General features: G+C 31.6%; 8 protein-coding genes and 1 pseudogene across 14 annotated transcripts in view; 6 read left to right on the top strand and 3 right to left on the bottom strand.

Annotated features, from left to right (window-relative positions):
* Positions 1-4,204: 4,204 nt before the first annotated feature.
* Positions 4,205-8,122, top strand: LOC107002201 (zinc finger CCCH domain-containing protein 30-like). 3 transcript variants are annotated; one of them, XM_015200126.2, is made up of 3 exons: positions 4,212-4,499; positions 4,792-4,880; positions 5,612-8,122. In XM_015200126.2, the coding sequence occupies exon 3, from the start codon at positions 5,635-5,637 to the stop codon at positions 7,744-7,746; it is 2,112 nt and encodes a 703-aa protein (XP_015055612.1). In that variant the 5' UTR covers positions 4,212-4,499; positions 4,792-4,880; positions 5,612-5,634; the 3' UTR covers positions 7,747-8,122. The 3 variants fall into 3 exon arrangements, with proteins under 3 accessions (XP_015055611.1, XP_015055612.1, XP_015055613.1); XM_015200125.2 differs by lacking the exon at positions 4,792-4,880 and having other exon boundaries at positions 4,205-4,499; XM_015200127.2 differs by lacking the exons at positions 4,212-4,499; positions 4,792-4,880 and adding an exon at positions 4,947-5,517.
* Positions 8,123-13,239: 5,117 nt separating this feature from the next.
* Positions 13,240-18,697, top strand: LOC107031924 (1-acyl-sn-glycerol-3-phosphate acyltransferase 2-like). Of its 2 annotated transcripts, XM_015233435.2 has the most exons (11): positions 13,240-13,469; positions 13,737-13,859; positions 14,717-14,756; positions 14,854-14,927; positions 15,185-15,244; positions 15,736-15,813; positions 16,021-16,179; positions 16,399-16,524; positions 16,793-16,885; positions 16,996-17,082; positions 17,505-18,697. In XM_015233435.2, the coding sequence occupies exons 1-11, from the start codon at positions 13,389-13,391 to the stop codon at positions 17,730-17,732; spliced, it is 1,149 nt and encodes a 382-aa protein (XP_015088921.1). In that variant the 5' UTR covers positions 13,240-13,388; the 3' UTR covers positions 17,733-18,697. The 2 variants fall into 2 exon arrangements, with proteins under 2 accessions (XP_015088921.1, XP_027768319.1); XM_027912518.1 differs by lacking the exons at positions 13,240-13,469; positions 13,737-13,859 and adding an exon at positions 13,889-14,391.
* Positions 18,698-23,311: 4,614 nt separating this feature from the next.
* LOC107002724 (chaperone protein dnaJ 6-like) lies at positions 23,312-27,137 on the bottom strand. Its single transcript, XM_015200872.2, has 8 exons — positions 26,839-27,137; positions 25,608-25,706; positions 25,416-25,517; positions 24,457-24,516; positions 24,268-24,374; positions 24,098-24,180; positions 23,754-23,844; positions 23,312-23,665 (listed from the first exon to the last, which is right to left on the bottom strand). The coding sequence occupies exons 1-8, from the start codon at positions 26,971-26,973 to the stop codon at positions 23,470-23,472; spliced, it is 873 nt and encodes a 290-aa protein (XP_015056358.1). The 5' UTR covers positions 26,974-27,137; the 3' UTR covers positions 23,312-23,469.
* A 1,680-nt stretch (positions 27,138-28,817) lies between these two features.
* On the top strand, positions 28,818-31,324 carry LOC107002681 (zinc finger A20 and AN1 domain-containing stress-associated protein 8). 2 transcript variants are annotated; one of them, XM_015200812.2, is made up of 2 exons: positions 28,818-28,946; positions 30,485-31,324. In XM_015200812.2, exon 2 carries the CDS (start codon positions 30,502-30,504, stop codon positions 31,018-31,020), a length of 519 nt encoding a protein of 172 aa, XP_015056298.1. In that variant the 5' UTR covers positions 28,818-28,946; positions 30,485-30,501; the 3' UTR covers positions 31,021-31,324. The 2 variants fall into 2 exon arrangements, with proteins under 2 accessions (XP_015056298.1, XP_015056299.1); XM_015200813.2 differs by having other exon boundaries at positions 28,834-28,946; positions 30,479-31,324.
* A 375-nt stretch (positions 31,325-31,699) lies between these two features.
* Positions 31,700-37,404, bottom strand: LOC107002401 (transcription factor bHLH48-like). The gene is made up of 7 exons (XM_015200412.2): positions 36,424-37,404; positions 36,122-36,253; positions 35,962-36,027; positions 34,247-34,315; positions 33,381-33,452; positions 32,360-32,570; positions 31,700-32,210 (listed from the first exon to the last, which is right to left on the bottom strand). The coding sequence occupies exons 1-7, from the start codon at positions 36,919-36,921 to the stop codon at positions 32,173-32,175; spliced, it is 1,086 nt and encodes a 361-aa protein (XP_015055898.1). The 5' UTR covers positions 36,922-37,404; the 3' UTR covers positions 31,700-32,172.
* Positions 37,405-49,906: 12,502 nt separating this feature from the next.
* On the top strand, positions 49,907-54,150 carry LOC107001734 (squalene synthase-like). Of its 2 annotated transcripts, XM_027912296.1 has the most exons (14): positions 49,907-50,197; positions 50,303-50,345; positions 50,455-50,544; positions 50,639-50,714; positions 50,837-50,906; positions 51,263-51,406; positions 51,499-51,603; positions 51,697-51,843; positions 51,952-52,027; positions 52,140-52,228; positions 52,658-52,749; positions 52,846-52,894; positions 53,214-53,277; positions 54,109-54,150. In XM_027912296.1, exons 1-13 carry the CDS (start codon positions 49,994-49,996, stop codon positions 53,265-53,267), a joined length of 1,239 nt encoding a protein of 412 aa, XP_027768097.1. In that variant the 5' UTR covers positions 49,907-49,993; the 3' UTR covers positions 53,268-53,277; positions 54,109-54,150. The 2 variants fall into 2 exon arrangements, with proteins under 2 accessions (XP_027768097.1, XP_015055194.1); XM_015199708.2 differs by lacking the exon at positions 54,109-54,150 and having other exon boundaries at positions 53,214-53,468.
* Positions 54,151-58,101: 3,951 nt separating this feature from the next.
* LOC107032192 (transcription factor bHLH130-like) lies at positions 58,102-61,327 on the top strand. Of its 2 annotated transcripts, XM_015233778.2 has the most exons (6): positions 58,103-58,957; positions 59,845-60,191; positions 60,282-60,452; positions 60,642-60,707; positions 60,792-60,860; positions 60,945-61,327. In XM_015233778.2, the coding sequence occupies exons 1-6, from the start codon at positions 58,525-58,527 to the stop codon at positions 60,999-61,001; spliced, it is 1,143 nt and encodes a 380-aa protein (XP_015089264.1). In that variant the 5' UTR covers positions 58,103-58,524; the 3' UTR covers positions 61,002-61,327. The 2 variants fall into 2 exon arrangements, 1 of the variants encoding a protein (XP_015089264.1); XR_003574630.1 differs by lacking the exons at positions 60,792-60,860; positions 60,945-61,327 and having other exon boundaries at positions 58,102-58,957; positions 60,282-60,563.
* Positions 61,328-63,075: 1,748 nt separating this feature from the next.
* LOC107032193 lies at positions 63,076-68,181 on the bottom strand (annotated as a pseudogene).
* Positions 68,182-69,342: 1,161 nt separating this feature from the next.
* LOC107001870 (ras-related protein RABA4d-like) overlaps positions 69,343-70,531 on the top strand; it is a 2,471-nt gene continuing 1,282 nt past the window's right edge. Inside the window, exon 1 of the mRNA XM_015199828.2 lies at positions 69,343-69,960. Coding sequence (XP_015055314.1) covers positions 69,728-69,960 — 233 coding nt within the window. The 5' untranslated portion in view covers positions 69,343-69,727. The remainder of the gene's footprint in view (positions 69,961-70,531) is intronic.

The following is a 70,531-nucleotide window of genomic DNA, read 5'->3' as shown; positions in this document are numbered from 1 at the left end:
AAATCAAATTATTTTAATATATAAATTGAATCTTATCCAAAAAATAATTCAATAAAAATTATAAATATTTTTTACATCTAAAAAAAGGATTGAAATTAACAGGAAAAAAAAGAAGACTGAAGGAAGATTCTATAGGAGTTTAAAGCGCAACTGTCTTCCTTTCAATTTTTCTTTTTTTTTTTTTTTAAAAAAAAAGAGACATTCACGGCAAAAGGAAAATACTTACAATTTTTTTGTTTTTTTAAAAAAGCTTTATATATACCACATCTGATTAATGATTTGTCTATGTATTCTAAATATATAAAACTTATTTAAATATAATGTATCTAGAATAAAATTTTAATTTATAATATAATATAAAATATACATCAATAATTTGAAATAATTACAAACATGTTAGGAAAACTCATAGAAAATAAAATAACTAACATGATTATACATGTATAAATAATATAATAGCTTGACTTTATAATAATAGAAGAATCATTATTTCTAACAAATATATTGTTATCATACTATACATCTACACACAAAAAAAAAATAATCAAAAACTTACTAATATTATAATAAAAAATCACTTCATCATGAATAAAAATAAAATTACTTTCAAATAGCTAAACAAAATATGATTATTTAATAAGTGAATTTGGCTATGTATATTTAAAAGAAATGTTATGTAATATATAATTACTTTTATATTGTTATCAAATAGTAAAGATGTGATACTACAATTTGTTATTGGTGTTACTCTCAATCTTATTATTTTTATATATTAAAAAATAATTAAGTATTATTCATTTATTCAAGAATTATGAGGGTCAATATTATTAAATAAATTTGTATAAAATCTGTTAGGTGAGCCTTGAACGTTGGACATTGGGTGTGCTTATGGCATACAATCAGCCGCTTGGAGCATAAGTCTTACAAAACTAAGTGTCACACTTGAGTTTCAGGCGTTTTACTAGAGCCGTCCTTCCCATCTCGCTTGTCACTCTCTTATTCGAGATGTATCACACCAGATGCATCTCGCATATCAAGTATCCTAATACATTCTAATTACACTAGGTTTTTTTTTAGTGTTATTGAAATAACACCATTGTATGTCATTTGATTTGAAAGTCTTTTCACTTTCTTAATGTTATAAAATTTTAAGTTTGAATAGAAAAAAAAGGGGGCTAGGCCGGCCCAACCCTCCGCCCATTTAGGGTTGGATTGAGTGAACATTTTCAGGCCCTCTCAAATGAAGGATTGACCCGCTCTAGCCTTTGAACTTCCTTGATTGACGAGACTTACACTTGATAGAACTGAACAAACCTTTTTTAACAATTCTAATTGAATTGCAAACTAATAATATTACAAACTAATAATATTTATCTGAATAATTAACTCCAAACTACCTCATATGAAATTGTTAATATTTTAACACATTCATAGTGTGGAAGTTGAAGAGAAAAAAAAGTGTGGATGCAACCAAAAACACCCAAATTTATTTTGTGGAAGATGACAATAAAATATTTTCTTTTTAAAAAAGTGAACATTAAAAGTGGAACTTTAATTATTGATCACACACGTGGCAACAATTTGTAATTTTAGTAGCTTCAATCACAAATGGGCTTTTTTAAAAAATGTATTGTCGAACTAGTTAAAAGGTTTTGGATTTAGTGGACCATCCATCAATCAAAAGTCCATCAACCACGTATTCTCAATATTCAAAATTATTACGACGATAAATTTTTTTGATATTATATCACTATATAATTTTGATTTTGTTATTACGATATCTATTTATGTATTAAAATTCATTTTGATATGATCTTGCTCCAAAAAAGTTAACTGAATATGATTGTTTAATGTGTTAGATGTATTATCGTTCATATTAGATTTTTAAAAAAAAATAAAAATAAATCCAAAGACACTTGCTAGTTTTAGATTTTATTTATATTTTCAAGTATAAATGTGAAATTTAACCGTCATGTAGTGTTTTATAATTTCATTTTTTAACTCAAATTTATATCAAATGCCTTCAAAATATGCTTTTGGTATACAGATAGAATGTTTTGTTATAAGATTTTTTTTTTTAAGTATTTCATTGAATATAAGTTAAGATATATTTTTTTCCTATATATTGTTTGATGGTTTCAAATTTGCTCTACATAAGACTTCATTTGGAAAGAAACGTTTTCTACCAAGTATTTATTTATATTCAAAATTTAATTCCAAATCATCTAAAATTAAAAGATGCTTTGTGACGACTTATATTGGCTTACTTGAAAATATTGAAGACTGATAATAATATTTAAGGTTTATTAATACAAATGATCTAAGTAAGAGTTCATAATTATATGAACTACCAAAGTCATTAAGTCTATTACTTTTGAAAAATATTTTTCATAATTTAACAATTTAAGGCTATGATAAGATATTATTTTATGTTAAATGTCTTAGTTTAAACTTTGATAATAAAATATTTATTTAAATCGTGAATTCAGATTAATCTATCGATAAATTTTGACCAAAAACGTATGTAACTGAAAGGTTTTACCCAATGGAGACAATACCTTGTGTCATCATCATTGCAAGTTATTGGACGTTACGATTTTTGGACAAACTCCCAAGTTAAATAAGACAACAATTAAAATATAAACTAGTAATAAAAAATAAAAGAAAAATTATTTTATTCGAGTTAAATAAAGATTGTATATCTTAGTTTCTACGTTACAAATAGTTAATGTTAGTTGATTAACTATTTAAATTTTCATTTTGTTGATGAGATTTCGAGTTCATTTCGTAATTTTATTGCTTTTGGGACCATATGATTTCTTTTTTGTGGCAAATGACAATGTGTTTATTAGTATAATGTACAATAACAATGACATACTTAGAATAATTTTATAATGATATTTCGAAAAGATATTGTGTATATAATTTTTTTCTACTTTATTAAGGTAAATAGTCTATTTCTAATAGAGCTTTAACTCAAAGAAAATATATTTAAAAAAATTGAATAACAAAAATATTTAATGAAAAGAAATCATAGCAATAAGATTTAATCAAAATATTTTGAATATTACTGATTAGACCTTTCGTTTCATTTTAATTCTCCCGTTTTAAGTAAATGCATGATTTAAAAAAGTAAATAATAAATTTAAATTTTGTAATATGGAATTAAAGATACGTACGCTAGAAGATAACAAAATGCTTTTTTTCCCCCTCAATTTTAATTTTGTATTTTTACTCATAATGATAATGTATATTCTTGATTACTCTTTCCATTTAATTTTGATTGTCCTATTTCGATTAAATACATTTAAGAAAGTAAATAATATATTTGGAATTTTAGTAATCTAAATTTAAAGATATGTATTCTAGAAGTACCAAAATGCTTTTTTTCCCTTTTAATTTAATTTCGTATTTCAATCAAAATATTATTGTATAGTACTATTTACTCTTTCCGTTTCATTTTGATAGTTGTGTTTTGACTAGATACATAATTTAAAAATATAATATATTCAAATATTGTAATCTTAAGTTAAATTTACGTACTCTACAAGGTATTCTCTCCTTGAATTTTAATTTTGTAAAATCAAAACGTATTTTATACTATACTATTTTAATTGTTCTGTTTTAACTAGACACGTAATTTAAGAAAATAAATAATATATTCAAATTTTGCAATCTTAAATTAAAAATATATATACTCTAGAAGGTACAAAAATCCTTTTAAATATTATTGTATATTAGTAATTACTCTTTCAATTTCTTTTTTATTATTCTATTTTAACTAGATACATAATTTTATAAAATAAATAATATAATTAAATTTTGTAATCTTAAATTGTATATACATATTCTAGAAGGTACCAAAATGCTTTCATTTTTATTGTTTTGTTTTGATTAAGCACGTAATTTAAGAAAATAAAAAATATATTCAAATTTTGTAATCTTAAATTAGATATACTTATTTCAGAAGGTACCAAAATGCAATTTTTTTTTTAAATTTTAAATGGGAAAGACTAAAATGAAAGAGTTATTCGAAAAGGAAAAAGAAATGTTTTTTCGAATAAACTAAAAAAAGAAAATAAGCCAAAATCAAAAATCAGTAGTGTAATAATTTGTATTTATAATTAATTAAATTAAATGTATTTAGTAATTTTTTAATATTTTTATATAAAAGGTAAATTGAGAGTGATGAATATACTAACTAATGAGTGAAAATTTATAGAGAAATCAAGAAAGAGAAAAGAGAGGGAGAGAAAACATAGGAAATGGTGAAGAGAAAATAGGAAGAATCAAGTCTTTCTCTCTCTAGATCTGTAAAAATCCCTTCTTTTTCTCCCCAACTCTTCTTTTCTCTCTCTAGATCTATAAAAATCAAGTCTTGCCTACTTTCTCTCTCTATATCTATATATATATGTCCTGTTAAGACATGAAATAGTACTGAAGAGCTGCTGCTGGTCTTAAAAATTTCATCTTTTTTGATCTAATCAGCTCAATTTTTGGTGAGAATTGATTTTGTTAAACTTGCCATTTGTTTGTTATGTTCTTGCTCTGCTTCTTTTCAATTCTTGATTGTCCTTGTTTTGTATGTTTTTTGTGTTAATGTTTGTTAATTCTTAATTTGAGTTGAGGGTTTATCGAAAACAGTCTCACTGTAGATCCCCACTTGTAGGATTATGCTGCACATGATATGTTGTTGAGGGGTTTCTTGTTTTTTGATTAATTGACTTTTGGCTTAGTGATTTTGGTTGATTAGCTGCAAATTTTTAACCCCTTTTTTTGTTTGTGTTGTAGTTGGAAATATAAATTGTTGATTTGGGGATTTTTTTTAGAAATTGAACTGTGGACTGAAAGCTTAAGCATCTTGTTATAAGGTTTGAAAGGTCAGTTTATATTCCTTAGAAATAAAACCAAAATTTAAAAGACTTTTTTATTCTGGGATAGTAGAATCTGTGCTTTTTGTTTTCAAGAAAAATGAGAATTTTAATCTACAAAAGTTGTCCTGTTTGGCCATAGATTTTGAAGTTGAAGTGCTTGTACATGTATTTTAGGTGGAAAATTTTGAACTTTTGTAAGTAGAAGTCCCAAAATTCCAGAAATTGGTATGAGATAGTGTCTGGGAACTTGAAAATGTTAAAGATTAGATTTTGAGATGAAATTTCACGGCCAAATGTATGGCCTAACGCTAGCGTAGTATGTGAATTTATTCGTAATTTGATTGAGACAGAGTCTTTCTGCTTTTCTTTTCTGTTTTGCCATTCTGTAGAGAATATTAGTATTTGTTCCCATCAGTCTCTCTGATATATGCCTTACCTTTTTCTTTGAGAATCAGAAGATAAGTGTCCTTTTTCGTGTCGTCTCAGCATGGTGAGTTTTTTTTTTTTAAATTGTGATAGAGATAATTCTTGGTTGTGCAAATATTCTAATTTGTACAGTAAGTTAAGTTCTGTCAATAAAACAACTTCTCCGTGAACCTGCAAATGTGCCATTGAAGTTAAGTTTTTATTAGTTGTCACTGAGGTTGGCTTTTTCTGTGCTGCTCTAGATTTACCATAATAGATTTTGCTTGATATGTTGTGTTGTTATACTAATTCTTTATTTTCGTCTCTTTCAGTTGGTATATATTGAACTACAGACATGAACATGAATCATTTGACTGTTGAAACTGAAGATACTCTTGCTAGCTTGCTTGAAATTGCATCCAACAACGATATAGATGCTTTTAAAAGATGGATTGAGCATGATCTATCCAGTATTCATGAGGTTGGGATGTGGTATGGGCGCCAAAAGGGTACAAGGCAAATGGTTCTCGAGCATAGAACCCCTTTAATGGTTGCTGCTATGTATGGTAGTATTGATGTTTTAAAGCTGATTCTTTCACTAGCTGGAGTTGATGTGAATCGTTCTTGTGGCCGTGATAATAGCACTGCCCTTCATTGTGCTGCCTCAGGTGGATCTTTGAATGCTGTTGAGGCTGTCAAGTTGCTTTTAGAAGCTGGTGCTGACCCAAACTTCAAAGATGCCTATGGTCATCGCCCTCTTGATGTTTTAGTTACTTCACTGAAGGATCACACCATCAAATCGTGTCTAGAAAATCTGCTCAAAACTGATGGTATGGGAGATTGCAACCTGAGGGTGTCTATGGCCAGTTCAAACTCAAATTCTCCACCACTTTCGCCTTCTCTTGGAAATATATCACCATCTTCTGCTTCAGATACCACTTCTTCTCCGAGGAGTGCAAAATCTAGTGACCTCCCTGTGCCCTCTCCTCCGGAGAAGAAAGAGTACCCAATTGATCCTTCCTTGCCTGATATAAAGAACAGCATCTACTCCACAGATGAATTCAGGATGTTCTCATTTAAGATCAAGCCATGCTCTCGTGCATACTCCCATGATTGGACTGAATGTCCATTTGTCCATCCAGGTGAAAATGCTCGAAGAAGAGATCCAAGAAAGTACCACTACAGCTGTGTACCTTGCCCTGAGTTCCGCAAGGGAGCTTGCAGACGAGGGGACATGTGCGAATATGCTCATGGGGTTTTTGAGTGCTGGTTGCATCCTGCACAATATCGAACCCGGCTTTGCAAAGATGGTACGAACTGTGATAGAAGAGTTTGTTTCTTTGCCCACATGCAAGAGGAACTCAGGCCACTGTATATGTCTACTGGTTCTGCTGTTCTTTCACCTCGATCAAATGCTTCCGCTGCCAATGCTATGGATTTTGCTGCTGCAATGGGCCTTATACCAGGTTCTCCATCCTCAGTTTCTGTCATGTCCCCGTCACCGTTCACTCCTCCAATGTCACCCTCGGCTAATGGTGTTTCAAACATGGGTTGGCCACCACAAAACGTCCCAGCTTTACATCTTCCTGGCAGCAATCTTCAGTCCAGTCGCTTGCGTTCATCACTAAATGCAAGAGATATCCCTGCTAAAGACCTGACTATGTTGTCTGATTTTGATGTGCAGCAACAGCAGCTACTAAATGGACTGTCTTGCCTATCGCAGTCCAGCACTCATGCTAATTCTTTTAATCGTTCAGTTCGTCCTAAGACCTTAGCCCCTTCGAATCTCGAGGATTTATTTTCTGCTGAGGGGTCATCTCCTAGATTTTCTGACCAAGCTTTATCTCAAGCTGTTTTTTCCCCAACCCACAAGTCTGCGGTTTTCAACCAATACCTGCAGCAGCAGAAGGCCATGTTGTCTCCGATTAATACAAATTTTTCACCAAGAAATGTCGACAATCCTATGTTGCAGGGCTCTTTTGGAGTTCCATCATCGCGGAGTATGTCTCCCCGAGGAATGGAACCAATCTCACCCATGAGTTCCCGTGTCTCAATGCTTGCTCAAGGTGACAAGCAACATCAATTTAGGAGTCTCAGCTCTCGTGATCTTGGCTCCAGCGCTGCTTCTGCCATTGCTGGCTCTCCCTCAGATACTTGGTCGAACTGGGGTATAGCTCCAGGAAAGCCAGATTGGGCTGTCAATAGCGAGGAGTTTGGTAGGCTAAGGAGATCGTCATCATTTGAGCTTGCCAACAATGGAGAAGAGCCTGATCTATCTTGGGTCCAATCTCTTGTCAAAGAATCACCACAGGAAGCTAAGAACAAATCTGCATCTCGAGTATCAGGCCTTACAGATTCTGGTGCAGATATCACCGAAGGCTCAACATCTGGTTCCCAGATTGAACAATATGATCAACTTGGTGCATGGATGGAGCAAATGAAGCTCGATCAGCTTATAGCTCGGTAAATTATCCTTATTTTCATTTTACCGATCCTTGACCTTACCAAAGCATAAGGCTTTGGAAATGGTCATTGGTCTCGATTCTTGGTGTTCACTTCATGTTGGCTTGGAAGCAGGCCAGCAGCAGTAGAAGGTCCATGATTCTGAAGAAAAATCATTTTTCTAATTTGATTTAAAGCAGGTACAAGAGAAAAACCTGTTTACGCGAGTTTTCTCTAACCTTACAGTATGTAGACTCATTACTCATAAGAAAATTTTACCTTTGCTTATTTGGATCAGAGTACTGAAAGCAGTTGTCATTTTTATGACAATTATGTATTAACATGAAATTATTTCACCTGAATATTGTTAAATGTGTTGATTTTTTTGGTCCAGATGTGTATTTTCTGTATCCTGATGTTTGTTGCTTGGAATATTGTTAGTGCTAGAAGGTGCTGTGTAAAAGGTAGATAAAAAAGCTTTCTGATTGTAGTTGTTGATGTAAATTTGGAATCAGAATTACACATGCCTTTTAGCTGATACATTAACAACTACATTCTCCTAGCCCGCTTGCATGCACCTCGAGTATCTTTAATGATATTTGCTACCTCATACCAATATCTGTGCCTAGTAACGCTTAGACGGATAGAAAGAAATCAATAGGCGTCTTTTTGACTTTGTTGATATTTGAACCCTAGTCATACCCACAATGTTAGAGTCAGAATTTTCATGCTTGCGATCTAAATCAATTTTTGAATCTCTTTTCATTTACTAGATTTTTTTCTTCAAAACTACTTAGTTTTAATTCTACTTGCATAGTATAATTTTTAGTGAACGAGATTCAGTTGAACCTCTTTTTTTTTGAGCTACTTTCATCGCTTACTTCATTAATCACTGAATCACGCTCTTGAATGTGATACTTATTCTTGGAGATTGAATTGATATGATTCTTACTTGCAATACATGGAAATCCTTAGTTGTGGACTTGTGGTGGATTCCAATTCCCAAAAAGTAGGATTTGATGTTTTGGTAATTTTTTTTTATTAGATTAGGAATAATGAATCCTTGTATTTTAAGAAATAATAATGATAGTGGAGCTTCATGGTAATATATAATAATAATTCATTAGATGCTGTTAACTTTTATGTGCATGTGGAATTCCCAACTGGTATTAAGAAATTCAAAAACATCTAATATGCTTTTAAGTTCCTTTGGGATAAATAATAAGATTCCAAAAGCTGATGCATAAAGAATATTGGTTCTGTAAACGGTACGTAGAAGATTAACATGATTCTGCACGAGAATAATACGTGTAAAATAAAAACAAAAAATTAACTTATAGATAAATATTATAGTAATATATATATTATTTAACCATGATTAATTGATGACCATTTATAATAAAGGGGGAAAAAAGAAAGAAAAATGTCCTTTTAAATTGGTGGATTTATCTTTTTTCTTTATGTACTTTTATTTTGGAAGTTATATCTTTGGTCTTGAATTAACCAAATGGCATCATATCTTAGAATTTTTGTAAATGATAAGGACTGAAAATTCAGTAGTTGAAAATAACCTTTTTTAAAAAATGAATAAAACCATAAACTAAAAACTAAAATTTTCTAAATTATGAGTCTCTTGAGTACTAGGAAAAGGCAAATAGAGAGATAGATAGGGAAAAAAATACATTTTTAAAAAAAATATTGACCCTTTATAATTAATTGATACTAATTTAATTGTGATATCAAATTGTATAATTATGTTATTTTCTATTGGAGCTTAAAGAAATAAGATTATTATGTGGTCATACTAATTTTCTTTTGATCGTAAAAAACAATGTTTCATGTTATGATACGTTATATTATATGTTTTCTATAATACGTTTTGTTATAATATTTTATTCAGATAAACAACGTCATTTTATACAGATTTGATTGTATTAATTATGTGAAATAAAAGCAACTATAGTATGATATGATTTAATTAAAGTAATGTTAGAGAAAGCAAATATATATATCATATTCAATTCAACTATGTTTCTGAAGTTGATTTGAAGTTGTCATGAAGTTGGAAACAAAACATTATTATAATTAAAAAAAATGTTGGAACTAGGTTTCTTTTATTTAGTGAAAATAATTAATGTTTTCGAGAGGGGTTTCGTTAGGTGTGATACAAATCGCGATTGTTGTAAATCCGCGTTAGCTAAGGTTAGTATTCACAAACAAAGATATTATTAGTAAATTCGCGTTTGCTAAGGCTAGTATTCACCAACATAAATATTATTAACATTTACTTATCTGAATTAGTCGAGTCGTAGGTGAATATTAGGTTGGAAACTAAAAGGCAATCATAGACCTTGCACTACTAGTCTACCTTTTAGCCTTTATGTCTATATGACTCTAGAAGTCTTGTTTTATTAACTTGTACATCTTTTGGCAAAACAAAAATTCATGATTTTAGGATAATGTTATAGCATATTAATGCTATGTAAAAAAGGAAATCAAGAGCAAAAGGGTAAATTTTAGCAAGAGGTTTATTACCTTGTTTTATGAAAGAGTATTCATGTGATAACTTTTAAATGCTTTTATTATGACTATACTTAAACTTTATAAAAGGAACTTGACATTCAACTCATATTCAGTCGTAGTGGAGTGGATGAGATTTTTTTACCTTTACTTAGAAGTCTAGTCGTCTTCGAAAAATCTTGACATACAACATTTTTCTTCTTTAACGAATTTTACTGACTCACAAATCTGAATTAATCGGACCATCTAATTTAGTTCTTGGCACATCCTTTCTTAGTCACTTCAACAAAGGGAAAATTATTCAAATTGTTTCTCTTTAGAGGTGAAACAAATTTATTCAAGAATAAGTTAGGTATTTCCTAATAAAGAAATGGTGGAAATCAATCAGCTCCCCAACCATTACATGTGTTTCATAACATTATATTTATTATTAGGAAATGTAATCATCTTTCCTTATCAAAAATCTAATTTTGAATATATGTGACAATGTCTTTTGCCAAACATCTTAATTAGTTCCACTACCAAACATATGGAATGTTATTTGCACAATTCACGATATCCGAAAAAGCTTACACGCATCTTGATGATAATTGACTACCTCTCACCAGTATCGTTACCAGACAACTTGCTGAAAAAAATAAGAAGAAATCACCCAATATATTAGCCTCTCCTTCTCTCCTGGAATTTAAACATCAGACCTCGTGATTTTGCTATCACTTTATTTATCCTTGGGGTGCATATTTAAGGAAATAGTAATTTTTGCTACTTCTTCATGGATGATATAGAGGTGGAATTTGAGCAAATTACATCATATAATGAACAAAAGTTGGAATGAGATCTCTTTCCTTAAAAGAAATTGAGGTGTATCACACACATATATTTGTGTATATTCTATTTATATGGTCTAGTCATCCTTCATTTTAACCATTCTATTCTACTTACATTTACTATGGGCTTAGCCTATGCCAACCCTACTCCAAAATTTGTAAATGGAAACATGTGAGTGAATTTTTATCTTATTAATACACTCTAATAGCTCAAAATAGTCTAGTTAAATGTCTGGTTGATCACTCTAACTTATAGTGATTGGCCATTAAGTGTCAAGTCATTAAATGAGGTGCATATATTATAAAACTATTGTTACAAGTAAACAACTTATTATAAGTTGAGTAATCATCCAAATATTCAATTTTATTAAAATTGTACAGTTTAACAGTGGAAAAGGTAGAATATAATTTCCGTTTCGATTTTCAGTATTCAAAACTTAAAAAAAGAGAGACAATTAACTAAAACAACAAATGAGATAATATCAAAGTCATGCAAAGAATCCTTTTATAATATGTTTTATGTGTGTTAACTATTACCCTACCCTTGATTTATCTTTTACTTATATTACCTTAGATTATTGAAATATTTCTCAATTAGAAAAAAAAAATGCCACTAAAATAGAAGTACACTTTCTCCAAAAGGAAATTAAATTTAATTGAAGCTTTTTCTTGAAAATATCAATAATTAGTTAAATCCATTAATTATGGACCTGCCAATTTTTTCTCCTCAACTACATCCATAAATAGGCACAATAAATTTTCATGATATCTATAAATATGTGTCTGGTTGTAAAAATGATAATAGTCCCTTCATATTTATTTGTCTATTATATTTAGTAATATATGCTTATTTTTACTTGTTTAAACTGAAAATTCAAGAAATAATGAGTAAAATGACTTATAATAATTAAAATAATATGATAAAATTATAATTCATTTATTGTTTCTTTAAGAATACGTCAAATACAATACTCACGTGGTTATAAATATCGCATTAAGAATAAGTAGGTAAGTCATTAATATTCGTATGACTTTTAATTGCATTTAAAGATAAATAGATAAGTCGTTGAGTATTATTTTCGTCTATTTTTAATTGTTATATTTTTTTTTTTGGTATTATTTGGCAATAGTTTATATTTTTAGAGTCAAATTAGAAAAATTTTTACTAACATTTTAAGATGTATTTTTTCATCATATAATATGCAAAAAGTTGCAGTTTATAGTACTTTTCATATAGTTTTAGAATATCTAATTTTTTTGTTTAAAATATAGAATTTACGTGATCTAATTTAACTTTAAAAATTAGTCAAATTGACTTTTGAAAAGCGCAACATGACAAATAATACCGGAACGTGATCTAATTTAACTTTGAAATTAAGTCAAATTGACTTTTGAAAAGCGCAACATGACAAACAATACCGGAACGTGATCTAATTTAACTTTGAAAATTAGTCAAATTGACTTTTGAAAAGCGCAACATGACAAACAATATCGGACGTAGGAAATATTTTTTTTAAGTCAAATAATAACAATTTTAACTAACGTTTTATTATGTATTTTCATCATATTGGTATACAAAAAATTGAAATTTATAAATTTTTTTATAATTTTTGAATATTTAATTTTTTATTTAAATATCAAATTTAATTTAACTTTAAAATTAATTTACTTTACGTTCGAGAAAGATTAAAAAATGGACAAAAATGAGCACTAAATATTAAAAGTGTATTTTTTTAGGGACTAGCAAAAAAAGAGTGAGATATTTCAATGGAGACAATATTCATTGTGATTTCTTTGAAGTTTGTGCAGCTTGTTTGGATGATTATTTGATGATATATTTTATTTTTATCACGTTTTAGTTTAAATATAATAATTTTTAATTTATTTTAAATTTTCTTGTATAGTTAATTTCATTATTAGATATGGATAATAAGTCATATTTTGCATAATGATTCATTTATTGTGTAGTGTTGTCATTTTTACATTTTATTTTATCTTTTATCATAATTATAACTTGTATCTTATTTTTTGTATTTATCCTTTTAAATTATTAATATGCTATATTATATAACTATAAAGGAATGATGAATCTCGACTAAATCTAAATTATTGCTGAAGAGTTTCATATCAAGATAAATTATATCAAGAAGACCCAAATACGAGGAGTCTTATTAAAAATGAAAAAGTATTTACTGTTCAACGCGATACTATATAATACCATATATATATATATTAGCCAAGAATATGTAACATGCAAAAGATTTATCATCTTCATTTCACCATTTTCAGTCATTGAGTATCCCTTCATTCAGATCTCAATATGGCTATTGCAGCAGCAGCTGTAATCGTCCCTATGGGCATCATATTCTTCATCTCTGGCCTCTTCATCAATCTCATACAGGTATACCTTCAAAACCCTCACTTGGGTTTTTTTCCCCTTTTCTTGTTTTGCTTCTTTTTTGTGTGTGAATTTTTGGAAGTTTTGCATGATTTTTCTTATGGGGTTTCTCAATTTCAAGTAAAAATGAAGTCTTTTGCTTATTTATCTATGATTAGTTAAGTTTTATGGTAAATGTAGTACAGAATTAGCTCTGTTTGTAAGTTTATTTTGCTATTTTGTTGAATGAAACATTGGTGAAATGGATTTTGATATGGTGTTGAATTCCAGGCTGCTTGCTTCGTCTTAATAAGGCCATTTTCGAAGAACATATACAGGAGGATTAATAGAATTTTTGCAGAACTTTTATGGCTGGAGCTTGTTTGGTTAGTTGATTGGCGGGCTGGTGTCGAGGTAATTCGTTTTGGATATTATATATGTTTATGTTATTTCGATATGTTTATCAGTGAGTTCATTTGTTAATATGCACAATAACAACATACATTATGTAATTCCACAATGGGGCTTGGGGAGGATAGAATGTACACAGACGTTATCCATATCTTTGTGGTGTAGAGGAGCTGTTTCCGAATGTAAATGTAAAAAGTTACAGTCTTGGCATGTAAACCAATTGCCCAAATAACTAGAAGCTTCGTTCTTTAACATTATTGGCCTGTCCTACTGGATTTTTACTCATTGTGTAGCATTTGATATGAAAGTTATAGTGAAATTTGATATTACAAATCAAGAACCTTTACTAGATGGGAATGAGGACTTGAATTATGGATAAGGATTTGCTAAGATAGTTTCTTTTTCTGTTCCATGCTGCTATGATGATTATTTTCTCAATAATTCGCGATCCCAAAAAAGTATAGGAGAACAACAAGAGATATTAAAATTGAAGCTAAGCAAGCATGACAGTGTTGTGAAGGTTACCAATATGCAGGTAACTAACTATGTACGATAGATCCATAATTTAATCTCATTGATATATTTGTGTGCACTGCCATTAGATTCATTATGTTCCTTGCATTGTGGCTGTTTCCATGTTCTTAATATTTTTTGAGGTTCTCGTTGCTTTCGTGTCACACTTAACCCTCTGTATTTATTTATCAAAACTCTGGGTTGATCTCCTGGGAAAATGGCAAAGGTTCAACTGATTTGAGATAAGATGGGGAATATCACATACTTTTGATTTGCTTTCTATCAGTTTCTTCTTATGTTTGCCACATGATACTTCTTTTCTCGTTGACGAGTTAATCTGGTTGCAGATTAAACTGTACATGGACCCAGAGACTTTTAGATTAATGGGTAAGTTGGATTCCATTTTCCATTTTCTACTCTACTGGTATTTTGCCAAGTTTCTTCAAGTAGTGCTTATTCTTGCTGTACTGGTTGATCTTTCCAGGTAAAGAACATGCCTTGCTGATAGCAAATCACAGAAGTGACATTGATTGGCTTGTTGGGTGGGTCTTAGCTCAGGTTTGGACAACTATAATCACTGTTCGGTAATCTATTATGTCAGAACCCTTGAGCAAACTATGCAAATGTATCCCTGTGATACTTTTATATCCAACTCCATTATACGTTTTTGTTATGGATTTTTAACTTGAAATTAGCTAGTAATTTTAGAGGAACTTTACTTTTATTGCTTGATGGAGATGTGGCCTTTCAGGAGATTACTAATAAATATTATCAATTGGCTTCTGTTTGTTGATTCTTGAATCCTTCAATTGCAGCGATCCAGTTGCCTTGGTAGCGCATTAGCTGTTATGAAGAAATCTTCAAAATTCCTTCCTGTAAGTTCTTTGAGTGTATCTTTTTCTTTCTTTTGATCAGTTAAGTGTTTGGAGTGAATGTTATATATATTTCCACTCTCCTTTTGACCGAAAGCTACTTGCTATCCATTTCTCTCTAAATCTTAGTGTAGAACAGTGCTCAGTTCCCATATCATCCTGCAATTGTTTTGTGATTCTGGAAGAGTAATGGCTTTGTTGTGTTTTTGGAGTTCTTTAAGTTCATGTGCATAAAATGGAGTAAGAAAATCGCTTACAACAACAACAAAATACCCTGTGTAATCTCACAAAGTGGGGTCTCAGGATGGTACGGTGTATATAGAACTTACCCTGCCTTGAGGGTATCCGCATTTATTTGAATATGGTGGTATATTGTAAACAGGAAGTTAGCACTTTTCTCTTGTTTTGGTTTGTGACCGCTCCTAAACACTTTTTAACTATTTTTCTTTTACTCAGTCTCTTTACTAAGGTCACCAATCTTATTCATTATGCAGGTACTTGGTTGGTCAATGTGGTTTTCCGAGTACCTATTCCTTGAAAGAAGCTGGGCCAAGGATGAAAACACGATAAAGGTATAGTTAAGCCCGATCGATTTAGTCATTCGTTGCACAGTTAAACATACTTGAGCATCTTTGTATCCAAATACTTTCAATACTACAAAATGCATAACTAGATTTACATTTCTCTATAGTTTGGCTTGTTGATGAGTGTCCAGGATCTGTTGTCTTTGTTGATTTATAACTAATTGTAATTTGACACTTACGGGGTCAAATTTGCAGTCAGGTCTTCAACGACTACGAGATTACCCTCAACCTTTCTGGCTGGCACTTTTCGTTGAAGGCACTCGCTTTACACAGGCCAAGCTTTTGGCTGCTCAAGAATATGCAACCTCAGCAGGGCTACCTGTTCCGAAAAATGTGTTAATTCCTCGTACCAAGGTGAGCACCAAACGTTACCTTCTTTTCCCAACTAAATCATATTTGAAGTAGAGTTTGTATATTGTATCATTACTAGGCTGATGCTTACACAAATCATCAAGAGATTCTCTTTAAGTTTGTAATGGATCCTAAAGTTGGTAGTGTTGTCACATATTGCCTTGCTAGCTATTATGAGATTGTGTTAAAGAAAACAAATGTTTATTTATTTGGTAATTTCAGGGATTTGTCGCAGCAGTCAGTCATATGCGCTCATTTGTTCCAGCTATTTATGATGTTACATTTGCCATGCCTAAAAGCTCACCAGCGCCAACAATGTTGCGTATCTTCAAGGGTCAATCTTCTGTGGTAATCAAAACTATCAATAACTTGGAATTCTGGTATCATATCAAACAATCCGCAAGTCATTTATTGCTTCAGTATAACAAGTTATAACTGTGTTGGCACTATGTTAATCTGAATGAGTCTGTTCATTCATTGTTAATTAATCGACGACTTGATTGTTAGTTTCATGCTTATGAGTTGGGGAACGATTAGGACGTAAGTATAGGCTCATTAAGATAGCAAGAGGAAAGGTGTTATGTTTAGTTTCAATGTTTTATTTGTTATGGTGCAGGTTCATGTGCACATCAAACGCCATGAGATGAAAGATCTACCAGAAAATGATGAAGCCACTGCTCAATGGTGTAGAGATATCTTTCTAGCAAAGGTTACCTCTCTTTCATGTTGAATCTACATAGGAAACGTCTACTGTATCTCGAGAACCTAGTGTTTAGATGGACATTATATAAACCGTTTCTCGTTTAATCTTGTCACCAGGACAAACTGCTGGACAAACATATTGCTGAAGACACCTTCGGAGAACAACAGCTGCAGAATGTTGGCCGCCCAGTGAAATCCTTCCTGGTAAGAAACATGCTAGCTAAGCTAGATAAATCCTTCCTACATCTCTTTCTTTCTTGTGACAATCAAGAAATCTCGAGGGTTGGTGCACGATTTGAAACTTGGTGGATATTAGGTTTCCCTATCTATCTTCTCTACTTAAACGTGTACCTAACTCACACATCACACCAGAGGCAGATGTTTGAATACCGACACCAGGTTGATCTGCACCCAGTACATTCATTCAACGCAGATCACAAAACAGTAGATATGGACCATAACTTCAAATATCAAAACTCATACAACTTAAATCCTGGATCCGCCTCTGCTTCATGACAGGCACCTAACCTAATCCACACATCATATTTTGACGCTCTTATCGCTAGACCACATTTAACTTCTTTTATTTCTCCAGCAAACTAATTTGATCTTTTCCAAAATAACAGGTTATTGCATCTTGGGCATGTATTGTCTTATTTGGTGCTATAAAATTCATACACTCAACAGCATTACTGTCTTCATGGAAGGGTGTTGCAATTTCAGCTGCACTGTTGGCTGTTGTTACACTACTTATGCAAATCTTGATTAGATTTTCTCAGTCAGAACGCTCAACACAAGCCAAGCCAAGTACTGTTAATCAGCATTCAACAAATGGACAACAAAAACAACACTAACACACATTTCTTCACATCTGAAACAGAGATTACACCTGCAAATTTATAGCATTTTAGTCCTTCATCAGAAACAGATTATGCAGAGCAAGTTACACGTTCCATTTCAAATAGTTAAAAGGGTAAATCTATCGTAATATTAGCCTTATGCATGTAGTTTCTTACTTTTGATATTTATAGTCTATTCTGTTTCAGTTACAGCGTTAATTTTTTTGTTACTATACTCTATACTGTTTTCCTTAATAATAATAATAATAGACATGTTCTCTACTCTGTTGTGTTTCTTACTTCGATAACTATTTTGATTTGCTATACTCGTAAAATTTTTAACAGATAATTGATAAATAAGTTTATTTCAATTACAAAGAATGAAAATTTTATAGAATTAAATCAAGGAATAGTAATTAAATTCAAGCATGAAAGCATCTCAGAAATTCACAATCGTCTTCAAATTCAATGCTTCAACAAAGCGACGAGAGAGATGAGCAAAGACATTCCAATAACAGCACCAGAAACTGGCAAAGAGAATCCAGCTCCGGCATTCGGCGACGGAGCCGGTGACATTTCAGGCACTTGTGCAGAGACAGCGATGGCGGCGAAAATCACAGCGAGGACGAAAGTCATGAAGATGCTAACTTGCGCCATTTTCGATTAATCTAACAAAATACAGAATTAAGCTGAATCAGAGGAATTTTTTAATTGCTGTTGGAGATTTATGGAAGGAGTGAAGAGTATTTATAGGTAGTGAATCGAGGAAAATGAGGGCGGAGAAGCGGACACGTTGTTGAAAGAGTCCAACTCAGATCAGTGTTGGACGGCGGCGGACGGTGGTGCTAATGATTGGAGGAGATCGTGGGCGGTGGCTGATTAGGTTCTGTTTGGCACATGGTTGTTGACCTATTCATGTTCTATGCTGAATAATGTCATTGAGCCATTTGGTTCACTTAATAATTAATTATTTACACATAGTTAGGTGGGCGTGGTAATATGGTATATATTAAAATATGGTCAAATTCATTGGTGATTTTTTAAATTTGACATAAATTTTTACTTAGACGCCTCAATTAGGCGATGTTCATTTCAGACACCTCATGTAGGGTTCTGTTGTGTCATTTTGACATTTTTTGCTGACATGTCAAAGTGAATGTGATACACTCGATAATAGCGCGTGAAAGACTTAATTCAGTTGTTTTTTATTTTATTTTCTCTTCTTCTTTTCCATTTTTCAAGCCACCACCCCTTATCTTTTTTTCAAGCTTAAATTCCTTCAATGGAGGTCAAAAATTTTATTCAAATTCGTTTTTAAGTCATTTTCTTCTTCTTCATTGTATTACTTATCTGAATCTACCATCACCTCCCTCCATTTTTTGTCGGAAAAATGGATACCAACGCCCATATTTCATATTTATTCTCTCCTTTCTTCCTCTCCCTCTTTTCTTTCCAAAAAACAATACTAAAACAAAAGAAGATGAATAAATATGAAAAATAGTAAAGGAAAAAAATATTTTTTTTTGAAAAAGCACAAAAGAATTTTTGAGTGTAATGAAATAAGAGATTTTGTCAGAATAATATTTTAAATTATTTACGAAATTGATTTTGTAATTATTTTTAACTGAAAATAACACATGTAATTATTTAATTGATTGTTTGTCACGTCATCAACAAGTGTATTACACTCTCTTTTAGTAATTTGTTTATTGTCAGAAAAGTGTCAAAATGACACAACAGAACCCTAAATGAGGTGTCTAAAATGAATATCGCTAAATTGAGGTGTCTACGTGAAAATTGGTGCCAAGTTTAAGGGGTCAACGATGGGTTTGGTCATTGAAATATCATAAGATATTGATTTTTCTAGCTGATTTTGATATTACGATATTTGATGTGGTATATGATATAAATGTTCGGAAGTTAAAATTTTGACAATTCTATTTTGATTGAAATGTATTTGTATTATAATTGATTAACAAAAACAATTGTTTGTACTTCATTGTATGTGTGTGTGTGTGTGTATATATATATATATATATAATATAATGTGTTACTATGATACAATTGAGACCTTTTTTTAAGGAAAACTTTCATATATAGTCATTTAAAAATAATCTAATTACTCTTCATAGCTATAGTTTGATAATTACAATTCGTAGCTAAATGTTATATGGAGGAGAGAGACGAGTGAGACTGGAAGAGAGAGGGGGAAAAGAGCGAGAGAAAGGTGAAATGTATATGTATATTATACATATGTATTTGTATATATGACAAAAGAAATTCGGAGAGGGAGGAGAGAGGCAAGCGAGAGAGGGCAGAGAGTGGGAGAGGTGAATTGTATATGTATAATTGCATATTATACATATGCATTTGTATATATGGCAAGCGAGATTAGGAGAGGGAGGAGAGAGGTGAATTATATGTATATAATTGTATATTATACATATGCATTTGTATATATGGCAAGCGAGATTGGGAGAGAGAGGGAAATGCGAGCGAGATTGAGAGAGGGAGGAGAGAGGCGAGCGAGATCCAGAGAGGGAGGAGAGAGGCGAGCAGAGAGGGCAGAGAGTGGGAGAGAAATAAATTGTATATGTATATAGGTTAAGTAATTGTATATTATACATATGCTTTTGTATATCATGATGAATTATACATATACAAACGTGACTAATTATACAAACCCGAAATCAGTCCCCGTAATTAATGTATAATGTTAGTCGCAAGTGATAATTATACCGAACTATAACTATGATGAGTAATCAAATAATATAAATTTGCTTACCGCGTAATTCTCTCTTTTTTTTTTTAAATTATCAAAATAATACACTATTATACGAGTATATATTAGTTGAAGTTAAGCATATTATGGTTACCAATTTACCATACCATAAAATACCGAAATCGAACTTCAATATACTAAACCATGCCGAATTAAAATACCGATACATGTTTTAAAAATTGAATATCAAAATTACGATATCCCAATTACGATATCCCGTATTTTATCATATCATACCCACCCCTAGGCATAATACATAGAAAAATATTCAAATTTGGCTTTTTACGGACAAGTAAACACAATCGACACACCGCTAAAATTGACATCAGATAACTGAAGTAGACTTTATTCATTTGAAACACTTTAATGCCCGCTATGTCATTTTGACATTGATGAGAACTATGAGATTATATAATCTGATATTTAACAACATACTGATTCAATATATAATCTGATTTCCATGTTTCCATCTACGCTAGTCATAGAATGTTGAAGTAGTGTACCAATTGGCAAAGACCTTAAAATTTGATTATTTACCTTCCATCTCTCTCGACGTGTCTATTAGCATCACACCTGTAAATTCTTCAGGATCATCGTCTTCACGATGTTAAATAGGGATGTAATCGAAGAGCTCATAAGGGGAATTACACATTTGGTTTCACAAACAAGTGACTGAAATAGGAGCACATAGCTGCACAAGAAGTGAAGAATCTAACAGCCGGGATGTCAAGGGAAGAAGCCACCCCAGCAGCCCATAATTGCTTGACACCATGTATTAACAAGTCTGGTTTTTGAGTTTCCAAGATGTTGAGCAGATTTGGTTTAGCCATTTAGAGAGCTTTTCGAAAGGCTGAATGGAGATGGAGTGGGAGGCCATTAATTGTATGATAGTGAAGGGGGAAGCTCTTGCAAGACTGGTAAATTGGAGTTCCACAAGATATAAAGAAGAACAACAGCTTTCTGGGATTCTTGTTCTGATGAAACTTAGGTTAATAGGTGAAGAACATAGGTCAACCAAGAAACCTCTATCCACGAGCTTTTTGGCTAGCTCGAGAAACGGAGAGATATGACCATACACCAGCCATGGAAACAAGAAAACCTTCTACTTAATAGATTCTGGACACATGATCGTGTATTCGTGCAGGAGCACATAGTGTGAGTTCTCAATGCTTACAAGGCTCAGATGAATATGGCAATAAATAGGATATAAGGCTGAGCTCTCAATGCTTACAAGTCATTATCTCTATAAGCATTACATTGTTTAATATGTCAGATAGTTTGTGAACTTGTCTCTAATGTTGCTATATTATATACATTGTTTAAAGTTTCTAATCTTCTTATTCCTCAAGAACACAAGTTGATCTAAAATAATGTTTCCTTTAAACTGCAAGAAACATTATAAGTTCTAGCTACAGGACTCCAATGAAACTTCCTTCGAGTTTCCCTAATTGGCGTTTAGTACCTACATTGAAGCTCGACTAATCTAGATAACTTCTTTACATACTCCTCTGTTCTATGTGTACCAATTACATGAAAATTAGCTTTGTTTTATCCTTCATGTTTCACCATGTAGCTGAGTTTTGCTCTAATTACCCAAAAGAACAGCTCAAAGCCTTGTTTTTCTTTAGTTTTCGCCTTTACAGGTTGTTAATTTCCAGATTATATAAACTATAAATGTACTTTTTTCAGGTATAATCACCTTCTTAAATAACAGAATAATCACTTGCAATAGAGCATGAAAAAAAACAAATGGAAATAAAGAACCAATTTTTATACTCGAAAACAAAATTTTATAATCAGAAAATATATACTGCCAATAGATCAATCTCAATACATACGGAAAACACCTAAATCCATAACAAAATCAATAAACACTGGTCTCACAACTGAAAAAAAAACACACAATCACCACTAAATCAAAATTCTAATGCCTGAAGATAGCAGCAACACATAGAATGAGAGAAGTTCCAACTAACACACTGGAAGTCGGCAAGGAGAAAGCCGCACCGGCGTCAGGTGCCGGGGCTGGAGCTAATCCTAATTCCTGAGCCGAAGTTTCAGTCATAGCTGAGAAAAGAGCAACGATGAATACAACGAAGAAAACGTTGATAATGCTAGATCGAGCCATTTGATAAACAGATTTAGTAGGAGAAAGTGACCGGAGATTGATCGGCGAATGAGTGTAGAAATGAAGAAAATTAGGGTTCAGATGTGTGGAAATGGATCTGAAGAGTTAGTGAATTTATAGAGGGGGGAAAGGAAACAGCTGGCGACAGAATATTGACAAGTGTAGTTTACCAAACGAAAGATATTAAACAGCTGGGGAATGTGAAAGCTGTAAAGTTCAGCATAACCTATTATTTGTTCACATTAACTGCTGCTAATCATTTTAGGCTCTCCATTATTTTGGAATCAAGACTCTTAATCATATTTTGGAACCTAAATAATTTAAATTTTCACTAGGTAAGACTTTATTAAAAGGTAAAGTATCTTTATAAGGATTTTTAATTAATTTAGATTCGTATTATGAGAAGCTCAGACTAGAATTTAAAATTAAATGTGAAAAAATCTTATTTCAATAATCGTCATAATATCTTTCCATTTTTGCCAGCCATTACACCTAAAAAGGTGAATTAGGCGGCCTAATAAACAATTTTCCCAAAAAGAACTTTAAATCATGATATACTTTTCCTAGAATTTGCGTTCCTTACTCATGTAATTAACTTGTCTATTTTTATTTGTGTTTAGTCAATGAATTAGTTCATCTGTCAACTGAATTAAGAGCTTAGTCTAAAAGTTAAAGTGTATGATGTTTTAAGCAAAGTAGATATACGATTAGCAATTATCTTTAGAGACTTGTATTCATTGCAGCAAAGAAGCAAAACCTAATACATAATGGCTAAGTACAAGAAAACACAGCATAAACAACATTTTGCAGCATGGTGTAGAGGTTTTGCATTATATAAAAATTTACTTTCGCTTAGATTGCCTTTTACCCTCCAGTCTTCTTCGAGCAGCTTCGAATTCTTCCTCACTTGGCTCTGTCGCTGATGGATCCCCACCGTATTTGCTAGCCAAAGATGAAAACATAGAATTCATTTTGCCCCTCCGTTCATTTTGTCGCTGAGAAATGATAGCAAACAAATCGTCTGGTTCTTTCTTTGATCTGCAACATTTCAATTTCTCCGATTACAATAATATAGCACTTTCAGAGTTTCAGTTAGTGATGCATTGTATGATATAAGATGACTCACTTTTGTCTACGTTTCAATGGGCTTGTAGGCGGTTTTGTTTCAGACACTTCCTTTGCCCATTTCTCATATGCTTTGGTTGACTTTATATCCCCTGTCAACGCAAAAATACAAGTGTCGATCACTTCCTAGTGAAGAAAGAAACAAAGTTTTACGAGGGAAGGCTTTGTGCAACCTCAATAACAACTATTGCTAAAGGAGAAAAGGGAACAGGAACTTAATGCAGAAAACAGTTGGCTAAACACGTTCAGATCAAACCGACACATCTATTCCATAACTGTAAGGGCATCATAGAGGACGAATTGTGATGTTTACGGATACTTAATATGATGGAAGTTAAACTCTACCTGCTGCTATAGCTTCATCCAGCATATCTTTGAAGCGATGTGAATCTAATTTGACATCAGAGCAAATCATGGAGCAAAAGAGCCTGCAGAAGATTCCATATTATGTGGCTACCTAGAAATCAAAGTATTAGAGAGGAAAGAGCATATTGCATCTCACTTTCAGCTCATACCTCTTCATTTTACCCTTATACTTCTTGTATAGATCAATCAAGTCTGTCCTCTCCGACTCAGATCCTCTATAATTAGCTTCAAACTTGTCAATATCCGCCTCGGTTATCTGAAAAAGACATGTAGGTTCCTCCAATGTTAAGAGTGTCTACTACTCAATTAATGAAGTGGAGTAATTAGTTAACTGTTACCTTTGGATGCATAGCTCGGAAAAACTCCTTCAAGTTATCAACGACATCTCCTGCCAAGTCCTGTTAAAAGGCAGATGACAATAAGAACCTTTTTTTCTAGATAGGTACCAGTTAGGTGAACCCAATTAGTATTTCAGCCAAAAAGACCATTCTATTATCTATTCTCGAATACATATTGAAAAGCTTGTTTACTATCGCTGCAATTTAAGAATCTCGATATATAAGAGTGATATTACAAAGAGTTAGACATCAGTTATACTTGTATACAAGCTAGATCAACATAAAATGACACCATACATGCATGTCTACTGTAACATTAACCTTGTTGTGCACAGTGTGAAAGACTAAACCTATGTGAAAAAGATATGCATAACACACACAGCCAAACATTATGTTTAATTCAAGGAAAGGGAGAGGAAGTTGATTTATTTCCCCAAGGGAAGATGGTCATCCTTACCCTTTGTTTGGTATACACCACAAAGGAAGTTAATCATGTCTCCTTACTCCTTCCGTTCCCTAACATGGAGGGGCCAAATAGCACTCCCCCTTTCTTTTACAATCCAGAAGAAATGAAGTCAAACAGCACAGGACTAATTCCTTTTGTTCACCCTCACTTGCCCCCTCCTTTTCACCTTGACAATAGTAGGTTGAGATAAAGAATTGGCTCGAATATTAGTTTCTAGAGAAAACTGTATGGTCAGATTTCAGCTCTACTTCTAGCAGAGTTGATACCCCCCAAACCCAGCTCAACAGTAATCTTCAGAAACCATTTCATGATAGAAACAACATTTTGGCTCACTGTCAAAACAATGAAACAACCTTTTTACTACTATGCACCATCATATGCAAAAGGCACAAGTAAGAAGTTCCAACATACTGAAGACACAAGAATTTCCAAAATGTCATCAAAGTTTGCAAAGATCACAGGAAGAAAAAAAGGAATCACAGCAATGACTCACAGCATCATCTACACTGCCAGTCTGATCATAAAGAGCTCGTTTCTCCTCATCTCCAAGAATTGATATCACCTTTTGCAACTGCTGAAATTTCTCTTTTGCTTCCTATAATGTAAATTTAAGATAGTTCATCTTCAAATTAGCTTATGTATACAACAACTAGGGCAAAACATACTCAATCATATAGCCATTTACCTCATCATCAGGATTCTTATCAGGATGAAGACGCAGAGCCAGCTTGTAATATGCCTTCTTTATTTCCTGCTGGGATGCTGTTGTTTCAACCCCAAGAATCTGCAAAGTAGATGCCTTGTTAGTATTGCATCTCTTCCTTGAACAAATTAAACCGCAAACTGCAGTAACTTAACACCAAAAAGAAAAGAGTGCACTTAGTCTGTGGAAACATCTCTGAAACCATTATTCCATGGGCTCTACTTGTGAAAGTTTATTTATATGAGTTCATTAGTAAGCATATCACATGTCTCAGTCAATTTAGAACTATTCTACAGTTATGCATGCCAGTATTTACATAGTATATATAGAGGGAATTTATCTTAGAATTCTCCAATCAAATCTGTTTCATATATATTTCTTTTTGCATACTGTAAAGCAATAGCAATTAATACCCCCCATATCCAACAAGACATCCAAAATTTGGCAGTTTGCACAAAAATCCACGTAAGGAGTCACTAGCCGGTGCAGCGGTGCTCAATCATTACAACAATGAACTCAATGATCTTTAAGGGAAAATGCAGCACTAAGACTTCACTAGTTGGCACTTCACATGCTTCAGATAGTTCAACATTCTTTGTACAGCTACAAAGAAATCAACTTGGCAGTATATATGCAAAATAAATACATGAATATACATATCTACAAAGGGAGTTTATCCTAAAGTTTTCCAGTCTAATTCGCATGATAGATTTTTCTTCTTGTATAGTTCTTTTATAAACTATATAAACCAAAGGATTTGCTTTTATGCTATTTGTACACTAATGTTATTCAATTAAACCCCCTTTCCACACACACTTAAGCTCCACCACTGAGTAAAGTTCATAAGAAATTTGAAGCGTTTTCACATCAAAAACATATTGATCAACTTGTTAGCCAATCTCATTCAATACAAGTACAAACACAACATTCTTCAGGGTCAAATAAAGAGGGCAAATTGGTACAGATCTTCAACATCGGGTTATATCAACTCAAAACACTACACTTACTTGGAAAACCCCAATCATGATAAATCTAGAATAAAATTGAAATACAGACATAAACCAAAATCATACACTAAGACAAACTTCATATCTGCTACATGCACATACAAACATATATATATATAATTTCAACTAAAATTACTAGATCCAACTCCATAAGGTTTAAAAAATCGCTTGAAATCATCAACTTCAGAAAGGAAAATTACAAGTACCTCATAAAGACTCTTTTCGCTAGAAGAAGATCCGTTCATATTCTCTTCATTTTCATTCATTTCAACGTCATCGGAATCGGCGTCTTCTTCAAAATTCTCCACCGGAACCCTAGCCTTCTTCTTTCCCTTTCCCATACGACAAATCTGAAGATACTTACACTACTTGAGCACGCAAAAGCAATCGACAATTCGCAATTTGAATGCAATTTTGCTAATTTACTTGCAAATCAGGCCTTTATAAAGGGGAAGGATTCCCGCCATTTGATCCTCAAGGCCTTCGAGTTCCCGCCAGGGTACACTAGAGATTTATGACGGTTAAGATCTTGGCCACGCGAGGTATAATACTTTAGAATCGTTCGATTAGTTTGAGTGTGAAATATTTTTCGGAGATATATTTGATGTTTAACAATATATATAACAATAACATATTTAGTATACGTGCGAGAACGAAATACTCCCTCCATTTCAGAATAAATAATCTATTTTTCCTCCGTTTTAGAATGAATGACCTATTTTGACTTGGCATGAAGTTTAAGAGTATAAAGAAGATTTTTGTATGTTGTTGGTGTTGTCCTAAATTAAATTTTAGGTTAAATGTATAAAATTGTTCTTTGATCTTGTCGTCTTTAAACATCTCATTTGATCTTATAGTCTTAAACATCTCATGTAAAAAGCTGATTTTAAAATATTACCAAAAAAGATTATTCTTTTTTAAACAGACTAAAATAGCAAGAATGTCATTATTTTTGAAATAAAAAGAATATTAATTCAAGAAGAATGATATATACATAATTACATTACTCCTATAAGTAAAAGATAAAAAGGTTATTTTGTAAATCTCATAAATTTGAAAATGAAAATATTGAAACAATAGTAATAACGAATAGAACAATAGACCAAAGCAAGAAATTAAATAACATATGCTAATAAGAACGACACTAAGCAAAGCAACACGTAACATAGAAATTGTGAAACCATTATTATAAAAGAATGTTATGCAAATACAAAAATGATAAACTAAACAAACTTATCTGCATACTATTTTTCTAATCATATTTTTTGTCCGTATGTGATGATATTCTCCATTAGTTGAAGGAATAACACGTATTGTATTGTCTAATCACCGCTCTTCAATATTATTTCTTCCGCTTATCACTTCTTCTGCGTAACTCCATTCTCATCAATCTCTCATATTTTTGACTAAAATATTTGCATATTTTTTTTATATATTTAATTCTGCTTTTTTCGTCTTATCTTTAAAATAACGATTATTTTTTTCAAATTTCAATCTCAAACACGGAAGACGTCATAGCTCAACCTATTTTAGTTTAATAATATTGTTTACTTAAATAAATTTATTTGATACAACTCGTTAATGACACGGCTAGTGACATTTACTCGACATATATTTATTCCACCATATTTTATTTAATTCATAACATAATTGAAAACCAGTCAAAGAAATTATTAGCCTTAAAATAAGGAAAAGAAAAAAGAGTACACAAAACATATTAAATTATGACAATAAATTTACTATCGAGATTAATTTAATACATGAGGATTTCGTAAGGAAAAAGAAATGGCAAAACGGTAAATTACAAGTTCGGTAAGGGTAGGTGAAGAAAAGAAGGCGTGCAAACTCCCAAAAGCGTTTGTTTGATTTGAAAGTAATTACCATTCCTAAATTATAATTAAATAAAAGAATTTCTTAAAAAAGAAAGTTAATAATTAAATTTAACCAATAATAGATAAACGTATAATTCTCGACTTGATTTCAGCTAACAATTATAATTTTTAACTTTTGATACATATAAATAAACATTTAAATTTATATAAAATTCAATAAATTGATAAATTTATTCTATTTGATATGTTACATGATAATTTTATATTTTACATGTATTCAGTTTAAGTGCTTAGTTATATACGGAGATACGTATTCATGTATTATGTATAAATTTAAATATAAATAAACGAAACGAAAATAATTTTCTTCATTTTTTACAATTCAATCCTTCTCCTTTCTCTTTCTTCCTCTCTTTTCAGGTCTCTCTCTAATTTTTCTCAATTTCGCCCTCTTTTCTTCGCCTCTCGATTCTTCGATTCAGGTATACCAGAAATTTTTGGTTCTTTTTTGTTTACATCGTAATATTTGATGTTAATTTTATGTTTTTTGCGATTTTTTTTTGAATTTTTTGGTTAATCTGGGGATTCTAGGACCTTTTTTTTATGGGTTTCGAATTCGTGACTGAAGATCGGGGGAAAATTTTTGATTTGATTGGTTGGGTTGAGTTATTTGATGATTTTTTTTGTAGGGTTTGTTTGAATTTTCCGAAAGAAGGGAAAATTGAGCATGTATATATGTGTTAAAAAAAAAAGTTCTTTTGGGGTGCTTTGTTAGATTTAGATTGTTTTGGTTCTTAATTTTGTATGGTATAGATGTTATTTGTATAAAGTTTTGATTTTTAGGAATATTGCTTTATAACCCAAGTGGGGGATTTGCTGATTTTGTGTTTCTAGATGAGAATTTGTTGTATCTTTGTTGATGGTGAAGTCTTGTTGGTATCTGAATCATCTGAGCGAACTGTATATGTTCTGTGCTAAGTTGTGGTTGATATGTTCTTATTTTGGCTCTTTTGGTACATGAATCAATCAACAATGCCTCAATCCCAATTCCAAATCTAGTTGGTGTCAGCTATGTGAATCGTTAGTAGTCGTTACAGGATTTGTTGCAGTTTAACTATAGTAACGCTATGTCCAACCTGATCATCAACGCACTGCAATCCTCTCCCTTTATGCTAAACTTATATAGACAAAGTTGTTGTTTTTCTGTCCGTCGTCTTAATTAAACGATGTAGAAGGAATATGGAGACAGAAACATGTGCATCTAGCTTTTGGGATGTTGCTTTGGTGGTTGTTAGAAGTGACAGTCTTTTCTGCCATATACTATACCCTCCTCAAACCTCACCTTTTTGATTTCTATGTTGTTGTGCTATCGTTTACTGAATTATGAAGTTTCAGTTTCTTAACAGGAGCTCTAGTTTAAGAAACTTTGATTTTTTGAGTCTGTTTGTGAGGGTGATGGTTGGTGATGTTACATAAATACCATTCGCTTCGAGATGATCGTATGTTGATCCAGGTTATAGAGCATATGCTGAGAAGTATTAAACAATTTAGCAACATAAAGGAGTGCCCTGATTTTGGATAATCATTCAAACAAAAGCTGTCATGGCATCTCTAAAATCTATCTGTTCATTCAGTTCTGAAAAGAAATTGATTGAGCAAGTTCATGCTGTATGCGATAAGTAGCACGCAAAAGAAAAATATTCTTTACTGTTGTATTTGTGTAGATAATCAAGTTTATTGGTCATGCTCCTTTCAATGGCTACCTTGATTGTTGAATTCCATGTTAAATGATTTATAATAAGTGATATGGCGTAATGACAATGACTGAAGTGCAAGTCTTTGATTACCACAAGCTTAGAGTGATGTCTTCTTGTCGGTCTTTACCACTTCCTTGTGTTTTCGTGACAGCAAACAATGTTTGATCATTTCGATGTTCATTAGTTGAGGAGGAACCTCTGTGTTCTTTTTGTTATGATGATGGAAAAATTGTGTAATGAAATTATGGTGTGGCAAGTGACAGGTTAACTGCTGCACAAAATGGAGTCTTCCAAAGAAACAGGCTGCCAAGCTCCCGAAGGTCCGATCCTTTGCATCAACAACTGCGGGTTCTTTGGTAGTGCAGCCACTATGAATATGTGTTCCAAGTGTCACAAGGACATGATACTGAAGCAGGAACAAGCTAAATTTGCAGCAACATCAATTGAAAACATTGTAAATGGAAACTCAAGCAGCAATGGCAAAGAGGCTATTGCGACTGGTGCAATCAATGTTCAACCGGGATCAGCAGACTTAAAGGTTATCTCTACAGAAGCATCTTCTGATTTATCCTCAGGTCCAAGTTCAGAGGTGAAGCCAAAAGAGGGCCCAACTAGGTGCACTACTTGCCGCAAGCGTGTTGGCTTGACAGGATTCAATTGCAAGTGTGGGAATCTTTTCTGTGCGGCTCACCGTTATTCTGACAAGCACGAGTGCCCATTTGACTATAAGAATGCTGGACGGGATGCTATTGCTAAAGCAAATCCTGTTGTTGTAGCAGAAAAGCTAAACAAGATCTAGGAAGCATCTATTCAATGTCTTATATGAACTGAAGTATGATGTTCTTGCTTTAAAATCTGTTGGGTCTTCCTTTAAGTTGGCCTTTTCGTCGTATAAGGTGTCCCTTAGATTTCGATGGTATAAGTGATGAAACTGGGGCACATTCATTCTATCTCCAGTTTGTAAGTTGTTATTTATGCTGGCTTGGTGGATATCATCTTTGGACTTGTCGTCCTTGTTCTTTCTCAATCTTTCTTTTGACTATCCATTGATAACGTTAAAAAAAAGGAAGAACAAAATGTCATGTTTACTGGTTTCATGTTCATTCATCGTTTGTCAACTTGCTTGTGTTATCTGATACCATATGTTATATTATCAATTCATTCACTCAGAGGCTATTTTGTTATAGATGTTATGAGTTGGAGGCATTAGTTACAGCTAGGGGTACTGCTTGGATTTTTCGAAAATGATAGACAGGTTTGTCGTAAGATAAGCATTTTTAGAGGATCAGACACGGGTGGGTGTTTTGGTTTTGTTGCAAGAGAGTAGCAAGTGATATTTATATGCACGATTTTGTCTCATAGATTTGCAGCACCACTGTAGTGCCACAACTCATCACAAGTTCAAATATTGCACTAAACAAAAACTTGATATTTAAGTGGAGAAGGATAAAAGGGCGGATTATCAATTCGAATCTCTCTCCCTGAAAGTAAAGCCTTCTCAATTTTCCAATGTTCTTCTTTTTATTTGCTTCTCAAGTTCTCTCACAATTACAGCACAAGGAATTTCAGCAGAAGAGGCAAATAGCACGAAACCTTGCCTGCATAACAATGTGATAGTCACCACTAGTTTGTTCTTGTTTTACAACTACAAATCAATCAATCATCTCGCGTACCAAGTATCAGATTGAGTGACCCCATGTTCGTATACACAAATCTTTCTGCATACATATATATATATATGTTATATTATATAAATAGAATTAAGGGATACGCGTAATTTTCTCCCTCTCCAGCGGAGATCAAACTGGAGTTTCCCCTTGCTGTTTGATTAGAAGAAGGTGAAACCCAAAATCTGAATTCTTGATAACTCTCTTCTCTGGCACCGGCTGCTATCAACTAATATGTCCGATATATATACAGCTAATCACTAGTAAAAGACTTGCTTCTTCTTTCATAGCTCCATTTTCAGCTGATTTGGATGTAAAGATGCTGCAAAGAATTTGAAATATAACGATTAGCTTTGAAGCTCATTTTGACTCGTGCTGCATCCCATATCAGTTTTCTTTACTAAACTCTTTCTGTTCCAGTTTTAAGTTTAGAGAAATTATCAAAACGGAGGCCATTAAGTTGGGATTTACCTGAATTTGCTGAGGAATCATATGTCAACAGCGAGTTCTCTGGAGTAACAAAGCTAGAATTGTCTTCTAACCTTCCCCAGGCAGGCTGATGGAACCCTTCAAAATGCCATAGATGTTGATATTGGTTTCTGTTTCCGCTGCTTTGTCCCTCAGCCCAGATAGGCGGCACAACCATGTCTTGTAAGTTACTCTCCACATGGGAACCACTCCGCTAATTTTCAAAAAGAAAGTTGAAATTCTTAAGGAAATGATCAGAAGTTTTGAACATCATGAAGATTATCTCATACATGTTTAGACATTATAAGCAATTAATTACTCACTCTAAAGCTAGTCATGTAATAACTAGAAACAAAGCCTCAAAAGCGTCGCCTTGAGATCTTTGAACTATCACAATCCAACACACAAAGCTGGCATTATTTGTAATTTAATTGGAGTGAAACATGATAATGTACAAAAGTTGTCGTTTCCAGTGTTCTAGATGTCATGACGTGAGAAGTTGAAACTTGCAGAAATGTTGAGAGTAAAAGTATAAATATGGCCAATTCTCCTGAGGTTGTATTAAATAAAGGACCCACTCAGAGAGGTAACTTTAGAGGGTAACAACATTGTGGTATGGTCACAACTCACAAGGCAACTTTCAGGTGACCACATATCAGAAAGGACAGTTGAAAGTGTAAATCTGCATAGTAATGCAGACAATTATGGTGGTCCACCATTGACCCTACTCTGGCATTTTTGTTAGTCAAGAGGCGCATATTTCAAAATATTATGCGGGGATCAAGAAAAATTACAGCGAGTAATTATACAACACTGTTATTGTGAAATCTCATCTTTTAGGTGGTCTTATAAGCTGACATTGAAGATAAACAGATGGGCTGTCATCCCAGAGGATACAAAGCTAACGAAATAATCATAAAACACAGCATTCATTTGAGGAAATAGGATGAAGAGAAGTCATAAAACACAGCATCATTTGAGTAAGCTCACAATAATAATGAAGTTGACAAGCAATGGAACTTACTTCTGCTGCAAAAAGACTGTCGAGGTTGAAATCAACTCTCGGGTTAGCCGCAGCAAGTCTCATTGATAAGAACTACAACCAAAACAGCTCTCAATCAGGAAAACGATCAAGCAAACCAAATAAAGCATCTATATTACCAAGTGAGAGAGGAAAAGTTACTTTCTAGAAGGTCATGAAGGTTCATATGTGGGATTCCCACTGGTCTGTATCTTTTGCCTACATTCTCAAAATAATGTCAAAAGATGCAGGAGGTGCAAATGTATTCGTCTGTGTAAGGACTGAACATGCTAAGCCACTACATGCAGGCTCCCACACCCCAATATCATTTTTGAATATTAAGCAAGATCGCTGAAATTTTTATTGACTTCCTATATATGTTTAAGTGCACCCTGACATATTCAGACTATGATTGTGTTTCCTCAATCAGGCCGAGTCGCTCCTCAGATATGAGTTCACTATGATTGTGTTTCCTCAATCAGGCAGAGTCGCTACTCAGATATGAGTTCATCGATTCTCCTTTTCCTTATGACTGTATGCTAACAAGAGAGTTGATGAAAAATTAAAGAACTGCTGTATATTAACCATGCCCCTACCTCAGGTAGTCGATATTAAAAGTTTTCTTCTCTCTTGTTTATAGCTTAAGCAAACTACTGCAAGAATTGAGGAGTGTCGGGTCAAGGCACTTAACCTGCATAGGGGGCTCTCAGTTTTGGAAGAAGTGACTATTTAGAGATGAGAGAGATTGTTGTAGTGGAGTGAGATCTGGATACATCATATTTTCATTTACACCTAAAATATCATAATCAAAATAGTCTTCTGTAGATTTAGCACTAATACATCAGATGCAAGGATTTCCGAGATCTGACCTCCACTTGGCGCTGTAGGGACTGTACATGGTTGATGATCTCATCCAACACCATTGCAGTACCTGAAATCTGCAAATACAGTCCAAACTTTAGAACGTGCTTAAAATTTTTGGTTAAGTTCAATGTTGAGAATTCACTAATTGTAAGATCTTCAGAGTTACCCACTAATTAATCACCATATATTTCTGCTTAGCCTCATAATAGCCAGTGTATGTTAAACCACAGCACAACAAATTAAAACAGAATCGAAATACACATCCTTCTAAATCTTCTGTGGACTGTGTATAGATAAATTAGAAGTAATCCTGATAAGCAATCATGTCATAGATGTATGGATTATGAACCACCTGGTAAGTGCCCTCGTCAGCCAAGAAAGGAAGTTCACAGCAAAATAACTCCAGGGGAATAAGTGAGCAAAATAGTCTCTCTTTTTTTTTTTCCTTTCTATTAATCTTTCTCCTTAAACCAAAATCCTTTTTCATAAATCACCACCTAAAATGCTCCAAACCACTGGTTCCTTATTCAAATAATGGCTCCCCAACATAACAAACACAATTAAAAAATTTAAGATGGAACTAACCATTTCAAAAGAACCTATTGTTCAAGGGATCAAACTCTTACATATATCATTTAAGAGTTATCAAATTGGTCAAGTCACAAGTGGCTGGGTTAGTAGCCTCTTTATATATACTCCAATAATCCTAAGTCGAGCAACCGTTTGGGCTTGAGCCTTTGAGGTAAGCAAAAATTTCTTTTTCTCAACATACATATGCATTTTCTTTTCGCCATGGTTCCTTTTTGTTGATAATTTTTCTTTTTGCTATGATCAAGTGTGTGTGGACTCTGGCCTTTCGCATTCTACTTCTAAATTGAACTAGCATTAGCTTTTGGGTTTAGTTTAGGTCAGATATCTGTTTTCTCAACATAAATCCAAAAAAATTATCTGACGGTTGAAACAGACATACTAACCCCTAGAAAAAAATTAATTATCGTGGCGTGTATCGCCTCAACTAATTTCACGAGATATGTGCTTACTTCCACCAACACAAGTATCGATAATATATATGAAGAAATTACCTAGTGTATTAGCCTTTCCCCGAGGTTTGAACTTGAAATCACATGGTTCTTGACTCATTTTATAGACCACTATGTCACACCCTAGGACGCAATTCTGTTCTAATAACACATCCGCTCCCCAAAATTATTCTAAGAAAAGTAGAACTTAGAAAGTAACAGTTTTTCTTTATAAAAAGGAGTTGCAACACCTTTGTGGAAATGACACAAAGTACTCCATCCATTTCCATTTGTTTATCTTAATTTACTTTTAATTCATTTTAAAAAAGGAAGTCTTTTTTTCACGAATCTTGATTTCTAATCATTCACGTGACATGTTTAAACACCACAAAATGCAAAAGTAATCTTTACTTTCTTAAAACTTGGTATCACCTCAAAAGTTATTACCCATCAAATGCAAGGCAATAAAGCTGAAACAACAGTAAAATTGTTCGCCACTTTTCTTGGTGCCAAACCCACCACCTTTTTTCATTAAGAAAAAGGTGAAAATGACTGATTTTGCACCAATAAAGCTAATCAATAATGCAATGAAAGCAATCACAATAAAGATATTTTTCCCCATTAAGTACTAATTAACAATCAGTACAACATATTAAACAATTATTAATGATTAATTAATACTGATAAAAGTTACAGCTTACCTTGTTACATCCTGGGACCAGTTCTTGTAGTAGCTTCATCCTAGCATTAATCTTCTCTCTCCTTGCCTACATATATATATAATCAAGATAATTAAAAGCTTAATTATATGTAATTACTAATTACCATGTTTAGCAAAACATTATAAGCTCTTAATCTTACTCTTTCTGCTAAACTATGGCTATCAGTGGCTTGGCCTCGACGCGCTCGGACGTGAACATATGGTAGCTTCTCGCCGCCGTCTTCTGAGGTATCGTTAGCTGATTTTTTCCCCTTTTTAGAAGTTTCTTTTACCTGAATTTCACATAAATTGTTCATACAACTGAAATTAGTATCATTCATCGGAAAATTATACTATTTATACATAGTTAACACTATTCTTTAGGCCTTCGGCTAGTTCATGTGTTTACTTTACTACCAGAGAAAATGAAAATTCTGGCTTCGTCATGGGGTGTTGAAATTACCTTTTTCTCGCGTTCCTTTCTCTTTGTTGATTTCTGATTGACTAGTGGATTGGAAGTTGCCGGAGATGAGTTGTGGTTACATTCGGAATCTAGGGGTTCTTGCTTGACGAACAGTGATTTCGACCCGGAATTCGAAAGGGTTGAATTGGACTCCGGGGAGTTGCCGGCGGCGGCGAAGACGGAGAACTTAGAAGCTCTATCGATCAAAGCGATATCTGAAGGAAAAATCGGAGGAGGAGGAGGATAACGATAGTGAGGTTCACTGATAGCAAGTTTATCTGATGCTATTTTGTCAGTTTCCGGTGACTGAACCAAAAGCTCCACCGCTTGATTCGGCGGAAGCCCAAGTAAAGCAGTGAAAGAACTTCCACCTTCCGACGTAACAGACAAAATTTCCTCACCAAATTGATGAAACCCATCTCCAATTTCTCCCATTCTAGCTCCGCAATTCTCGGATCTAGCTCCTCCTGCTTCAATCGACTCTATCAGATTATCCATTTCACAGAAAAACCAAACCAAGCCCAACTTTGATACAACACAGCTAACCCAATTCCAGAATGAGACTCAACAAGACAACCCCAAGCTCAATTTCTACAGTTTCTCGAATTTCGTTAATGCTGCAAACTCCAACTGAAACTTTTAAACAAACCCCACAATTTAATCAGAGATTACTCCACAGTAACCCCACCAATGAGGTTCAAAACACTAAACAAAAAAGAGAAAAAATGGAAGTATTTGAAGTGAAAAATGAAGCTTTCTATATACTTCCTTCTCTTTTCTTCTTCTTTTTAGGAATTTTGCAGAGTTAATTGTTTCTAATATGGAGTTTTTATTAAGAGCTTCAATGGCGGTCTTCTCTGCAACTCTGTGTACTACTGTAGTCTTCCTTATCTTTGACTCTATAAAAAGGATTTGCCCTTTTTTCTGAGTAGCCGCTGCCTTAAAGCAATATTTGCTTTGGTTTTTGTGCACTTACCAAATTTTAAGGTACCAAATATAGCACAAAGTAAATACATAAAATATTTATAAACCTAACTCTAGGTGATATTTGGAGTACATATCTCAGCGTAATTTTATTAGTGAGGTTTGAAAAGAGTAAAATACGTGTAAATTTTACTCTTATTATATAGTAATTATAACATTATTATGTTTAGTAAAATTCTACTTATGAGTATTGTAAAGGATATAATATATATGAATTTTTTCATTTATCTCGTGAAGATAAAAAATTAATATTAAAAGACCCATAACATCTCGTTGAGATTGAAAAATTGTTCTTTTAGAATTCTCAATACAACAAATTCAGATAGAAGAAAACTGCGACGAAAATATAACAAACAAGAAAGTTTACTAAAAACAATAATAAATTAATAAGGTAATTGGTACAGAGTAGACAACATAATAGATAAAAGTTTAAATTTCCATATGTCATTGGATCATATATGAAGTATAAATATCTAGTATATTTTGAACTTTAATATGTCATATTGTAGTTTCACTTATCGAATCTTCATTATTGAAGTTATTTTGTGTTTTTTTTACCTTAGAAAGTGCTGGCAATTACTTTAAAATCACAAAAACAATCCAAAAATTTGATCATTTGAACTAATATTTTACAAGTCATTACGTAAACAATAAGATTTCGAGTAAAATCATTCAAATTCTACCACCATAAGACGTTGTGCAAAACAATGGATAAGGTTGATTTCATCTTAATCAGAGGTCTCAATACGGATTATTTTTTGTTATTATAATAGGGGCATAAATTATATTAGTAAATTTCAATGTAAATATCGAATATGAAATGAAATTGAAAAGAAAGAAGTAGTGAATCGGGTGGGCTTTATTGTGGGCTCATCGGATTCTTACCCAACCTGACAATGTTTTAATAACAGTCCATGACCCGTCTTTTTCTTTACATTTATGTGATTTTTCCCCCTTTCTTACTCCTATTTATTGTGTTCTGTTTATTGAATTTTTGTTATTTATGTTCTATGTTTTTAGTTGTATAATTAGATGAACTTGTTAAATTTTGAAACATATGTTTCATTATTCCATAAATTGAATGGAAATAATATTTTTACGAGTTTGGAGCCTAATGGTATAAAATGTTATCAAAAATTTTAAAATGGTATATAAATTTTAAATTTTGTTCGCCGGAAAAAGCAAAATCGCTGCAACACCAGCGATTTGCTAAATTTAATGATTTTTTTTAAAAAAATGTTTTTAAAATGAAATCGCTATCATGACAACGATTTACAGTATAATATTTTTTTTTAATAATTTTTTAATAAATCGCTGCCTAGCCGCGTTTTATCTTAATTTTTTTTTAATTATTTATTAGAAATTTAAAAAAAAAAACAAAAAGCAAATCGCTGGCTAGGCAGCGTTTGTTTACCAAATTTTCTTAAATTATTTTTTAAACTTAAATCGCTGCAAAGGCAGCGACTTAAGTCGAATTTCTTTTTCTTTAAATTAATCGCTGCTGCTGCAGCGATTTAGCTTCTTTTTTTAAAAAAATTCAATTAAATCGCTATCAGTGCAGCGATATTCGTAATTTTTTATTTTTTTTAATTTTTATTTAAAAATTGTTAAAAAAAATAATCCTCCGTATTTTTGTGTAGTAAAATCGCTGCTCTACTAGGAATTTTGCCGTTTTGATTAAATTTAAAATATATACATTGTTTTAAAATTTTTATTAATATTTTATACCTATTAGGCTCCGCACTCATATTCTTACTAGGAATATCTTTGAGATTATTAAGTGTTTTTGCGTTGTTCGTTATTTGAAAGAAGATACCTAATCTCATATAAGGAACATAAAGATCAATTTTTGTAATTTATTATATATACACTTTTTTTTAATACTTATGAGGTAAAATAAATACATATTAAATGAAAAGTAGCTAGGAAGAAGTGGAACAACGGAAAGTTGTTTGAAATTAACATATATATATATATATATATATATATATAATAATCTTAATCGTGTATAAATAGTAATATTTTCCGTTGAAGACGGTTGAGATGAACCCCCTAACTCTATGCTGGCTCCGCCCGCACACACCAGAGTACGATAATCAACCGACTTGCACGAGATTGTGCTGAGGAGGACAGGAGAGAGATGCGGGGAGGCGGACCCAAGCACCCCACCGGTGCGGCTCTCTAGCGTTTAAATATGTTCACGAGTCATTCTGCTTTGTAGGTTTTGACAATGATCCTTCTGCAAGTTCATCTACGAATCTTGTTTCGACTTCTTCTTCCTCTAAAGGTCACTTGTTCATGAATTGCCATAAATAGACTTAACTCTTGCTGCAAAATAGTTATGTAAGTTATTATGGCACCTTTTAATAGCATATGAATTAACTAGCAATTGGACCAAAAATGAAATAAAGGAATAAAGTTTTTGGGCATTTGGGGATCTTCTACACGCAATCGCAAATTGAAGGGTGAGATTTTGTCAGAACAAAAGTTAAAGGGTTGTCCAGGCAATTTTGGAAATAAAACTTTCAATTCTTAAAAACTGATTAATTAGCGCTAATAATGGGCTAACTTATAATTAATTTGGATTAGATACAAGATAACAGGCTATTTGAAGTTTGAGATAATTATATATTGACGATAAGGTAGCTCACTGAGTTATGAAATATGTTAATTATATCTTAATTAGAATTATGAATAACAAAGTTAGTCGAAAAAAATATAACACGTCTAATAAGTTCGAAATTGTACAAGTAGGGATTGTACATATTTCATAGCTGGTCAATACGCGCACAACTCAAGTCATCCAAACTAAAGGTTGAAATGGTTTTATTATTATTTTATATAAATTGAACTATCTTACGACGTTTTAAATCAAGCTCGATTTCTTGTTCAGAGTGATCAAGCTTTCTTCTGCCTTTGCACTCGAAAGCCAACTTCTATCTGGCCAGAGTAAACCTTTGCATCCCTCTGTTGGCCTACGCCCCATAGAAACTATCTAAGACTGTCCCTCAATCTCTTGGCCCGTAGGTCCTGACACAAGGTTCGAATTCTAGCCCTACCAAAGTGGTATCTCACTGATGACTTAGGCTCCTCCGGAAGGAGGCTTTTGTCGAGTTCCACCTAAGCTGCGGAGGAAATCCACAAAGCCAAAAAAACTTCCTTAGTTTGGTTAAAATAAGTCATTTTAACTCGTTTAAATTCTGACCAACATGCAAACGAACGACAAACTCTTTGTATTTATAAAATTAGTGAAATGTCATCCAAAGGTGCATTCCCCTATTTATACGACTTATTACCAATTAGGCAGGGTACAAAGTGTTCCATTCTACTTATTGCGTTAGAGTTATATATATTCATAAAAACTGTGTAGAATAGAGACATTTAATAGCAATTCATGCACTTCTTGAAATTTTCATGAATTATTATCCTAGTGGTCCAAGAATCAATTCTAGATTTTCTATTTCCACACAAATTGTGTGTTATTACTCCTTGCGTCCCATATTAATTATCTGTTAGTTTTTTTTCATTTCTCAAGATTCAATTACGAAAATTTTGATCAAATTTCAACATACATCAAATTCAAAAAGCGCGCAAAAAAGTCTCAAATTAACAGTATAGCGCTCTTTAACAAAGACGATTTCATCCCGAGATCTTTGTTTAAAGATATATACTTAATACTCTATCATAACCATGAAATTTAGCTTTCAAAACACGATCGTTCTTATAGATCTTAGTTAATCAAATTGACACTTAAAAAGGAAAAACGATATTTTTTGACATGAACAGAATAATACTCTCTTGCAAAATTAGAACTCCAAAAGAATACTTTAGATAGATTTACAATGTGAAGTGATATCTCATGCAATACATAGGTAAAAATTTGATCCCTATGACATGCATTGAAAATTCAATGTTTTTGTTTGCATTAAAAAGTTAATTAGGAGCTAATATTGTCATATGACATCCATTATTACATTTAAGACTATTTTATGAAAATGGAAAATAGAATAAAAATCTAAGAACATCTACATGAAAATGACCATCAAATTCCTCAAAAATAGAAAACAACAAAATGTCTAAATCTTGTGCAAGTTGAATAGTGAGTAAAAATGTATAGGGAGATGGGACAACTATATCCTAAACTCTTAAGATTTCTCGACATGTCATATCAATTATTTGCTACCAAAAAAATATTATTGTCATGTTAATACAGTCGTTACTTCAAACACAAATTCAATATTTAAATTTTATACATTATTATCCTAAAATTTAATATTTATATTTTTTTAATATATATGCGATCTTCCCAATAATCATAGGTTGAAGAAGATATTGTTCACTTTAGAGGATGAATTTAATCGCCACAAATATGTTGTTTCAATGAAGGTATATGAAGTGACCCTCTCTAGTCATTAGTAACGACTTCTGGTATTCACGTAAACTCGTAACATTATACGTAGTTTTAATATTATATAAAAAGTACAAACGTTTACTATGGTTAATGATTGAAAATATTTATAAGATATTAAGTTCTGCCGATGGAAGACTATATATTTAAGACTGCAAATAAAAGCTATTCATAATGTTATGGTCCCAACCAATGAAAGAATTAATACTAGAAAGGGAAAAATTAATTTATTATTTTATTATTGATAAAAATAAATTTTCTCTTTTTGTTTTTGCAAATAGTAGCTAGAGATTGTAATTGGTAAACATTTATCCTAAACCAATGTGCAAATTTAAAGTTAGAATATATATATATGTCTGTTAATATATTTGTGTTAATTATCGTTAAAAGATTTATATCTTGTATTTATCAATTGTGCGTAACTTTTAATTAATTAGAGTTCATATATCTGATTTTAACTTTTGAATATTTAAATGTTTTTCATCTTTTTCTCATTGTTTTATGTTAAATGTCAATTTTGTTTGCTTACTATCCACTTATATAGTAAAGCAATTGTTTGTCATCTTTTCCAACAAAAAAAAAATAGGATTTTGAAGTTCTGTTTTTGTGGTTGGTATCATTGTGCAATCCTTTAAATAAATAAGTTTTTAAAGTGAGAAACAAATCAATTTGAAAATTTAAAAGTTTGGTTTTTTAGAAGCAAAACATGCTTGAGAGGTGCATAATAAAAAGATTTCGAATTTGATAATTTCGCGAGTAAATGATTTGACTGACGTTTAATAGGTAATGAGTAACCCCATTTATATATAAAAATTTCAATTCAAGCGAAAACTCAAACAAATGAGGCCAGAACATAAGCGTAGATGTATTACACATGCATTATTAGGCATGATAGTAACATAATGTTTATTCATCAAGATTAAATGGGTGTAGTTATAATTTTCGAATAGTAAATAATTCCAAACTTAAAACAAACACCTTTTTTTATAATTAAAAAACAAACACATAGAGTTAAACTTTTCTATAACTATATTATTTGTTTGGATAATTTTTTGGTTGCTACAATGAGATATTTATATATTAAAAATATATAATATGAAAATCAATTTAAGACAAAACATGTAATCAATAAAATATTATTACAGAGATGTTTGATTATTTTGTTTAAACACTTGTTAATTAGCAACGGAGGCTAACGCATATTAGGGTGTTCAATTGAATATTTTTCGTCGAATTTATTTTTGTATATACAAGTAAAATGATATACGAAAATAAATAACATATTTTAAACAACCTTAACATAATAAGTTATTGTAACCTCATGCTTTTAAATGCTTCGAATATATTTTAGACACCTTGAATGAATCAACGTTCGAATCTCACCTACAATAATTTTTTTTCACTCCGCCACCAATAATTAGAGAAATAATGTCCATCCATATGATTTTCTTTTTTTTAAAAAAAAAGTATTTTCTATTTCTAATTTTCAAAGTCTGGACCACAGAATTAAATCTTTTTAGGAAAATATAATTTTCAAAAAAATCATAATCAAACAGCATAACGACCACAGCACTGGCCCATTAAACTCGTGCTCTTCACGTGATAATGGGCCCATTTACACTCATAGCCCATTAAGGTCCTATATTTATTTGAAGTTTTAACACTTTCACATTGTTATTTAACTTTTAACCTCATTTAAAAAGAGTACTCATATTTTTTACCTTAGAAGTTTTAGTTCAAACCTTGAAAACCGTACCTATTCCTTATGAAAATTAAATCTAAATCGATGTCATTTTCTTCATGTAAACGTTGTCTTTAAAGCAAATCGATTAAGAGTGATAGAGTAAATAGGATTTGTGAATATATTATAGTCAATACAGCGCAATCAATAAAATAGGATTTGTTGCTACACATTGTGAGTTTTAAAATTTTACTTCTAATCTCTGCATAACTTTTTTTTTCGAAATAGTGTGTAATAACAAACATTGCGTTGAAAATATTCAAATCTAATTTTGTAGACGGATTGTAACTGACCTTCTATTTCGATAAATAATGTTCTACTTATTAGATAGGGACCAAAATCATAAAAAAAAAAAGAAAAAAAAAGATTGATCTTTTAGACAAAGACAGTTTGCAAACTTTAAAATGTAGGTCCCTTTAGGTGGTATTGTCTTGTCGTACAAAAATTGACAACTATTATTATATTGTTCGCATTAATTTATATGATATATTTTAATTAAATATAAAATTAAAAATATAAGGGAGTTATTATATAACTAAATGTATAAATTTTTATGTGATATGGATAAATTTATTAGAAAAAATTTAATATTAATTTATTTCTAAAGAAAAGAGATATGGTTACATTTTCAAACAAATTAAAAAAGATATACATCTTATAAATTGAGACTAAAAAATATAAAACAATGAAGTGTATAAAAAATTGTTTGGTATTTTTGTGAGTGGGAGATAAATTGTATTCTTTTAGAAGATCAATAATTCAAAAATAATTGTTTTTTCCGCATCAATTACTCTAGAAAAATTAAAGTCCAAAATGTATTACAACATTTTAGAATTTATAATAATAATAATTATAATAATAATTTAGTGGGGCTTTATTTTTTTGTTGTCTTTTGAAAAGATAGCTTGTACATCAATTTTTCAGAGTTTCGTCTAATTATTATTGATGTTATCGATTGATCAAATCACTTTAAAGAATTGACATGTTTAATTCAAGCATTTTTTTGCCTGTTTTTGAAAAGGAGTTTATTTAATATAGACAATTGAATATAGCGAATAACTAATCAAATCCTACTTTGAAAAAAGAAAAACTAATAACACATATTTAATATTTAACTCAGTAGGAATCAGATTCTTAAGGGGTCGTTTTGGTACAAAAATGAATAATGCAGGGATTAGTAATGCAGGGATTATTTTTATCAAGTGTTTGGTTTATTGTTTCTTATATAATTTTGTGTGTGGTTTAAATGTTTTTTTAAAAAAAACTTTCCAATCATACCCTAGAGTTATTATGAGATTTTGTATTTCATGTAATTGAGTCAAAGTAGATAATTAACGGAGAATATTATTTTTTTATAACATTTTTAACTAGTTAGGAGAGTAAAATTTTTATTGTCATGTTCACTATTTTCTTACTTAAATTATTTGAGAGTTAATAATTGTCATCTTAATAAATTAGAGTTAATAACTCAAAAGGTCACACAACTATAATGATTATAGAGAAAATTTATTAAACTTTGTTTTGTATCAATAAATTAAAAAAAAATCTTTGTCGTAAAATAAAATAAAAATATAAAATAAATATAGAAAAATAAATTAAAGTATTTTTATACTCGAGATAAGTGTGTATATATATATACACACATACTCTTGTTTTAGACTACTTGTGTAATGTTTAATGAACTTTCATTAAGAGACAATATTTTACTTATGAATTGTTCTTAAATTCATACATCAACATTAACATATTAGTCGGATTATGATATTTTATATTAATAATAAATAGATTAAATAATTCATATTTTAGAAACAAAAAATTATATCTAAATAATAAAAGTTGTAAGCTAATTTATTTAAATAACTTTATTAGTATAAATATAAAATATAAAATCAAAAAAATAAATTAAATATTAAAAAGATTTGAGGGGTATTTTTGTCTTTACGTAGAATAGTCCATGGTATTAGAGCTAATACCTCCAAATGAAAGGTATTAGCAATACATCACATAATACCATGTAGGATGTATTAACTAATCCATGGATTAGTTATACATAGGCTCACATTCCTACCAAACACAGTATTAAATTATACCACATCTAATACATGAATTATTTCTTTTAATACATCCTACCTAACGCCCCCTAAGAGTTAAAGACTATTATTATTATTATTATTATTATTATTATTGTTATTATTTCTTCCCTCAAAATAGAAAAATCACATAGTAAGTGGGCCTATTGGGCCTGTCCCATTTGGGTTAGAGTGATCATTGGGTCGTGGATGTTTGGCCCTGTTTACACCCACTTAGTATTGTTTTGACAAAGTACTCCTTGTTTTAATGCATCATATTTGTCATATATGTTTTCATTTTCTTACCATAGTACTATTAATATTATTCTCGTAATTTCTTGTCCTCAATTTTATGTTTTTATCTGTATTGTGTGTTTTTGTGCTTCGATTATCGCATTATTTTTTACTGTTGTTACTTTGTCCCCCTTTTGGAATAATATGTACTGCTTTTCTTTTGATTGTCGTATCTTCTTTTAAATGCTTTTCTTGAAGTCGAAAGTCTATTAAAAACATCATCTCTATCTCCACGAGGTAAATGTAAGATTTATATGCATAAGATCTTCTCCATATTCAATCTATGGAATTGTATCAAATATGTTATTATTATTTCTGTTCAGATTCAACTTTCATAACTAAAACCCTTCTTTTCTTTTGCCTACACGATGTCTAAAGCCCGTATCGAAGTTTCGACTAAATCTAAATATTGTGTTCTTTATTGACGAAATGACGATCATCCTTATCTTTTCATAAGATCTATTTTTAGAAATCTGATTAAATTTGAATGTTACAATCTCCGCTTACAGTCATTCTAATAAGGAGTGCTAAGGTGCACTACAAGTTTCATTTGGGGATGACACTCCGTTTAGAATAAAACTATTCTACCACACTGTATGACGATCCATTTTTGGTATAACTGAAACTTGTTGACAATATCCTGAATTCACTTGTAGAAATTAAAATTCTATTTTTTTATATTTAAAATTATTGAGTTGAAAAAATTTAAAAGTGGGCCATTTGGGCTCCACCTAGGAAACAGGAAAACAAACTTCAGTTTAGGCCAGACTTTGAAAATGACTTAACCAAATACAGCTGTTCTTCACGGACCAAATGAATTAATGGAGACAATGAATTATGAATTATGTACTCTTAAAAAGTTGTATGTACATTTGGGTCCATTAAAAGGGAACATAGTGCTAGTCACTTTTCAGTCTTATAATTGAAAAATAATCGTTAAATTTTTCATGACGGTGGCTTGGAGTTCATATTTCAAATTTAATGACAATTTGCGCGAGTTGAAATATATTATAACGGTAAGATATTGGTGTAATCTGACACGTTGATCTTTGTGAGGTAAAGAGACTATTTTCTATAGACTCTCGATTCAAGAAATGTAACCAACATAGGAAGGTGAGAAAGAAAAAAAAGGACAAACTAGCAATGTAAAAAACAAGTGTAGCAACATATATAATAGTACGCATTAATGTATCTTCACACCTCCTCTACTCATGTCTGAACTATATCGCCTCGCTTCTTCATCTTATCTGTCGCGAAAACCACTCCCTATCTTATTCTATATAACTTCGTTCTTATGAGCACGTTCATCTAAATATCATCATGATCTTCGCTACCTTCATCTCCTGAACGTGAACATTCTTAACTGATCAACACTTTGCTCAATGCTATAGTATAAAGTGCTAACCAGTTAAGAATGTTCAAATTCAAACAGGTGAAATGCTTGATAATCTTTACTTATAAAATTTAACTCTATGATAGGTGATAACTAGTTTTTTTTTTTTTTTTCAAATAGGTTAAGAAGTACCCATTTTATGAAGTCATTGTGTATAACAACAAGAGGCATACTGTCTTGATCATGGGCCCAATGGGCCATTCTCTAATAGTGCTAAGTTTTAAATAGTACATACAGAAAAAAGTAGCCAATGATGTTGCTGTACATCAAATATCTGATTTGTCTCTCTATTGAAGATCACTTATAGACACTTGCCAGAAAAAGAGGCCCACTTATGTAGTCTCCTTAATGGACTCATGGGCTCCATTTGACTAATTTCTTATTTGGGCCTTGTGAAAATAGATAGCCCAAAGGTCCAAATGAAGGTTATACATAAACTTTTGGGCAACTTTCACATATAGCAAACAAAAAATTCATATTTGTTTGCTATAGCAAACTTTGCATAATTGCGCTCCATAGCAAACATAAAACTGTATAATTCGCTATACATATACAAGTGTATAATTCGCTGGCCTAAATTGTATAATTCGCTGGCTTATTTCGCTGCAATTGTATAATTCGCTATCCTATTTCACTGCAATTGTATAATGCACAATTGTATAATTCACTGCCTATTTCGCTGCAATATTAAGTGTATAGCAAGAAGATATATGTTTTTCTCTCGCTTTATACAAAAACAGAAACAGAATATATACAGTTCTGTTGTATAAAGCTAGAGAAAATTGTATTTCACTGTAATTGTATAATTCGCAATTGTATAATTCGTTGACCTATTTCTCTGCAATATTTGAAGTAAAATGTTTGTAAATTGTATAATTAAGTGTATAACACGACGATATATATTTTTGCATGTGTATATACAATTTTCTCTCGCTTTATACAAAACAGAAACAGAATTATACACTTCTGTGTATAAAGCGAGAGAGGCGAGCGAGAATGGAGAGTGGCGAGCGAGATTTCTGGGAGAGAGACGCTGGCAAATTTTAGCTAACGTTTGCTATGGAGCACAATTAATCAAACCCTAGCTATTCCATTTATTTTAGGTTATTAGTTTGCTATTATATACAATTTTCCCTAAACTTTTCTATTTGGTACATATGAAAATGGATAGCCCAAAGGCCGAGTGAAAACATTGTTCTTTATGGCCGAGTGCGAGAGTCTTTCGGAAATAGCCTCTCTAATCCCACAAAGTTATAGTAACGTCTGTGTACATTCTGCTCCACTGTATTGTGCATGTTGCTGTTGTTTGGGCCAAGTGAGAACAAGTTCTTCTGCCTCTTACTCCGAAACGAGTTGTTCCAGGTGTTTTGAGTGTTCTAAATTGTTATAGGTGAAGGGATATTTGATTGGTTTCGACAAATTTTTAATGCTGATGTTAGGTACAATGATGAGATTAGGTGTTCCATCTTTTATATGTGATAAGTGATAATTAATCTCATCACTTAGTGTAAAAAATATTCTGAATTATCAATTCATCGCTAAATTATTATTTTTATCCCATGTACCAAACAATTATTTTATAAATGACAAATCAAGTGCATGGAAGAAAATACTTATACAGTATCAGGACAAATCAAAAGATTAATTGGTTTTGTTTCTACGTTCTACTTTATTTTGTCTTGGTTCTTTATTTTGTATTAGTTTTTTATTTTTACCTTTGAGAATAAATAATTTTCGCGAAACATAATTTTTTATTTTTACATTATAATATACCACTACTCGATCAGTTTTGTGACCATAAAAAACTTACATGTCACCACAAACATAGGCTAAAGTAAGTATTCCAAGAGAAAAATAAAGGTCAACTAATTTGAATAACTCTGCAATTAAATGACTTAATTAAAGTTTAGATTTTATTTATTTATTTAATCTTGACTACTATCATTTTAGTCCACTTGAAGCTGATCAATCGCTGTTCTGGATTAATTGTCACAACTCCATTAAATGTATCTTTCAAAATGTATGGCTTAAACCTATTATGTATATAATTTTAGTTAATTTTATAAATACATATATATATTTTTAAAATATATGATTCAGACCAACTCAATATTACAATGCCACATTTTCTTAGATCAAGTACGTTTAGAAAGAAAAAGAAGTATTATTCTTTCCGTAGTTGGGATTTCAAGAGACAATCAAGTTATTTTTATCGAAATTTCTCTATATGCTTTTTAAATATTATTATTGTAATTTATAGTATTTTTTATGTGATTCTCAAATATATAAATTTTTATTTTTTAAAAAGTTAAAACTTCTGTATCAAAATCTACCATCAAAATTTAAAAATTTAAATCTCAAAATTTCAACGATAATATATTATATAATATAAATTCAACAACCAAAGCACGAAAATAATGAGTTGAAACAACCCAACCTAACACCACAAAATTTCGTATTATTTCCTGTGGTTCCCTTTGTGTGATGCATTTTGATTCTAAAACACTAAATTTAAGTAATAAAAGATAAAATTAACAATCTAAAATACTCAATTAAATTATTTTACTTCTTCATGATAATATATATAATATATATCCTCGCATGAAGTTTATATTTTTCTCATCCTTTTTAGTGTATATATACTAAAAATTGACACTCCTTAATTAAACAAATTTATAAAAATGGGGTTTATGCAGGAGATTTTGATGCATCCAGATGAATTATATCCATTGATAAAACTCATGTTATCGGCTAAACGCGTAGAGAATAAGACATCAGTGTGGCTATTGCAGCCACACTGGGCCTTTTGCTACGCTACTCTCCGAAAGGTGTCTCGTAGCTTTGCTCTTGTTATTCAACAACTTCCTAGTGACCTTCGTAACGTGGTAAGTATATGTTGATAGCGTAAAAAATATTTACTATATAAATAAATATTAAACTATTTTCTTCTATTTTCGTTTTGTTGTTAAAATTCATGTCCAATTCTGTAGGTTTGTGTTTACTATTTGGTTCTTAGAGCACTTGACACTGTTGGTATGTATGTTCAAATTAAATCCCATAAGTTTAATTTCATTAATTACTAGAACATTGCTCACTAATTATTTTGATTTTCCCTTCTAATTACTTAATTAATTATGAACAGAGGATGATACCAGCTTAGCTATTGAAGTTAGAGTACCTATTTTGAGAAATTTTTATTGCAACTTCTATGATCCTCAATGGCATTTTTCATGTAAGTTTTGTTCTTCACTTCGCGATTGGTAACAGGTAAAAATAATCTGATAGTGTATATAACTTAAAACCGTTCGCCTTTTTTTAATTATTAGGTGGTACAAAGGCCTTCAAAGTTCTCATGGACCAATTCCATCATGTTTCCACTGCTTTTCTAGAGCTTGATACAAAGTGAGTTCTTAGAAAAAAATGTTGATCTTTTTGTATTAACATATTGTTTACATATCGAAAATTGATTGCGAAAAAACAGAATCATACTTAATTTTTCACACATTTTTGAGTATTTTTTGCAGTTATCAAGAGGTGATTAAGGATATAACAAAGAGGATGGGTGAAGGAATGGCGAAATTTCTATGCAAGGAGGTAATTCGCGGAATATTGACAAAATTGTGTGTTGAGATCAAACCCTTACCATCATATGCCAAAAGCTAATAGCTAGGTTATAACATGTTCGATCATGACTCTGACCTGGGCCACTCCAACACTCTCGTGGGCTTTGCCATAGGCAGGATGTTGACGTTACCCAACATTATGGAAACCATATGTCTAAGAATAGACGAATTCATTTGAACTCATTGCTATGTTCTTGAACTATGTTTGACATAATAAGATCAAACTCATTCTGATCTTGCTGACTCTGAATAATCGTGAATTCATTTTCACTAGCAAATTAGTACTCGTAAATTTCACTTATAAATGACTCATTTGGTATCGTGCAGGTAGAAACAATCGATGATTATAATGAATATAGTTTCTATGCATCTGGACTATGTGGATTAGGATTGTCAAAGTTTTTTTATGTTTCTGGAAGAGAAGATTTAGCACCAGAATCCATCTCGATTTCCATGGGTTTATTTCTTCAGGTATTGACCTCTAACATGTTTATCGCGGAGCCTAAAAGAAAAGCTCTGTATGCTAGCTACTGATTACAAGCATATTTGTCTATACATTTCAGAAAATAAGCATCATCAGAGATTATCTAGAGGACATAAATGAAGTACCTAAATGTCGTATGTTTTGGCCTCGTCAAATTTGGAGTAAATATGTTAACAAACTCGAGGTTTGTTTTCATCATAACATGTTGCTATTTCTTCTTTGAAGTTCATATGTTGATTCGTTGTTCTGTAATTTTCATCTTCTTTATGTGCCTCAGGACTTTAAATATGAGGAAAACTCGGTCATGGCAGTACAATGTCTGAATGAAATGGTTACTAATGCTTTATTGTATGTAGAAGATTGTCTGACTAGCATGTCTAGTTTACGCGATCCTGCTATCTTTCATTTCTGTGCAATTCCACAGGTATAAATTTCCTTTCAACAGTTCAAAACGTTGTTTTTCTACCGCGTATTGGTTTCAATAAGAGAACTAGTGGAGCATCGTTTCCTTGTGATTTTCTTGTACTACCAGATTATAAATATGGGGAATTTGTCGATGTACTACGACAACGTTGAGATTTTCAAAGGCGTTGTTGAAATGAGACGAGGTAAAGACACACGACTTGTCAATATGAATGTCTGTTATTTCGTGTTTGATGATTTTTTTGTGGATGAAAACAATTTCTTGCTAAGTCTTGTTCTTTGGTTTCTTCTTTTTAGGCCTCTGTGCTAAGATTATTGATCAGACGAGGACAATGGCTGATGTCTACGGAGCTTTTTATGACTTCTGTTGTATAATGGAATCTAAGGTATAACATGTACTATTCTCTTAACAACTTTTAACTCTGCAGTACATAGTGGAGACATCTCGTTTGTTTACTTCTTTATATTTTGACTAACCTACCACTGTTTGAAGTTGTGACTTTAACTCATTCTAAAGGTTATTGGCTAAAGTTTAGAATTGCTCGATTTCCTCTTTTTCGTTCACATCTGCCTTGTTAGAGTTCTTCATCTAGTAGTCCCTCGTGAGTTGAGGTTAAATGAAGTAGTGAGGATTCATATAGTCAACCCCAATTTGTTTAAGACTGTAGCCTAGTTGTTTGCATTTGATATATGAAGCCCTTTGATGTTCAAATATTAGGTGAAATTCAACTATGGTTAACTCTTCTTTATGTTCAAATTTTGATTCTTTGATTTCATCGTGCTCGATTAAACAACTTAACAATCGATTCTTTGAGGTTGATCGCGATGATCCAAATGCAACGATTACTTTGAAGAGGCTTGAAGCAATCTTAAGAACTTGCAGAGACTCCGGAACCTTAAATCAAAGGTTTGTTAGCACTTGTGGAATTACACTTGATATGTTGTTGTTGTTCGTTTATTGAAGTTCTTGACATTATCAGTTGATGACTTTATTTACCACTAGGAAATCTTACACATTCAGCCATCAGCCTAATTACAATATTCCAGTTTTGGTGAGTTTTTTTGCTCTTAGTTCATGATTTACATATACTTTACGTATGCGGAACGTCTATCAAAAACAATCTCTATATCTTCATAAAGTAGAGGTAAGACTCTGCACAAACCACCCTCGAGATACACTGAGTATATTGTTGTTTACCTATACTTACATCTGCAAAGTGTTTGTCGGAAACTGTCTCTCTATCTTCACAAGGTAGGGGTAAGACTCCGTATGCACTACCCTCGAGATATACTATATATGTTGTTGTTGTTTACATATACTTTATTTTTTCTGGATTCAATTTTTTCTTATACACTAAATTTCTTTTGCAGATTATCTTCTTTTTCATCATGATGGCTATTCTTTTATCAACAAAAATACATTAAGAGTCTATAGGTGTGCATTCTATGTGTTCTTACTTGAATAAAATGCAAAGAATCTTAAAATTGTAAATTTTAAAACTAAGCTCTGTCTTAAACAAGTTGAGATCGGCTATATGAATCTCACTTCTTCCTATATGCTCATGATTTTATATCAATATCTGTACTAAGAGGATTCATCATAAATTGACAAGTTTATGTTGGCTACTAGCCTATTGCAACCTCCTTTTTTATTTGGGACTGAAACTGACAATGTGAGCAAGTTTATACAGGCAGAGTTAAATTTTGAAAAAGAAATTAAAAAACAAGGAAAAATTACATAAATTAATACATTTTAAAAAATAATTACTGATTTTAGCGATATTTTTTATTTATTACCATTTATAGCAATGCTTTGTTAAATCTGTAATATGTATTAAAAGTGAATTATGTATGCAATATATATGAATTATAATTGTTTTTTGAAATATATCATGTTTGTTTGGTAAAAAATTGTCACATTGTATTATAAGTGTATTAAAATGTGTGGTAAATGTATTATTCATCATTAAACTTTGTATTATGTGAATGATAAATTGTTCTTTGTAATATGTATTAAACTTGTATTATAAATGAATTAAAAGTGATCAAGTGAGATAAAAATATTATTGCTATAAATAGTAAATATTTTTTAATCATAGTATATTTATGTAAGTTTCCCTTAAAACAATATATTGTGTAAACAAAGTGCTATTTTTCATGTTTAAGAACAATAATTCTTAGTTTGACTGATTTAATGGTAATTTTAGCTTTAACACAAGTAATAATCATGGGATTAATATGGCTAATTAATTAATTTTCCTAGCAGGTTTGGTGTAGAAGAAAAAGAGAAGTGTAGTCAAACCAATGTTGTAACATTTTAAAAATGATTTATGTATCCATAATATCCTATGAATATAATAAAAATATTATATACATGGATCCCATTTTCACTTGCCTTCCCCACAATGAAAGAAAAGGAAGGATTATGCATGTTGAGATCGATTATATAAAATTATAACGTTTATATCGCTTTATTTAAGCCCATTTTAGTCCGTCCAAGACGAGTTGATGCATGACATTATTAAAAGTTGGTTTCATCTCGTGCCATAACTTTGTATTTTATATTAAAAAATATTAAATTCAGGTGAATACGATATCATACCACAATGAAGATCGATGCACTTTTGAATCTTGTCGAAAATAATTGTCTTCAAGTTTCAATATTCATAACTGAAACTTCTCCACAGTATCCTGTAATTCACTAGTAGAAATTAAAACTCTAAAACAATTAGTATTTTTAAAAGGGCAACTTTCACATATAGCAAACAAAAAATTCATATTTGTATGCTATAGCAAACTTTGCATAATTGCGCTCCATAGCAAACATAAAACTGTATAATTCGCTATACATATACAAGTGTATAATTCGCTGGCCTATTTCGCTGCAATTGTATAATTCGCTATCCTATTTCACTGCAATTGTATAATGCACAATTGTATAATTCACTGCCTATTTCGCTGCAATATTAAGTGTATAGCAAGAAGATATATGTTTTTCTCTCGCTTTATACAAAAACAGAAACACAATATATACACTTCTGTTGTATAAAGCTAGAGAAAATTGTATTTCACTGCAACTGTATAATCCATTGACCTTTTTCTCTGCAATATTTGAAGTAAAATGTTTGTAAATTGTATAATTAAGTGTATAACACGAAGATATATATTTTTGCATGTGTATATACAATTTTCTCTCGCTTTATACAAAACAGAAACAGAGTTATACACTTCTGTGTATAAAGCGAGAGAGGCGAGCGAGAATGGAGAGTGGCGAGCGAGATTTCTGGGAGAGAGACGCTGGCAAATTTTAGCTAACGTTTGCTATGGAGCACAATTAAATCAAACTCTAGCTATTCCATTTATTTTAGGTTATTAGTTTGCTATTACATACAATTTTCCCTTTTTAAAATTACGGGACTGAAAAGTGGCTATTTGGTGAATATTAAGAAGAAGAAAGTTTAACAAACTTTTTGAAGTGGCCCATTGGGCCTTTTAGAAGGTTATGTAGATACATGATTGTTCATTCTATATTTGGGCCAAGTGAAAATGGGCTATTCAAATTATTGATTTGAAGGTTAATATAGGCGATTGATCGAACACTACTTGAAAAGTCGTTCTTAAATTATGTGTCAAGTCAAACTATATCATTCTTTTTAAAATGGAGAGAGTACCTTGTTTAGTGATTTAACGTTCTCGCTGAGATTTGTCCCATCATTGAACTAAAAGAGTGTTAGGCTTTAATTTCATATTTATCACGACTCAAATTCATAACACGCACTGTTCGCTTCGAGCTAACTGACCTTACAAATTTGACCTTTAAACTATATCATTATCGACTTCGAAAACAAGTGTATCATGTAAACTCTTGTGCTATGCCTGTTAAAACCTCTTCATTTTCCTATTTCATTCGATATAAGATTCACCCAAGAAAATATATACAACTCTTCTTTACAAGTTCAGCAACTTAAAAAATCTATCGGTATAACCTGTGCAGGCTGTGCTCCATAGTAAACATCACATCTACGTATAGTTAAAAAATAGATTCTCAAAATAACTTTTAGCTAGTTTATTTAATTATCTATATTTGAACGAGGATTAATTTGACTTTTCCTCCTATTAATGATCATATTTATTACTTTATTCATTTTAGATTCATATATAAAGATGTTTATTTTTATTTTTGCTTACTATTTAATCATCAATTAACGTGGAGATTTATAGACCATACATGAAAGGAAATACTAAAAGTAATTGACAAAATTTGATGTACTACAATAAGTGTTTTTTAATGGAACTCATGAGAATCTTTGAACTAATTATCTTGATTTATGATTAATTAATGATTGATTTGATCTAATATATTAGTATTAATCTTTACTAATCACATGTCATTGTCTGTACAGCACTAAAAACAAAGTGACTTCTGCATACTAAATAGGGATAAAAAAACAATATAAATTGTTTTTTCTGCCAAAATTCAGCACACATGACTTCCTATAGTGGTAAGTGGTGGCCTAATACCTAATATCGATGTCTAAAATATTTTGTATTCACGTAAAATTAAAAAAAAAGATATTTTAATATGGTGTAATATAGGTGATCTATTATGATAGAGACGTTTGTTTGTAGGTGATTTTACAAATGTTAATAGGTGATTTTACATTCAAATTCGTAATGTCAATGCATAGAATATTTTGTATTCATATAAAATTAAAAAAAAAACATCTTAAAATAATGTGATAAAAATGATCTATCGTAATACCGGCATTAATAATTGATTTTACATTTAAATTCGTAAATTATTTAAATGTGAAATTTATGATTCTTATCTTTGTAAAAGTTATGTAAATCTTTTCAAGGACGGTTTAACATGATTGGAGGCCTAAAGCGAAATTTTAAATCGGGGCCTAAAATGTAAACAAACTTTATATACTTATTTATTCAATATTTATTTTTCTTACACTATTTAGATAAAGATTATTAGTGTTTTTTCAATTATTAATTTTAGGTAAGATTTTATCAACTCATTAATGAAAAACATCCTTTGAGTGAGACAATTATTATGTGAATTGTTAACATAATTTTATAAGTAATTAGTTGACAAATATTAAATAAATATAAGAGTTAAAACCATAAAATTTGACGCAAGAAGTTGATAACTTGATATATCCCATTTTAATATGATTTTTAGTAATGCTTGAAACTAAAATTTAAAAAGAAATAAAACAAAATTTGTAACTCACTAGTTTAACACTTTTCACTATTAATTCTTATTTTTAACAAAGTAAAAAAATGTTAAAGTGAATAAAATCATATATATTTAAAAAAATTATACTTTTTATTATAAATAATCAATTTTTATATAAAACTTTTAACTCATGATTTATTCTTACTAAATATTTAGGGCCCTCCGAAATTCGAGACCTAAGGCAAAGGCGTTATTTTGCAATGCATAGAATCGGCACTGAATCTTTTTGGCATATATATTCCAAAATAATTTACTATTTTCAGAGTTTTAATCCAAAAAAAAAAGTTAAATAAAGCTGCAGCAAATTTTTTGTCACAATATAAAGTTTTATAAAATCGAAATAATTTTTGCTTTTATGTTGATGTCATGAAACGTCAAGTAATACATATACATGCAACCAAAACCTTCAAATGGTTTTTAATTCACTAAATTAATTTAAAAAACTATAAAATTGAGTAATGGGAATCAGTTGGTTCAAATTTTGAGGTCATTCTGTCCCTTTTATTCCTTTTTATTTTATTTTCCCTCCTATTTTTAACTCGATGTTCAGTAATCACATTAAACATTTTTTAATAAAAGTAATTTCATATTAAAAAAAGAAAAATCCGCTAGCTCAAATTTTGAGGAGGTTACGTGTAAAAGATAACTGAAGTGGTGCATCATGTGATATCTCATAAGGATAGTCAAATTTTTAATTCTCAAACAATGTTTTTCAATCGAATTTATCACACTAATGACTGAACTTATTTAATATAATTTATATTTCATGCGAGATTTGTGAGTTATTTCACATAAACAAGTTTATATGATAAACAGTGTTTTTCTATTGAATTTATTTCACTAATGACTGAACTTGTTTAATACAATTTATATCTCACGTAAAATTTGTGAATTACTGAACTTGTTTAATATAATTTATATCTCACGTGAGATTTATGAATTAATCCACATATCAAAATAAAAAAAAATTCTAATTTAAACTCAAAATCTTTGATTAAAAATACTTGCCACTACTCATCTTGGTCATTCTAATCTCAACATCCCCACTTATTTGCCTCCCAAGGAAAAAAAAGTCCCAAAATTCTCCAATCACCTTTTTTTCTATAATTTGCTACTCTTGTTTGATGAAAAAAACAGTCCAAAAGAAGCTAAAAAGATCTAAAACTAAAAGTTTCTTCAATGCAAAGATCAAAAAATTCTTAAAGAACTATTCTTTATTGCTTGTTCTTGAAGATTTGTAGTACCTCCATACTGCTTAACAAACAAGCTGTTTATATACACAAAAAGATTGTAACTTTTTTACAAGAAAAGTTTATTGAAAGAATGTATGGAGATCCCCAACTCTTAATTTTCTTCTGATTCTTGTTTTTATACAACAAAAAGAAAAACCCCAAATTAAATAAAGGGGTCTTTTTTTTTTTTTGTTGGGTTTTAATGGATTCATCAGAGTTTGAGAAAAACCAGAACAATTCTGGGTTATTAAGGTTTCGTTCAGCCCCAAGTTCATTTCTTGAAAATTTCATTGATGGAGTTGGGAATAATGGAAATATGGGTAGTGAGAATAAAGGGTTGTCATCAAAATTCAATCTTGATGGTTTAAATAACCAATTGGTTTCTCAGAATTCTCTTGATAGTAAAGTTTTTGCAAATTTGAGTAGTAATTCACAGTTGCCACCTCAATATCCAAGGCAAAATTCTACTGTTCATATGGTGGGGTCAATGGAAGGGGGTGGTGGGTACAGGGTGATGGGGTCAGTATTGGGAAATAGTAATAATCATCATCAGGGGCAAAACAAATTGGCATCAAATCTTATGAGGCAAAACAGTTCTCCAGCTGGTTTATTCTCTCAACTCAATTCTCTAAATGGTACTGTTTGATATTCTTGTTGTTCTTATTTAGGAAAGTACTATAGTTTTGTGTTGTTTTTTATTTTTTCAATAGTAGGTAGGATTGCATTGTCTTGATGGCTTGTAGTTTGATGGTAGTATTATTAGGTTGTAGTACTGTTCTGCTACTACCTGTTGTTTTGTTTACTACATTATTGTCTCTCGTACGTCTGTTTTAGTTTGTGTCTGTCTTGAGCTGAGTGTCTATTGGAAACAACCTCTAGAGGTAAGATTTTTGCGTACAATCTATCTTGCTAGACCCTACTCTGTGGGAATACACCGGTTATGTTGTTGTTGTTGTAAAAGTAGGTAAAGGGGTGTATTTATTATTAGTTCAAGTACTTTTATATGTATTTTGGTTCATTTTTTACACAGAAATGGTGTTGAATTAGAGTTTCTAGTAGTTAAATGATTGAGCTGATGCATATATGTCAGAAGACTATATTCATGTTGATGTTTCTAGTTTTTCCCTGATTTAGATTCTGTTTCATATATCTGTTTCAAATTGGAGTGGATAATGGTTGTCTTGTTTGTTTTTATTTTGGTGGAATGGTTTGGAGACGCTTATGCTTGTTTCGGATTGTCATCCCGGTTCTTGAACTCAATGTTTGTTAAACACATTAGTTTAAACTGGTACGAAATGAGGTTCTTTTATTAGTTTCATTAGAAACTCAAACTTTTCAAGATTAGATAAGCGTTCAACTTTAGCAAGTTTCGAGGTATTTGTAATTGTGATCCGTTTGCCAGAACCATGGAGTATTAAGATAGAAATGTTAACAAACAATAGTCATTTTCTTATTGTTTTTTCCGCTTCTCACCACCTTCGTTTTCTATTCCTGATTGTGTTGATTGAATGGCAATTTCCAGGCTATGCTACGTTGAAAGGCGGTGCTGGAGGTTATAGAATGGCAACTGGTGCCAATGGAGATTCAAATCCATCTTCAAGCAGGTTGAAAGATCATTTTGGCTTCTCATCAGTGACACCTTCTTCATTAGGAATGTTGTCTCGAATCTCAGAAGTCGATGATGAGAGCAGCATAGCAACTGATCTCGATGATGATGAGAAGCATGGAAATGGCAACTCAGAACCTCAACTCTACAATATGGGATTTCCTTTTAATTCTTGGAGTGATCATTCACAGTTTCAGCAGACACTCACAGGCCACAAAAGGGAGTTGGATAGTGAGGGGAATAAGCTATTTGCTAATGCTCAGGTACGATGAGAATGAATGTACGGTATACTTTGGCGTCAATTTTTGATAGATTATCTTGATTTTGAATCGAAAATCTTTGTGTATAACCAGATTGAAGAACTTGGAAACCGGCCCCCAATTTTGTCACACCACCTAAGTTTACCAAAGACACCAGCTGATATAGCAGCTATGGAGAAGTTATTGCATTTTCAAGACACTATTCCCTGCAAGATCCGCGCCAAACGTGGCTGTGCTACTCATCCTAGGAGCATTGCAGAAAGGGTATGACATACACAACATATTTATACATATGTACCTATATGTGTAGTCAGTCTTCTAATTCTTGTGTTCATTGTTGTCGTGACAATCTCTGAAATTTCCCGAAAAGGCAGCGTAAGTTTAAAATTCAATGATGAATCAAGAAGTAATTTAGTAAAATTCGCGAGATAAACTTATATGGTGGTATTTCAGGTGAGAAGAACACGTATCAGTGAACGAATGAGAAAGCTACAAGAGCTTGTACCCAACATGGACAAGGTAGATTTTTTTCAATTTCCGCACTCTTTTTCCCCCCTTTTTCTTTTAGTGAAGTCTTACTAAGTGTATAATTCATGTTGACAGCAAACAAACACCGCGGACATGCTAGACTTGGCTGTCGAGTACATTAAAGGCCTCCAAAAACAATACAAGGTATAATTTTGAAGCATAAATCGATAATCCCTGCTTTACTCATTTGTCTTTGAAACTTCTCACATATTTATGTTATGGTTATAGGTACTCACTGATTGTCGCGCTAACTGCAAATGCTCAGCAATGCAGAAACCAGATTGAAACCAAAGAGTACAATGGAGAAGAGTATACTTGAAAGGAGTTCATTTTCAAAAGTGTAGAGGCTAGAAACATTAAGAAAAAGTTATGAGGAATAACTACAAAGAAGAAAAAAAAACAGATCTTTGGCTGTTCTTTTGGTAGATTCTTTAGACTTACAATGAGTCAAAGTTCAAACAAAACATAATTAGTTGGAAAAGTGTACATTAGTTGAATAAGATTATGCATTCACTTTTCTCTTTTAAGTTATGATATATACTCGCGTAAAGAATTTTTACCCTATCAATGTAATTTAGTTGATTATATCAGGTAATTTCATAAGGAGTTCATCTGATTCTTTTTTGTCGGAAAATTATACCGTATGTAAAAGGTCAAAATTATCAGTAGATGTGAAATCTTCTTTGCTTCTTCACATGCTTACTTTTTTTTAGATTTTAAGTTTTATTAGTGAAAATTTTACCTCCGTCACTGAATCGCAATAGCATAAAAGTTAGTGTGAGTTCGCATAAAGTCAATGCTTCTTTTTGTCCACTTGATCTAATATATGAGCTGTTAGATCCCTTCTTTCCATTTATAGACCAACCAATAATGGTGATGGCTGAGTTTGTTATTGGTGGAAGTCAAACATATCTAAATATTAAAACCTATATGACTCAAACCTTTAACTGCCTATATGACCTTTTGTGTCTCTTTCTTCTCTTAGGGTAATCTTATCTGATTCTTATTCTATTCTTTTAGAATATTTTATTTGATAATCATGGTATTCCGATTCATTTTCACACATCGATTAATTTTTACTGAAAATGTGTTATCTCTTAACAAATATATTAGGTAATTGTATGCATAACTCCATCAAGACTTTGACAAATATAAAGAAATCGTTAATGTGTTTTTATATTCTCTGAGATTTAGCTAACGTTTGATCAAATTTTTTGATCTGATAATTAATTTTTAAATATCTATTTGACTATGATTTCAGATCTTTAAATATTTTCAAAAATTATCGAGAAATTTCACTTTCATCCATATGACTTTGATTTTCTTTTAAGTAAATACATGTCAAAACACAACATCAAACTCCATAACCAAATAAATATTAAAAATCTGAAAATTCACAAGACTCAATCCACTTTATTGACTACTAGTCCGAAGTCACGGATACATTGATCCTGTTCAATTATTTGAATGAACACACAATTTTAAGAGGCATATCTGCTTACTGCTATGCCTTTTTTGTTGTCCAATTAGAAAAAAGGGGCTGTGATATATTCATTGCATTGAATTGGTTAGTTGGTTTTGCCTTGGGAATGCTCATACTATATCAGTATTTGGGGTGGAAATGTGACAACAAAAGTGCAAAGTATACATCACACCTTTGGGCCCATGACAGCCCCACTCCACTGATTTACATTTAAGTTGTTCGAATTTTTCAAAAATAACGTTATAGTTATATTAAATTTTTAAAAATATACTATTTTTAAAAAGTCTAAGTAACATAGATTCTAGTTAAAGGATAAATAATCAAAAGTATGATACTAATAAATTTTGAATCTCATGGCGATTCAACAATTTATATAAATGTACAAAATAATTTCTTTATATTTTATTTGTATTATATAATTTTCGACTTAGAGATTTATATTAATTGACATCTCTTAGATAAGAACGATAATGTTACTAAGGGGGTAGGGAAGGACAAGGATGACATTTTATGGTCCCCCCAAACAATACACAAAACTACTCACTACTTTTTATTTCCCTTTAATTTCTTTCTCGTGAAGATCACAAGATTGTATTTTAGAATTTATCGAAAAGAAATTTTAAAATAATCAAGAAAATATTAAATGGGAGTGAGATGGAAACAACTTCCAATAACGTTCATGCATCCACTCATCTTAGACGGAATGAAATGAGCTTAAATAGATAATGAGAAATTTGAAATAATCGATCCCAGCTTGTTTGGAATTGAGATCGTGTATACTCTATAGTATTTTTATTAGGTTCAGAGGATATTATGCATACAAAAATCATTTTTAAAATATTACAACTTTGGTTTAACTTTGGCTTCTTTTTTTTTCTACATCAAACCTGCAAAAACAGAATGAAGAAAAATAAATAGGATACTATTTCCACAATATGATAAGTTAGCTGTAAATACAGAAAAGTAGACACTCTGAATAGATGTTGCTCGGACTCTTCAATAACTTTTAAGAATGTTGGATTTTCCAAAAATAATGTATTTTTGGAGATATCGACATGGAAGCAACAATATTTTTTGAGAGTCCGAACTCAAAATTCTGACTGCTCACCTGTGGTCTCTTTAGGTATTTTTGTTGATAAAAGAATAGCCAACATGATGAAAAAGAAAATAATCTGCAAAAGAAATTGAGTATATATCAAAAGATTGAATCCACAAAAACTTAAAGTATTATACCTAAACAACAACGACAACAACAACATACTCAGTGTATCCCGAGGGTGGTGTGTACACAGTCTTACCCATACCTTGTGAGACCGTTTTCTATTGGCACTCCACACATGTAAAATAAATGTAAATCACGAACTAAATACGAGCAAAAGAACTCACCAAAACTGGAATATTATAATTAGGCTGATGACTGAATGTGTAAGATTTCCTGATGGTAAATGAAGTCATCAACTGATAGTGTAAAAGTTTTTCATAAGATGAATTACAAGGAAACATAACAAACCTTTGATTGATCAAGGTTCCACAGTCTCTACAAGTTTTCGAAATTTCTTCAAGCCTCTTCAAAGTACTCGTTGCATTTGGATCATCACGATCAACCTGAAAAGCATCGATTGATAAGTTGTTTTATCGAGCACGATGAAATTAATGAATCAAAATTTGATATAAAGATCAGAACCATAGTAGAATGTCAGCTAATGTTTGAAAATGACATAAAGATCAGAACCTCTAGAATGAGTAAGTCACAACTGCTGATTATGACGGAGTCAGGATTTTCAGTAAGACGTAAACACGAAGAAGGAAATGAGATTATTCAACATACTATAGTATACTTAATCAGAGGTGAATCCAGGACACGTATGTCTCCGCTACTTAATGCAGAGATAAGGTTGTTCTGAGAATAGTACATGTTATACCTTAGATTCCATTATACAACAAAAGTCAAAGAAAGCTCCGTAGACATCAGCCATCGTCCTCGTCTGATCAATAATCTTAGCACAAAGGCCTGGAAAGAAGAAACCAAAGAACAAAACATAGCAAGAAATTGTTGTTATCCACAAAACATTATCGGACACCTTAACGTTATATTAACTTGTCTAGTTGAAGTAATAGACATGCATATTGACAAGTAGTGTATCTATACCTCGTCTCATTTCTACAACACCTTTGAAAATTTCAACATTGTTGTAGTACACCGTCAAATTCCCCATATTTATGACCTGGAAGTATAAGAAAGTCATAAAACCATTAGGACATATGGTAAAAAACAACGTTTTGAACAGTTCAAGGGAAGTTTATACCAGCGAAATTGCACAGAACTGAAAGATAGCAGGATCGCGTAAACTAGACATGCTAGTCAGACAATCTTCTACATACAATAAAGCATTAGTAACCATTTCATTCAGACATTGTACTGCCATGACAGAGTTTTCCTCGTACTTAAAGTCCTGAGACACATAAAGAAGATGGAAATTACAGATACGAACCAACGTATGAACTTCAAACAAGAAATAGCACATGTTATGATGAAAACAAACCTCGAGTTTGTTAACATATTTACTCCAAATTTGACGGGGCCAAAACATACGACATTTAGGTACTTCATTTATGTCCTCTAGATAATTTTTAATGATGCTTATTTTCTGAAATGTATAGCCAAATATGCTTGTATCAGTAGCCAGCATACAGGACTTTTTAAGGCTCCGCGATAAACATGTTAGGGGCCAATACCTGAAGAAACAAAACCCATGGAAATCGAGAGGGATTCTGGTGCTAAATCTTCTCTTCTAGAAGCATAAAAAAGTTTTGACAATCCTAATCCACAAAGTCCAGCTGCATAGTGACAATATTCATTATAATTATCGATTGTTTCTACCTGCACGAGACCAGATCACATGTACGATGATTAGGGGACCAGTGATCGTAAAAGCACACATTTGGCATGCTTTGGTATGATGACTAGCCATTGAACTTACCAATAGAAAGCTAGCGTAACAAGACTAAATTCAAGATAACCAAAGATCAAGCAACTCATCAGTTTCTTTTTTCAACACGTACATAGAAGATTACTCAAAAATGACAAAAACACATAATTCATAACAGGCTAATAGTTCTTATAGCATTGAAATTTTAACTCAAAATATGTGGACGGTATTAATAGCAGATATACTAGTAATTGCTCCATCAACTGAGTTTCTTTGAGGATTTGAATCACGGAGAGGAAGAAGGAAAAGGGGAATAGCAATACAAAGACTCGAAGAACTGAATCCGTGCATTCTAATAAACATGTGCAATGAAGTTCATCATGAGAAATTATAAATAATTTGTTAACATTCCGCGACTCACCTCTTTGCTTAGAAATTTCGCCATTCCTTCACCCATCCTCTTGGTAATATCCTTAATCACCTCCTGATAACTGCAAAATACGCAGAACCTTTCACTTACAAATACTCCATATGTATGCAATTAAGTTTCATTTCAGACTATAATATAAATTTCCAAGTAAATTACTACTATAAATGGACTGAGAAGATCCAGTTAACTCGTCCAACTTGTCCAAATCGCCCAAATATTTTACAATCAAATTTCAATACGCAACAAGATGTTAATACCTGAAAGTTAACAACTTTTTTTTTGTGTGTGTGGTAAGATCTTACTCTGTATCAAGCTCTAGAAAAGCAGTGGAAACATGATGGAATTGGTCCATAAGAACTTTGAAGGCCATTGTGCCACCTAATAATAAAAATTATAGTATAAGGTAACTAGACCAAAATTAAAATGAAAAAAATAATTTTTTACACCATCACATAACTTCTACGTGTCATAGCAGATATCCTGTCTTATTTTTAAGATTGCAAATTGATCCGATATTTTAAGGAGGCTTATCTCCTTAGGTGACTTAATAGTGTAAAAATTAGGGGATCCTAAAACCACCAATCACCCTAACCTAATTCCTGAGAAACGCGCCGTCTTCCTGGCAAAACGCCTACGGTTAAAAACCATCGACATGTCAAGATCCAAATTCAGTTGGTTACTTGTCCTGGTTAGACACTACTCTGTTCGCGCTAAAACAAAAATAAATATGTTGAAGTCATCTTGTTACTTCTACCTAATCTCAATAGGCTTGATGTTAAGCGAGAATCTTCTGAAACAAGGTTGACTAGAGATTTGTTGTTTAATACACTAGCGAAGCGATGTATATAACTTAAACTCAAACCAAAAATATGCTTGATTGTCAAAGTTGAATAAATTAACAAGTCAATCGAAGTTAAGAACAAAACTAAGATTAGTTTGATTTGTTTGAAAAGAAATTAAAGAAAACTTACATGAAAAATGCCATTCAGGATCATGTAAATGGGCAATAGAAGTCTTTTAAAATGGGTACTCTAACTTCAGTTGTTAAGCTGGTATCATCCTCTGTCCATTTGGAAAAAAAAAATAGAAGAAGAAATTAGCGAACGCTACATTTCACTGCATAACTCAGTTGATTGACTACCTGAATTTTCACACCGAAATAAAAAGCTAATTAAAGAAAGTGCAAAATAAAATTCCATAGATTAGCAAACATACCAACAGTATCAAGTGCTCTAAGAACCAAATAGTAAACACAAACCTGCAAAGTTTGATGGAATTTCATAAGTCACAACTTTTCATTGCAACTTATTTGTTTGGTTTCGAATTGACACAAAGTTAGAGAAAATAATAAGAATTTTGAGTCTTACGATCTCAAATTAAAGACAGGTCGATCTTGCAGTCTTAGACATATCACGTAGAAAATTAAAGGCATAATACATAGATTTGCCCTTAAACTTGGCTTCAAATTTTAAGTATGACCTCAAACTTTCACAGTGCACAAATAGGCACTTTAACTATCCTATTTTTTTTATAAATACACACGCGATTTTTGGACCCAAAGAGCGTGAAATACAATCGCGCCCACATGTATTAGTGAGCCACTCAATAACTGCCAACTAATTAAATATTTTACACGTCATTATACATAGATTTGCCCTTAAACTTGGCTTCAAATTTTAATTATGACCTCAAACTTTCACAGTGCACAAATAAGCACTTTAACTATCCTATTTTTTTTATAAATACACACGCGATTTTTGGACCCAAAGAGCGTGAAATACAATCGCGCCCACGTGTATTAGTGAGCCACTCAATAACTGCCAACTAATTAAATATTTTACACGTCATTATTTTTTTAAAAAGTTACACGTCATTTAAGAAGTAAAAAAAATTAAAATTAATTGTTTGCAGACCAAGAAATCTTCATTATAGATCTTTTTCCACAATGACAAAAAAAATTAGAAGCCATTTACACAAAATATGAGCACAAATCGTTCTAAAAAGGAAAAAAAAAATAGATTTGAAATAGGAGGAAAGAGAAATTAGATTTTAGGTAAATTTTAATTTGGAAATATAAAGATATATATAAAAGGAATTCATTAAGGGTATATTTGTCATTTCTGTTTTTTTTTACCGTTGTGGGCCATTAAAATAGTCATAACTCGCGCAGAAAACGTGCATAACACGCGTTTTGCCATGTAGGATTCGCGTGTGTATTTATAAAAAAATAGGATAGTTAAAGTGTCTATTTGTGCACTGTGAAAGTTTGAGGTCATACTTAAAATTTGAAGCCAAGTTTAAGGGCAAATCTATGTATTATGCCAAAATTAAAATTGAAGAGTTCAAAAAAGTAAGAGGAGTTCTATTTGAAACGAATGAAAAAAGGAAAGTAAAACAAACAAATTGAAACACAGAAGATTAACTTACCACGTCACAAAGATCACTAGGAAGTTGCTGAATGACAAGAACAAAGCTACGAGACACCTTACGGAGAGTTGCGTAACAGAAGGCCCAGTGTGGCTGCAACAGCCACACTGACGTCTTCTTCTCGACGCGTTTAGCCAATAACATGAGCTTCATCAATGGATATAATTCATCTGGATGCTTTATAATCTCCCCCATTGAATTTTTCTATAAAATTTATTTACTACTTAGAAAATGGACGTTACTGTTTCAGAAGAACAAGAGTGTCAATTGATAGTATATATATATAAAGGATGAAGAAAATGTTTCATAACAACAACATATTTCGTGTAATTTATTGGTGGGATTCGAAGAGGAAGGGGTGTACGCAACCATATTCCTGTATAATGAAGGTAAATAGATTGTTTCTGATAAACTCTCGACTCAAGTAAAACATATAAAATAATCAAGTATGTTAAGCAAACATAGTCGAAGAAACCATGCCGAAAAGAATAAAGCCGCGATAATATAATATGATAACTGAAGCAAATTAACAAAATCAAAGATAATCGAGAAGTAAATATAGTGACCCCATATTGCTATTCACCACTAATGTGTTATATTATTATATATTACATTATTATCATATTATTGAGCTGAATTTTAATATTTAGGGTCATCAATATAGCTACTGGCATATTATAAAAAAAATGCAATCAATGTATATTAGTTAATTCATATGTGAGATTGTGTCCAGATTTGCACGATACGCCTAATGGGGTGTTGTACATTACACGTACAACTAAATTTCCCACTGTTTATATTTTCATATCATATAATAATATTTCGAAAGTTATATCTGAATTAATACGAGTTTAGGTAAAAATCGTTAGTTTCTTTATTTTAAAAGGAACATGCACAAATATGCCATTAAACTTTGAGAAAAAAAAATAATTTATGTCATTTGTTAAAAGGTTAGTTCATCGGTATAATTTCTGTTTGAGAAAAGACTCATTCGATCTATGCCATTGTTTGTTCTAAAATGGCATAGATTGGTCAAACTTGAACAAATGACATAGATGAGTTTATCCTTAAAATTCAATGACACATTTGAACCTTTTCTCTTTTAAAAAATTGATTTAATTAATAACGTGACCGAATCATAATTGATCATGTATAGAATATGATTTTATATAACGGAAACAATTTTTCGTTATTAAAGAATGACATAGATGATTTTTTTTTCAAAATTCGATGACATATTTAAGTCTTTTCCCTATTTTAAATGGAGCAGACATTTTCAGTAGTTATTGAAACAAAAAAGGATTTTACTAAATTTATATACTTTTCAACATTTACTAAATATGTTAAAAAGTGTCCATGACAATTTCATTTATTTGTATCATAAAATCCAAAACAAAAAAGAAAAAAATATAAGAAAACTTTTTTCTTCTCTTTTTTTCCCCTTTTCCAGAAAACAGTTGAAGGGACCCACACTAACCGTAGGTATTTTTTTCTTCTTCCAAATTTTCAACTTTCCTATGAATGTATGAAGCAAATTCTAAATTCCACACATAATTTCAAATTTATGAGAAATTGATCTTTGGTCCTTTCCATATTTACTGGGGATCTTGATTTATTTGTATCTTTTCGATACAAATTTCGATCAACACATCTCTAATTTTCAAACATATGCTAAAATCCGGAGATTTGGAAGATACATTCATACAAATTTTGGGTTGAAGGGGAAATTTTTCGGGTTATAATGTCTTCGAATTTGTATGCTGATCATTATAATCAAAAGATTGATTATGTTTTTAAGATTGTTTTGATTGGAGATTCCGCAGTCGGTAAATCTCAATTATTGGCTAGATTTGCAAGAAATGAATTTAGTTTAGATTCAAAGGCTACAATTGGGGTTGAGTTTCAAACAAAAACTTTACTTGTTGATAACAAAACCGTCAAGGCACAAATTTGGGACACTGCGGGACAAGAAAGGTCAGTTAATTTTTTCAATTTTTCTTGGTTCTTTTTCTCGAATTTTATCTTTGTTTTTCAATTTTTTCGTGTAATCCATGCAAATTTTGCAAAAAAATTGTGGAGGTGATATTAATTAGTTTGAAATTATGTGTTAGGCATGTTAGTACGTTTACTTTAGATCCTATGTTTTTCTGGAAGTCGTTTGGTTATAAAAATACAGACAATTTTTAGTACATACATATATATGCCCTTTAACTTGACTTCAAATCACATTTATGCCCTTCAACTTTGGATGTGCACTAGGAGACACTTAAACTTGTATAAAGTTGAACAAACACACACACACATGTCATCCTACATGTCATTTTTTGTCCTACGTGGTGTCCTATGTGTATTGTGGCATGCAGGACTCATGTGTTTATTTATTTAAAAATGAGATAGTTAAAGTATCTGTTTGTGCTTTATGAAAATTGGAGGTCAAAGTTAAAATTTGAAGTCAAGTTTAGGGTCCAATATATGTATTATGCCCTTTTTTTTGTGTAAAATTGTTTGAGATGAGCCTAAATGGAAAGACTTGGTTGGTAAAGAT

Source organism: Solanum pennellii, chromosome 10 (genome assembly GCF_001406875.1).
Source record: "Solanum pennellii chromosome 10, SPENNV200".
In the NCBI taxonomy this organism is placed as follows: domain Eukaryota; kingdom Viridiplantae; phylum Streptophyta; class Magnoliopsida; order Solanales; family Solanaceae; genus Solanum; species Solanum pennellii.
The sequence above is the reverse complement of the archived record's forward strand: the minus strand, read 5'-3'. Positions and strand labels throughout refer to the sequence as shown.

Coding starts and splice junctions, on each gene's coding strand:
- LOC107002201 (XM_015200125.2), top strand. CDS start 5,635: ATGAACATGAATCATTTGACTGTTGAAACTGAAGATACTCTTGCTAGC.
- LOC107031924 (XM_015233435.2), top strand. CDS start 13,389: ATGGCTATTGCAGCAGCAGCTGTAATCGTCCCTATGGGCATCATATTC. Junction 13,470..13,736: donor TCTTCATCAATCTCATACAG/GTATACCTTCAA, acceptor GTTGAATTCCAG/GCTGCTTGCTTCGTCTTAAT. Junction 14,757..14,853: donor AGAGACTTTTAGATTAATGG/GTAAGTTGGATT, acceptor TGATCTTTCCAG/GTAAAGAACATGCCTTGCTG.
- LOC107002724 (XM_015200872.2), bottom strand. CDS start 26,973: ATGGGAAAGGGAAAGAAGAAGGCTAGGGTTCCGGTGGAGAATTTTGAA. Junction 24,181..24,267: donor TATAAGGGTAAAATGAAGAG/GTATGAGCTGAA, acceptor AATCTTCTGCAG/GCTCTTTTGCTCCATGATTT. Junction 23,845..24,097: donor GGATGAAGCTATAGCAGCAG/GTAGAGTTTAAC, acceptor TTGCGTTGACAG/GGGATATAAAGTCAACCAAA.
- LOC107002681 (XM_015200812.2), top strand. CDS start 30,502: ATGGAGTCTTCCAAAGAAACAGGCTGCCAAGCTCCCGAAGGTCCGATC.
- LOC107002401 (XM_015200412.2), bottom strand. CDS start 36,921: ATGGATAATCTGATAGAGTCGATTGAAGCAGGAGGAGCTAGATCCGAG. Junction 36,254..36,423: donor GAAAGGAACGCGAGAAAAAG/GTAATTTCAACA, acceptor TGTGAAATTCAG/GTAAAAGAAACTTCTAAAAA. Junction 32,211..32,359: donor TGATTCCTCAGCAAATTCAG/GTAAATCCCAAC, acceptor AATTCTTTGCAG/CATCTTTACATCCAAATCAG.
- LOC107001734 (XM_027912296.1), top strand. CDS start 49,994: ATGGGGTTTATGCAGGAGATTTTGATGCATCCAGATGAATTATATCCA. Junction 51,604..51,696: donor AATATGTTAACAAACTCGAG/GTTTGTTTTCAT, acceptor TATGTGCCTCAG/GACTTTAAATATGAGGAAAA. Junction 52,028..52,139: donor CGTTGTTGAAATGAGACGAG/GTAAAGACACAC, acceptor TCTTCTTTTTAG/GCCTCTGTGCTAAGATTATT.
- LOC107032192 (XM_015233778.2), top strand. CDS start 58,525: ATGGATTCATCAGAGTTTGAGAAAAACCAGAACAATTCTGGGTTATTA. Junction 58,958..59,844: donor TCAACTCAATTCTCTAAATG/GTACTGTTTGAT, acceptor GGCAATTTCCAG/GCTATGCTACGTTGAAAGGC. Junction 60,861..60,944: donor GCCTCCAAAAACAATACAAG/GTATAATTTTGA, acceptor TTATGGTTATAG/GTACTCACTGATTGTCGCGC.